This window comes from Lycium ferocissimum, chromosome 6 (genome assembly GCF_029784015.1).
Source record: "Lycium ferocissimum isolate CSIRO_LF1 chromosome 6, AGI_CSIRO_Lferr_CH_V1, whole genome shotgun sequence".
Lineage (NCBI taxonomy): Eukaryota > Viridiplantae > Streptophyta > Magnoliopsida > Solanales > Solanaceae > Lycium > Lycium ferocissimum.
This window is the reverse complement of record NC_081347.1, coordinates 66,784,173-66,856,261: the sequence shown is the minus strand read 5'-3', so window position 1 is coordinate 66,856,261 and position 72,089 is coordinate 66,784,173. Positions and strand designations below refer to the sequence as shown.

At 34.8% G+C, this 72,089-nt stretch overlaps 3 protein-coding genes across 3 annotated transcripts; 1 reads left to right on the top strand and 2 right to left on the bottom strand.

Moving 5' to 3' along the window:
- Nucleotides 1-18,611: 18,611 nt before the first annotated feature.
- Nucleotides 18,612-19,439, top strand: LOC132061567 (uncharacterized). The gene is made up of 2 exons (XM_059454350.1): nt 18,612-18,668; nt 18,888-19,439. The coding sequence occupies exons 1-2, from the start codon at nt 18,612-18,614 to the stop codon at nt 19,437-19,439; spliced, it is 609 nt and encodes a 202-aa protein (XP_059310333.1).
- Nucleotides 19,440-23,616: 4,177 nt separating this feature from the next.
- LOC132060126 (uncharacterized) lies at nt 23,617-30,450 on the bottom strand. The gene is made up of 10 exons (XM_059453023.1): nt 30,138-30,450; nt 28,093-28,188; nt 27,844-27,918; nt 27,204-27,272; nt 25,930-26,006; nt 25,686-25,774; nt 25,103-25,232; nt 24,384-24,474; nt 24,233-24,298; nt 23,617-24,057 (listed from the first exon to the last, which is right to left on the bottom strand). The coding sequence occupies exons 1-10, from the start codon at nt 30,321-30,323 to the stop codon at nt 23,938-23,940; spliced, it is 999 nt and encodes a 332-aa protein (XP_059309006.1). The 5' UTR covers nt 30,324-30,450; the 3' UTR covers nt 23,617-23,937.
- Nucleotides 30,451-39,030: 8,580 nt separating this feature from the next.
- Nucleotides 39,031-41,882, bottom strand: LOC132060125 (uncharacterized). The gene is made up of 3 exons (XM_059453022.1): nt 41,726-41,882; nt 40,774-41,016; nt 39,031-39,234 (listed from the first exon to the last, which is right to left on the bottom strand). The coding sequence occupies exons 1-3, from the start codon at nt 41,741-41,743 to the stop codon at nt 39,187-39,189; spliced, it is 309 nt and encodes a 102-aa protein (XP_059309005.1). The 5' UTR covers nt 41,744-41,882; the 3' UTR covers nt 39,031-39,186.
- Between the last annotated feature and the right edge of the window lie 30,207 nt (nt 41,883-72,089).

The window sequence follows — 72,089 nt, the reverse complement described above, 5'->3', positions numbered from 1 at the left end:
GTCCTCTTCCAGTGTGGTGTTGCTGTCAAAGCAAACATATTGTTATCTTCCAGTGCATAGAGTCCTCCTTTCTTAGTTCCCTTGGCCATTTATTTTCCTGGCTTATTGTCCTTAACAACAAAATCAGATTCATCAAACTCAAGCGCATATGAATTGTCTTTTGCAAGCTTGCTAACAGACAGTAGATTCTTATTATCTTAGGAACTACTAGTATCTCCTTAACTTTCAATCCAAACTTAGTAGTACTTCCAACATGTGTGATATCTAAGTGTGATCTATTACCACCAATTATCTTATCAGTTCAATTGTAAACCTTAAGATCAGATAGATTACTTGTGTTGTTGGTTATATGATTGGTTGCTCCAGAGTCAACAGATAATGCATTGTGCTTAGGCATTGTGCCTTATGGTTATTCTTCTTAAGGCTTATGGAAGATTTTCTACAGCTTGATATGAATAGTCCCATCTGTAAAAATATTTAAGAGCAGTATGGTTATTCCTATTAAAAATTTGACGACCATTATCCATGTTCTTGACTTGATTTGAACCATGCATGCACACTATGATTGTTTTGAGTGTAGTTTTATCCAGCAGGTCTAAAACCTCTTCCTCTTGAATTATAGTTAGACTTTCTTCCATTCTGATTATGAACACCTCTACCTTTTTTTTTTTTTTACAAAGAAAGCCATGTTGTGGTTTTCCTGAGACACTTCCTCATAATCTTCTCTCATGTCAAAGCCTCTAAGTGTATTGAAAAATTGATTGAGTGTGGGATAAGGTGTCTTGCCAAGCATAATAGTTCTGAAAGTCCTATATTTAGGACCTAAACCTTTAGCAAAGTTGATCACCTTGCTATCCTCCTCAACAGGTTTGTGTATGACAGCAAGTCTATCACATATTCCCTTAAACTCTTTCAGATACTCATCAAGTTTCTTAGTGTCACACCCCACCCTTAGTAAGGCGTGACTGGCACCCGGCACCCTATGGGAACCGAGCGAACCAACTCATAACCTGCATTCTTCTTGTCTTGAATGGTAAAAATACGGCTAAGGGCTAAATATGAACATAATATCATGCATAAATATATATGTGCAATGGGCTACGATGCCAACATAACTACGGAAACATAACGTAACATAACTAAGCTATACACGAGAGCGTACGCAGCCTGCATGAACATGGTTGAAATATACTGAGTCGGGATAGGGCTCGAAACATACATACCAGTATATATATATATATATATATATATATATATATATATATATATATATATAGACCCAGACTCGGCAATGCTCGAGGAAGAAGTGGAGCCCACCAATCAAAACTAGTACACCGAAAGCGACTGCTTTCGGAAGATCCTCGTCCGTCCCCATCTGCAGAGCGTGAGCAGCGTCCACAAAAAAGGACGTCGGTACGAATAATGTACCGAGTATGTAAGCGAGAAATATAACATAATAAATATATATGTAAAGCGAGGGAGGAAAGATAAGCATCGACTTGAGCCCGACTTATCGATGAGAATCTAGTACACACGTCTCTTTATGCTCTGTATAACTTCCGTATATGTGTATTATCTTGCTGATCCTAGCTAGCATGTCCTACGGTGCTATCTCTATACGCCCAAGACCGATGGTAAACGCGACCGGCCATGCACAGTGTGTAATCGCCCGTCCGATTATCGCCCCGATGGGAAGCGAGCCGGCCCGATCGTGGTGCTTGTAACCGACCGCTCGGTGGTAGCGCCCCGTTCGATTATCGCCCGGCCGTGAGCGCGAGCGCCGATTGATCAGTGGCAACTGCCCAAACGGCCGTAGCTCGGTGGTAATAACTGCCCAACCGGCCGTAGCATGGTGGTAAACACATATCTACCCAACCGGCCGTAGCATGGTGGTAAACACGTATCTGCCCAACCAGTCGTAGCACGGTGGTAACATCTGCCTGACTGGTCGTAGACTAGTGGTAATTATAATCAACATCATAACTAAACTTCTACAAGTAATCTCTATACACTTCCCGTGGTCATCAACGAACCCGTAGGGTCTACATAATCACATAAGACTTATAAGCACCTGGCCCCGGAGCCATTAGTACTTCTTCCTTGACTAGACTATAACCAAATCCTAAGATACAACATAACCTCTTTTCAAACATTAAATACCTCGTTAGAGATCCTCTGCGCTCTCGATTCATGTCTTATAAAACATTGTAGAACTGTTCCTAAACTCGTTGGATTATTATTATGGAGACCGTCATTCGCATGAACACGTCTCACCTTGAAGGAACAAAATCATAAGAAGAGATCAACATTAATGAATAACATCAATAGCCATGAAACAAGCTCAAGGATATCACAAGAACATCAGGAATTGTAAGCTTTGGTACTTTTAGAAACGAGTTTATTGAAGATGTCATATATAGGTTCACAACAAAGGAATCATGCCTTAAGAAAGAAAGGTTTAGCCTTAACATACCTTTCGGTCTTCTTAGTTACTCAATGGTTATCTTTCCAAGCTCACTCTACGTAAAAACCATTCATACTATTATTAGGCTCACCATCATACACTTGTCTTAAGCATTTAAATAAAATCCCTTTAGAATCTAACGAAATTCAGGCAGCATCTCCCCGGTTTATATGCCTAGCCAGAAATTATAATCCAGTAACCAATAACAATAACAACAATACCAACATCAACAACAACACTATCAATACCAATATATTCCATAAAACATCCCACACGATGTTTCTCTAATTTTTCAAACCAACAAATTCATTATACGATCATTTAATAACTTTTCCTCCGTAAATAAACCTAAACCAATATAAATAAGGGAAGATTCATACCTTTCACCCGCTAGAGCCTCAATATATCCAATTATCACCCTTAATCCAAGCCAAGATTCCTCACGAAATGATATTATAATCACAACTATACGCTATCCGAACCTAATTTCGGAGATTTCACTTAATTCGCATTAAAATTTAGTGGACGGAAGTTGGGAGAATTTTCTAGAAAATTTGGGAAATATTTGGAGTGTGTTGGGCTGAAAATGAGGGGCTTTAGCACTTATATAGTGGGTTAGAGTCGGTGGCACTGTAGCAGCGCGCGACACTACTCTGGCCGCCTAACTTGTTACGTCCGTAATTCTCTACTCTGACATCGTATCGACGAGCGGTTTATTGCATTGGAAACTAGACTCGACGAAATTCAATTTAGGCTGTTGCTTTGCTTCAAAACTCCTCATATACTAAAAGATATTCTTTCTCAAAATTCGGCTGAAATTGCCCCTCATATTTCCATAAAATCCAACAAACTTAATTTCCTTGATCCACTTGCCCTCCAATCCTTCTGTAGCTTATTATACGAACTTAAACCCTCATAACCATAAGGTTGGCGCATATCACCTCAAATACCTCCTGAAAGGTAGCTCGAATCTCAACATACGAAACTACGGGGTGTAACACTTGGATCCCAACTTGATATTTTGCAGTTGTTGTTTCAGTTGAAACTCCTTGTCCGTTGTAGATATCCTCATAAACTTCTTCTAAGCATTCCCACATCTATTTGGCCGTAGAACAACCAACAATGAGATACATGTTTTCCTCAGTCATAGTACCTCAGGTCCACGTTTTCAACAACACATCTTTTTCTTCCCAAACACTGTCCTCACTTTCTTTCTCCTTATCTGCAACAACTTCTTTCTTTTCCATCCATGACAGGTGAATCTTCTTTGCTTGGCTTCTCCTCCATGATCCAGTTGAGTACTTTCAGAACTTGCATGAGTTGCATGATCTGAGTTCTCCAAATTAGGTAGCACTACAACATACTGCATATATAGCTACGAAATACAATGTAGCTAAAAATGAAAATTTCTGTGGCTAAACACTTTAGCCACAATTTTTTTTCCATAGCATTAGTAGCAAGTAGCTGAAGGATAGCTACGGACTTTACATGATCTATAACTAAGGATTAATACTTGCTATGAATTTATTTTTTTGTAAATAGGCTGTAATGATAAAACCTTTTGCCACGAAATATATATTTATAGCAAATAACTTTTTTCTTTTGCCACGACAGATAAAAGTTGTAGCTATCTTCATATTGTAGCCACAAAATATTGTATTGTAGCAAAAGATTTAATTTGTTTGCCACGCAAATTCAAATTTTGTGGGTGTTTATATAGCTTAATCTTGTGGAAATAGTATTCGTGTTTAGCTACGAATTAAAAAATTCGCAGCTATAAATTAAAGTATTTGCCACAAATGTTTTCATATTGTAGCTAAATATTCATACCTTTTGCCATGAAATATACATAATTATAGCTAAAAAAATTCTTCACTTTGCTACAAAAAGTGAAAATATATTGTCTTGTTCTTGCCATGTGGATATTATATATACATTTAGTTGCAAATTAAAAAATTTATTGTTACCTTTCAATTATATACACCTTTATCTACGAATTCAAAAAAATTATTGTTACAAATTGAAGAGCAAGAACTTTATATAGCTAAGAAGCCAAATATATATTTTATGTTCCAAACAGTTTTCAAATTACACATCATTGTATATTTCAATTTTAAAATATTCACAGTACGCAATTCTTCTATGACACCTTCTCGTTTGAGATCCAAAGCGACATAGTCTTCTTTCTCCCCTCCCAGGCTCCCCTGATCTCAAACTGCACCTTATAGCTTGATCAACATCGATTTTAGCTTGTCATTTCTCTAGTTGCAAAACCTACAAACAAAAACAACTGATTATGTATATGTATTTTTAACAGGTACAAGTTATTCACTCAAAGATGCAAATTTGATTAATAAAAATATTAGCAGGATTTCAATAAGAGAATAAATATTCCTTGAAAATTCTTTTAGTAAACATTAACATATGAAAAAATGGAAAATGCAAAGCACAAAAGAAGTAAGTGTAGACATATGAATTTTATGAAATTAAAATTCATATTAAATTTGAATAAATGCCTAAATTCAAGAAAAATCAAGTTCCAAATCAATATTAAATTATTTAAGTCCAAGACATGGATTTAAATCGAAGTCCAAATCTGTTGGGCTAATCCATTGAGTTGGTCTTCAAACTCATGAGCCCGCCCCATTAGCCCAAGGTCCATGCCATGTGTCAAATGATTTGGCGCATCAAGTCAAGTCAAGGACCAATAAAGATGAGCCACGTGTATGAGTGACGCAGCATGCCAAGTCAATAGAAGAACCAATCATATGTCGCCAAGTGTTCAAATGACATGGTTCAACCAATCAAATACATACCCTAGCTCTCCCCTATAGATATAAATAGGGGTCTTCATAAAGCCAAAAGGGAAGAAGAAAATACATAGAGAAGCTCTCAGTCGCAAGTCTTCCGCATACTAAGAAGTCTTCGCTCCAAGTGGTGAGTCGCAGGTTTCCATACCTCTACGTTTGTGATTAAAGCTCGACTCCGCATTCGTAGTGAAATATCAACAAGAAGTAATCCGTCCATTCAAGAACAAGCAAAGCCCTTGATTGACAGCCGTATCGTGAGGAAAAGAATTAGAGGGTTACATCTTTTTATTTAAGATTTCATAAAGATTGTAAACCCCGCACAAATTCTTGAAATCAAATATTACTCTTTGTCGCTATTTTTCTTGTCTTGACTATTATTTTCAGGAACGAAAGATTAGTCGTTACAATTAGACTTTTGATCGGTTAAGTAGAAGCAAGAACATTAATTTAAACTAAAAATTTAACCTTAGGGTTGAACCAAAAGTTTCAAAAGTGCAATAAAGTAAATCAGAGAACTAAATTTGATGGTTCTTACTTTAAGATTCTTATCATTAAAGACATTACACTTATGAAATTTTTGGATCACTTATATATATGCTCTGTATCGAAAATATTATTCATTATCATAAATATACATGTCAAACTTTCAATTTTGTTATGTCGCTTTACTCTTAAAGTTATCAGACTATGGTTCCTTCCAATATGTTACTATATATAAAATATTTAAATCCCCACTCCCTATAAATAATAAATAAGGCACAATATCTATGAAATAGCTATGTATACCCGCAAAATTGAACCTAAGAACCTATGTCGAATAGGTGTAAGGAGATTAGAAACTCTAGAATATAACACCTTGAGCATACCGTTAATATATAAGTTGTGCAGTTTTCTTTTGCTCTTCTTGTCTTTCTTGTTGTTATTTTTCGAGACTTAATGATACAAGGATATGGAGAAGTGGGGAAGGTTGTCGCAGCTGGAAAGGGAGACGGGAGTAAGAAGAATGAGATTTGGGTTTTAGGGATTTATTATTTGCCAACTTTCTTTAACTTGTCTTATATAATATAAATTCTATACTTTAAGCAGCGATTATGTCATTATGATAAAGAAAATTACCTATGAAAATAATAAATATTTAATTTTATTAATGTAAATGGAAAAATCAACTACAACTATAAATCTTCAATAAGAATATATACTTTTCGAAAGTAAGTGATTACACAAAAGAAATTACTCAATTTGAAAATAATCAAATACCAGATATACATAAATATCTCTATAATAATGATAAAAAATGATTCGACGTACAACATTATATAATTAATAACATAAAAAATAGCAAGTTATAATAAGATATAAGTTTTGAGGTTATATAAGTAGGTAGGGTGTTGACGGTATGATTAAAAACCGATCCCAATAAAAAATCGGACAAAATCGATTAGATAAAACGATAGTCGCTTAGATTTGGTTTTGGTTTCAAATTTTAAAAAACTGATAATATTTCACTTGGTTTGATGTTGTGAAAAGCAAACCGAACCAACCGACAAATTATATACAAAATTGTATAATTATGTATTTGTGTGTCTAGACACACACACACACAAAAAAATATATATATATATATATATATATATATATATATATATATATATAAATGATATATTAACTTTTTAATAAATACTTTTTTACTTGCAAAATATATATATATATATATATATATATATATATATATATATATATAAATTTTTAATAAATACTTTTTACTTGTTCATCAAAATTTGTATATGTCTAATAGTCTAATGAACTTTCAATTTTTTGTGCGGATTTCCCTTCAAAGGCCTTTGGTTTATAATTTTTGCCCCTCAAATTGCTGGTTTTTAATTTTTTTCCCTTCGCTTAAAAAGGTGACCTAAAATACCGCAAGGTTCTGGGTTCGAATCCCACTCAGTCAAGAAAAAAAATTCGCAAGACAATGCTTTGTAAAAAGTATGCCTTATATGGAAAAGTTTGCCTTATGGGCATAACTAAAGTCTGTCTTATGCGGCAGACGTTGCCTAAAGACATAACTAAAAGTCTGTCGTATCCGGCAGACTTTTAATTATGCATTAAGGCAAACTTTTCGCGAACCTTGCCATGTGATTTTTTTAAATTTTTATGACTAAGGCGGGGTTCGTACCCAGAACCTCAGGGTATTTTAGGCGAAGGGAAAAAATTAAAGACTAGCAATTTGAGGGGCAAAAATTAAAAACCACCCCCCAAAGAAGGGAAATCATGCAAATTGCCTATGAACTTTACCCCTAAAGCCCACTTCTTAAAGGAAATCCATGAATCTTAACCCATAATAAGGTATAACCCATAATAAGGTAAATCAACTAATCATATCAACGAATATGCAATACGAAGAAAATTAACCAACCATGCAAGAAATCGGACATGCCCCAACAAGAAACGACATTCGTGCAATTGTTGCGCACTTAATCCAAACTCATTTATTTAAAGAAACAACTATGGGAGATTTACCTTTAAAAATTTTACTTCTTATAAACTTTATTCACTTGATTAAAGCTTATAGATGTTAAAATATTTTCTTCATAATCCTAGAAAATTATAGTTCCCACATACAAGGGTAATAACAAATTATCAATTGGAAAAGGATGGAAAGTCTTTCCTAATCGTAGGGAAAAAAAAAAATTAAAGAGAGAAATACATTATATTTCTTAAAATCGAACCAAACTGACAACAACCAAACCAATGGATATGTATTTTATTTGGTTTGGTTTGATTTCAATAATTAAAAAATTGACTAAAAATTTGATTTTGATTTTAACAACAAATCGACCCAAAGTGACTCATGAATACCCTATGAAATTGGTATAGAAATTATCAATTAACGAAGATTACTTTTTATTTCATTTCATTCTTTTTTTTTTGAATGCTAATTAATTATTTAATTTATATAAAATAACTATTTTCTATCTTTTAGGAAAAATATAACTTTTGTATTTAATTTCTTTTCTTAACCTAACCTTGTTAGACCATCTCTTATCATGATTTTCGTAATCGATGCAAAAATATTAGTAATTTATTAGAGTTAAAATTTAGTAGGCTTAAGCTTGATTGGACAAGCAACAATTAAGTGATGCAAGGAGGAAGTTGACAGTGACATAGGGGTTAAGTTTGAGGCCTTTATGAAGAGATTCTGGAGGGAATTAGATACGCAACTTTTGCTTTCTTTAATGCTCTGATACCATGTAGAAAATATAGTATATAAAGGAAAAGAGAAGCTTTTTATATATATTTCTTGTGATAATGTACATTACGTGTATATAACCTTCTTACATAGGCTCGAGTACACTGATGGATCAACATGACAATAGTAGAGTCCTACTTAACTTCTAACTACATGTTTGTGTCCTCTTCAAGCCAATACACTATTGATATACATGGAATATACTATTGATATACACAGGATATACATAGTCATTATCCTAATCAGTACACAGTTCTATTCCTGCTTAACTTCTGCTACACTAGAAGTCTCAATCTCCAACAAGTATAAGAGATTTTTTACACTTTAAGATCATGGAGAAGATATTTATAAGTAAACCTTCTAAAACATGAGATTTATAATCTTGAAAATAAGATAGGTTATTTGCTAGTAACGCAGTAACCTGATGGTATAAGAATCTTTGCACTGGCGATGCACATAACTTAGTAGTATCCTGCTTTCATCTTAGATTGTGTCATAAAAATTCTGATGACCAGTAATTGGTTCTTTCATGTTCTTATTTCTTAAATACTTGCTAGTAGAGGTGTTCGACCTCATTAAGATTTTTAAGGTAAGGCTTAGCCCCACCTTACTTGTATTTATTCTTGTTATATTATTAATAATAAGATCAATTAGGGAAAATACCTTAATGGTCCAATACTTGCTTAAAAAAAATACATAACTTAAATTCTTTGTGAATTCTCCCATGAACTAATGTATCTGCTAAAGGAAAATGAAAGTTATCCAGCTAATGTGATCCTTCTGATCAATACAACTGAAGATATTATAATCTTATTTTTATTTTAGAAAAAAGAAATCTTTATTCAGAATATAAATTCACAGACATATGTTGCTGTTGAAATCAAGTCCGCAATTTTATCCGTACCGACAAGGCGGAACCACAGAGAAAGTTTGAAGCTTCTGCTATAGTTTGCTTGATAATTGACTAACTTGGTTCAAATTGGAATAAAGTGAATCACTTGATCAAGAAAGGGAATAAAGTACTGTCATACTTATTATCACAGGTGATCTATATCTATATATATATTCTTACCCAGAAAAAAACACTCTTACTACCTCGAAAGGTCGCATATCATCATAGTGTTATATTTTCCAATATTACCCGTTCGTCTCATTTATGCAAAGGTATTTAATTGGACATGAAATTTGAGAAAGAATATTGGTGAAATTTAAGTTGTTAAATATGTCATGACATTTGATGTGGCTATAAAATAATGCTCTCTCGCTTTCATTTTAATGTAGCTTGAATTTTGCTACATTACAAAAGTTACCAATTACTCCCTCCATCCCAATGGTGTGTCCCAAAAATAGCGTGCCTCTTTTTATATTAAGTAAGTTGACAATGCAATGCAAACATCACACATGTGACAAGTTTATAACCACAAGATTAAAATGAAATTTTAGTACATTATACACACCTTTAATTTAGAAACACAAGATTCAAAAGTGTCTCTTTATTTCTTAAACTGCAATAACAGTCAAATTAATATATTTAAAGTGGGACGGAGGGAGTAGTAATTTTGACATTCTTAAGCTCCTTGTGTTACCTAGTGCATCATATTAATGGTCTAGTAACTCAAATACTTTCGTTAGATATGAGTCTCGTCATTTCCCACAAATTTATTATACTAGCTTGGCTACATATATAAAAACCTGGTTCGGTAATATTTTGGCTATTAATAGTCTTTTGTCTATGTAAAGTTTGGACTAATTTGAGTCGAATTATGTGAGAATTAACCAGTTAGCGGTTGTTTCCAAGATGAATTTCTTTTTTGTCTCACTATTATTTCATTGTGAATTCTTGCTAGCTAGTTTTTTTTTTCTTTTCCCCCTTGTGCACCTCTGTTTCGCCTCTATTTTAGGTGTGATCTCTCTGTTTTAATGTCCTGCTTAATTTCTCAAAAATTAATTTCTTTGAAAGGGGGTTTAATGGTCAAAGTCGCGTCTCACTGTCAAAGTATTTTCTGCTCTGGCTCAACTCCAGGGGCTGTACATTTTGTCTGCTCAGACTTTGATCTTGGGGCGCCTCGGTAGTTGAATCTTGAGCTCACCCTTTTTATGACCACCAAACTTTCTCCTCTCACTCCAACGTGGTTCATCTAATGCAAGCTTCACATTTACCAGACTGCTTTTGAGTTTAACTGCCAACGGTCCGTGGGTTATTACATGAAATACATAAGCTTTTAACTTCGTTTTTTTGACAATAAAGTGTGAAATATTACCTGCCTAACAAAATAAAGCACCAATACACCTAAGAGCATGCATAGTCTTAACCACCTTCTAGGAAGGGTGCCAAGAACTAACAGACCTCTGAATGTCCTTTAATTACAAACAGCTTGTATAAAAGAACTATTTTTCCTACCTCTCTTGGAGTTTCGAAGTATATCGATCCTCTCCATAATTACAATTTGAATCCGCTGCACTGCAAAAATTACTATTAACACTTTTTTCTTGGAAAACTTTGTTGTTTCTAGGTATCGATGTATGATAGATCACTGCACCATAGACTACAAGTACTACATCCTTCTTGAACCTGCTCTAGTGCTTCATCATGATGAGTTGCAGGTCCTCCTGTATCTCTCTGTGAGTATGCTTTTAACTTGATAGTGTATAAAAAGTAATTTTATCCATCTTGGCGGGTACAAACATTCCTCTGTCCTTAGAATTGACAATTTATATATATATATATATAGGTAGTTTGTATGATGCTCGACAAATAATAAGGATTAATTCAAGCCTACATCTGCCCTGTAAGCAAGAATAGCGTTAGGATATGAATATGAATTAGCAATGCAGAAATTGATCATTTTGGCCAAAACATACCAGTATATTAAAAGATCAACAACAAAATTGGAGATGAAAAAGTTTATTATTGTAACATAGAAACAAAAGAAGACCTCAATAGCCAAGTCTATCACTGTCCAAAAATGACATCAAGACTTGGACTTTTTTGGCAAGTAAATTAAATTACAAGCATGTTTATTTTTCTATACCCAAATTGCATTAGCCCTTATGAGCAGTTGCTTGAGTTTGCCTCTAATGTTGAGACTCATAATCTCATTAGAACCACCAACAAACTCATTCCCAATGAAAACAGCAGGCACACTTGGTTGACACCCTAATTCAACCAATGCTCTCTCTAATTCCCTCCCATTTTGAAGTCTATCAAGTTCATAAATGATAGGGTTTGCTCCAAAATTGCGGATTAGGGTTTCAATGCTATGAGAAATGCAACAAGTGCTTCTGCTGAAAATCACCACTGGACTTTGTCCTCCCAACTTCATCACCATTTCCATTATGTTTAAAGTCTTTGGTGAAAAAAAAGGTGTCTGGTGCAAGATATTTGTACTGGAAGAAAATTGTGAAGACTACTAGAAAAAGAAAAGGCTTTGTATATTGAGTTTGTTGATTTGATATGGTTACTTGAATTGGAGGGAGCTATATATAAAGGTTAAAGAAAAGGATCGATGAACATTTCCTAAAAGGGCAAGTTGGTGAATATCCAAACTATTATTTTTTGATCATTTGTATGATAAATGCAGGTGCATCACATTCTATAATCTTGAAAATGAGAAGAGAATATAACTGTACCTTTTAAATATTCCCGCTATGATCTTGAGCACTTTACGCGTAACGTGGATAAAAAGTTCCTATATATTCACTACAAGAAAAATTGGCTACGGAATTCATCACGGAATAGCTCATAGTGCATAACAAGAATCTTCTTTATAATTTTTGCTAATCCTTTGTTAAATAGGATTATTGACAGATTTTTGTTGTTTAAGACAGAAGTTATATATATATCCGTCGTTAATTTTTGTTTTTATTTTTTCAAATCTTTTTTAAGAGATATACTGCACTAACTATATTTTTTAAGCTTCTGAGGAAAAAAATATGTCCTTTAACATTTATTTTATATACACTACAGATGTAAGTGCAGATAATTACCCCATATTAATATTCTTTAAAAACTAAATATATATGTACAATTGTACAAACATGACAAGGATATAGGCAATAGTGTTATATTAGCTTTTTTCCTAGTTGGATTGGAACAAATGCTTTCGAAATATTCCAAACAGTGCATCACATGGTGAAGTAAAAAGGGCAGTGCACTGCATCTTCTTATCATGGGGTAATATATTCTCACAAAGAGAAAAGGGCCTCAAGCAAGAAGAGAGGATCGATTGGTAGTTTGGTACTTCGAAGGGCCAAATTCTTTTCTTGGCCTGGGCATACAAGGGGTTTTAGATATTGTCTAATATTGGTTTAGGGTATGGATTGTTATCTCCTTATGTTATTTTGGAAAATTTTATTCCCATGAGTTAGCTTTTGAGATCCAAGCTAGCTCATCATCTTAATATATATGGCAAAATAGTGCATCTCTATTCTTGATTTATCCAATGTTGAAACCACTGGTATGCGGGCAGAGTAGGGGAAAGTGAGGGTTAAATTGTCCGTCATTGATTGAAGGAAATAGGTTGGTAGAACTTACATCCTTACGTGATCCAAGTTATCTAAGATCGTGATGAAGTAGCTTTTTGAGGTTAAATTAAGCCCGATGTTCATTTACTTAACAACCTCTAGATCTCCCCCTTTGCAAATACAAAAAATATTCATTTTATCATTTTCTGTCATTTTTTAATTTTGTACACAACATCTGCCTTTAATTTTGAGCCCGAGTTATATCTGCCTGCTGTAATATGTATACTCCTTAACATGCTGTTCCACTAAGGTCCATGCAAATCGTACAATGAGGAGGAATAACAGGGGTACTTCATAAAGAGGAATCAGATGTACTATTACAAAGTACAAAAAGTGAAATCACAGGACGACGAAAAAGGGTAAGGTGAAGGGGTCATCCTTATCACCAAGTGATTATCACCTAGAGAATTAAAGGGATGTATATAAGAAAAGGTAAAAAATGGTATACTACCTCGAAAGGTCACATATTTACCAACTCCTTCTGCCCAATTAATGTAATAACATTTCTAATGGAGTAAAGGGTCAAATTTACCCCTAAAGTATACATGGTACCAATTTACTATTTCTCTGTCCCAATTTATGTGATATAATTTGACTAAACATGAAGTTTAAGAAAGAAAGAACACTTTTGAAACCTATGGTCTAAAACTTTAGAAGTAGACCCCAGCTGGTACTTTGCATTCATAAAAGAATGCAGCAAGTGCAGGTCAGTACAAACAACAAGTACTGACAGGTATCATAGGCCGACTAAGACTAGCTAACGTTTATAAAGACAGCAAAGCAAGATAAACACGTAAAGCAACAAGGTACAAGTCAACACGAATCCATAACCACAATACAAGTCATCACCTACGTTATAGCATCTAAACCCAACTATTTCAAGTATTAATATAACCGTTCCAAACCAATATATCAATATCATATCACAAGAAGTCAACAACTGTGTTATAGCATCTCAACCCAACTGTGCCAAGTCCGAGTATAACCAATCCGAATTAGTACATCACAACAATATCGCAAGAAACGAAAAGGAACAATGCAATGCAACTATGTATGTATGATGAATGCAATGCATATGTATCGTACACATGTACTCCAACAATGGAACATCACATCTCGGCAGCAGAACCCATGGGGGACTCGCGAAGTCCATGTACCACTCGCTCCGGCATTGACCTTGGATCACGAGCACTTTCTCGATCCCCGTAAGAGACATTGGGCATCGAGCACTCATTCGTTCCTGGCAAGAGACCTCAGGCAACGCACACTCATTCCGCTCTAGTAAATGACCTTGGATCATGGATTCTCATCTCTCTTTTACGCTCTTCGGAAAAGACCTCCGAGGCTACACTCTCTCACTTATCATCATCAGTATCATAACCATGCAATATCAATGTATCATGGAAATGAGTATGAATACGATGCAATGTAATATCAACAACCAATTTAATCCCAACAGTACCACACATAGCACACAAGTAATATCAATAATAAGGCTACACAATAAGCCACAATGGAATCATAATCTCATCTCAATATCGAATCAAGTAAAGTACCGCTATATCATAGTCATGATCTATCACAAATCACCAATATCCAATGTCTCAACGTGGCAACGAGCCAATAAGTAAATAGATCAAGATAAGTAAACAACAGAATGGGGTGGCTAGCCCCAAATCATACAACAAGGCCCAACCTAAGACAATATTCAACCCAACTTCATACCCGAAGGTCACATGCATTCTCCGACAATATCATCTAAACATACGCTTCGCTTGTCGAAGTCTCACCATAAGGTAAATCGTAACCTACCTGGAGAGCCGAACAACAAAGTTTCCAATAGTCAAACCTTAGTCTTTCCCTTCCTTTGATCTTCGAGATAATGGAAGCCTAATCATATCCGAATTATGAAATTAGAATCAAGAAGAAACAGCATTCAATCCTTACTTTTGAATCAAGAAGAAACAACATTCAATCCTTACTTCTATTCAAGATCCAAATCCCAACCTATGGAATGGGGTTTATGAACTAAAACGACGAAATTAGGAATCTATAGGTCTCAACATGAAATTAAAGTTCTACGTGATCAATTCCCATCAATTATAAGCTAGAAGAACTAACAAATCACTTAAATTCAGATTCTAGGCAAAAACTCCAAATTTGGGTATGAACCCTAACTTCTAATTCCATAAATTAGCCACTAATTAGGAAGGAATCACACAATAATAGATTCCACTCATCAAATCCATGCATAATGAAGCTAACCCAATCAATAAATCAAGATTTAATAGCCTAGAATGAAGAATCCATTTAATCCTCTTTTAATCCTCAAGCTCTTAATGAAACTAGCATGATTAATGGATTCCTAAGGTGATTAATAAAATATGGAATAGTGATGAAGATGGAAGGACTTACCACAACAATTTTCCCTAAGAAATGCCTTGAAATTCTCCCAATAGCTCTATTTTTGGAGTGATATTGAATGAAGGACTTAGGGCTTTTAACACTTATTTCGTGATTCTAACTGCCCGTCACTCATTTCCGCGGTTCTGCTTCAGCGGTCATTAGCTCGTTTCTGCTATTCACGCCAATCGTACCACACTGCTATAGCAGCAGGGTCATCGCTAAAGCGGTACCGCTGCCGCGGTCCTGGTGTCGCCATAGTGGGCATCAGACACCAGAATCCCCTAAGTTTTCACTAATTCAACTCGAAATCCCGACTATCACCTGAGGCCATCTGCTCACAAACCGTATATGTAGACATACATAAAAACATGCTACGAATGCGCTCGTGGCCTCGAAATTCCCAACGGAGGTTCGTTGACCGAGTCAACCCCCGATACCTCAAAACTAACTTTCCAACCCAAGTCCCAAAATGCACCCAAGTGCATTGTAAATCGAACTGAAAATACACATGGGTTCTAAAAGATCATCCAAACCTCTCGAAATAGACGTATTCTCGAAAAAGATCGGTTTATCAAAAAGTCAACTTTGAGTCAACTCTTTTTCGCTTTAAGCCCAAATTTCACAAAACCCAACCTATTTCGCATCCGATGATCTCGGAAATTGTACCACCTGTCCTCGTGGGTCAAATTTACGTTGATATAGCTCAGGAAAAGGTCAACGGGTCAAAATATTCGTAACGACCAATATATATATATATAAAGTAATTGTTGATCTATATTTATAGAATATAATTTTTTATTTATTCCATCTAACTTCTGGTTAAAGGTGTTCAACTGACCATCCGTCACTGTATATGTGTCTGCGGATTTGCAATTCAGTTGAGCGAGACTTTACGTTTAGGGGGAGATGACCTAGGCTGGGCGTTCTGTTGATTTAGTGTCCCTTAAATTGGGCGTATATAGCTCATGAATTTCATGCACTATAGCTAAATAAGTCTTCTCTCTTTTTCCTTTTACATATTAGTCCGGTACTTTTGAAGGAAAAAAAACACCTCAGTTCTGTTCAGTACTCCTTAACTTATTAATTGATGTCCAAATATCTTAAAATATCTTTGAATTACATGAATTAAAAAAAGATTGCTTCTTGTAACTTGCAAGAGTACACATGTTGGATGGCATATTGTCAAGAATGAACGAAAAAGTTATTAAGCTTTAGACTATATCATCCTTCACCCCACATTTACATTTTGATATTATTAGCCAGTGAGCAAATCTGGTAAAATGCACAAAGTTAGATTTAGAAAGTGGCACTTCAATTTCTCTAAAAACACAAAAATATCGTATACTAATGGATGTTCTCACAAACTTACTTTTCTCCTTTTGATCGATGCCATGCACAAATGAGTTAAGCATATTAACATCAATATTCCAAAGTTACGTGCCCAGATTAAAGAAAGACTACTACTTTCTTTTCCTTTCCTAGGAAATGTTAGTTCCCTCTCTCTCTCTCTCTCTTTTTTTTTTTTGTTCAATACTTCATTCTCTACAGACTTTTGTACTACTGTCCTCTATTGTCCATGTTTGTTTTATTTCATTATCATTGTTAGTCAATATTATAATTCTATAGTTATCAAAAATATACTCTTTCCTAGAATAGGATTTAATTACTGATTGTATAGTTATTACAATATATACTCCTTCCTATGGTAGGACTTTGATTGTAGAGTTATTACAATATATAATCATTCTTAGAATAGGACTTTAACCCTACAATTGTATAGCTATAAATATTGCTATGGTATTATTGAATAAAGACAGAAAATTGTTCTGAAAACCTCTTGTTTCTTCTATCATGGTATCAGAGCCACCATATAGTTTTTTTTATGCTCTATTTTCCTCTACCCAGGTTCTTTGCTATTTTCTTGTATTTCTTTTGTGCTCTCTGTTTTCTCTACACGAGTATAAATATTCCTATGGTATTATTGAATAAAGACAGAAATTTGTTCTGAAAATCTTTCGTTTCTTCTATCACGGTATCAGAGCCACCATGTAGTTTTTTTTTTTTTTTTTTTTTTTTTTTGTGCTCTATATTCCTCTACCCAGGTACTTTGCTACTTTCTTATATTCCTTTTGTACTCTCTGTTTTCTTTACACAGGTACCCTGTACCTTTTTTTTTTTTTCTTCTCTCAGTCGTATTTTGTGCTCAATGGATTCGAAATCATCCTTGCAGGAATTGTCCATGTTTATTTTATTTCATTATCATAAGCTCTACTTTCTTCTATTGTCCATGTTTGTTTTATTTCATTATCATAACTTACTACTTTAATTTCTTCAATTGTCTTGTTGTTTTATTTCATTATCATAACCTTCATTGTATATGGTGCTTCACTTGGTTGGTTTTACTCAAGAGAATTGTGAAGCGAGCTTCTTTTCTATCTTGTTTTGTCTTGGATGTCAAGTAACTCTAACTTGCCTTGTCTTTTCACGTTTTAAATAATTCATTTATTTGATAATCTCCCTACAGTTTCCTGTTAGATGTAGGGTATATCTTCTTTTACGATTTTTTAATTTATTTCCAGCATATCTATAATTTTGAGTAAGTTTGTGGTGGGGGCAATAATAATGAGGAAACGGCTTCCCTCTAGTACCTCTTCCCTCCAGTTTCCCTTTTAATTGGTGACACGTGTCACTTAATATAATTAATGACTTAGATTCCTTCTTCCAAACATGACTCTATACACACCCCTGCAGAGAACCAAACCCAGTTAATTTTCTTTCTTCCTGAACAGGTCAAGTCTCGCCCAATGAATGCCAATGAGAAAATTGCCAATATTATACCCAATACTGAAAGAACGATGAATCATTGTTAGCATCATTATCTAGATGTCGTTTATCATTGTTAGGAGTCTTTTATATTTATCCTTATGTCGTTTATGCTTATCTCTTAGCTTTATCCTTTAGTATAGATTAGTCTCTAGAGTTCTCTTTTAGTTAGAATAGTATTCTTAGGAACAACGTGTATTTAAGCTCATTCAAACATTCAATAAGATACATAGTTTTCCATAGCTTCTTCAAGCTCTTATATGGTATCACAGCCAACACAACTCTAACGAGTACGATCCAACTTTATTTTTTTTTTCCTCTCCAACATACTCAGATGGGTACCAACGGCAACAACAACAATTTCAGAGTTGTCAATGCTGACAACACAACGGTACCAACATCATTATTCGCTCAATCACGCTTCCCAATTACCCATCAAACTTAGCGGTGGCCATAACTTTGCCACTGGAAAGCTCAATTTTCCATGCTTATGTGTGGCTACAATCTTTTCGGTCATCTTGATGGGACCACTCGGCCCCGAGTCGCACTATCACCCTTGGCACAAACACATCTCCCAATCCTCGCTTTTTTTTTACCTTGGTTCCGTCAGACCAACTCATTCGAACGCCCTTATGGCCTCGTTGAACCCACCATTGCCTCCATCGTTCTTGCTAAAACGGCTTGGGACGCCTTGCATACCACCTATGCAAATAGGTCTCAAACCAGGGTCTTCAGCCTGCGTGATCAACTTGCCCGCATCACTAAAGACTCTCGCTCCATCACCGAATATCTTCAAACTATTCGGTCCCTCTCAGATGAGTTAGCCACTGCGGGTGCCCCTGTGTCCAACCCCAAACTCATCGTCAAAATACTCAGTGGTCTAGGCCCTGAGTTTCGTGAGATCTCTGCTGCCATTCGTGCACGTGACACAAATGTCACCTATGAGGAATTGTTTGAAAAATTACTGGATCATGAACTCTTCCTCCGTCACGAGGATGCTAAGAAACTATCCACCCCCATCACTCCGCATACAAATACAAATTATCGCAACAATCGCAGTGCAATAATTTCCGAATGGGCGCCGAATTCACGCTCTAATACTCAACCACGACGACTTGACAAACACGAGCCCAAATACTGTTGTTCGCTGCCAACTATGTAACAGGATTGGCCACACCGCCAATGTTTGCCGCTCTAAATCCCACGACCACCTTCAGGCCTTCGCCAACTATGCTGCTGGATTCAATTCTTCCACCAACCCTTGGGTAGTCGACTCAGGAGCCACTCACCACATCACAACGGAGCCGCACAACCTAAAACCGTATAACGGTAACGAGGACGTCTCCATGGGTGATGGTAACAAAATTCCCATTTCACACACTGGTTCTACTCAATTAAATGCATCAAATAATGTTTTTAAACTAACCGACACTTTGTGTGCCCCATCCATTAAGCGCAAGCTTATCTCTGTTTCCAAATTTTGTCAAGATAACCTAAAGTCTATTGAATTTTTCCCTTTGATTTTTTTGTGAAGGATCTGAAAACGCGCAAACCGTTGGTGCACGGCCGGAACAACAATGGACTGTATGAGTGGCCTGTCTCACATCCCCAAGCTCACATGTCCGTCTCATCCACTCCCTCACCACTTGGCATCAACGACTGGGTCACCCCCACTCTAGAGTTCTTAGGTTTATTTTAAATAAATTCTCGCTACCATTTCATGAGCAAGACAATTTTTCTCATTGTAATTCCTGCTTATCTAATAAAGCCCATCGGCATCCATTTAGCAAATTAACTTTGTGTAGCTCTAAACCGCTTCAAATTATTTTCAGTGACTTATGGGGGCCATCACCAGTTTTATCTCTCGACAAAAAATTGTATTACCGTATTTTTGTTGATCAATTTACCAAATACACTTGGCTTTACACTCTAAAGAATAAAAGTGAAGTTAAAGAACTTTTTCAAAATTCCATCCTCTCGATGGAAAAACACTTTGACACCAAAATTTTATCACTTTACACTGATAGCGGAGGAGAGTATAAAAGTCTTGATTATTATCTCTCTCTCTTCACGGCATTGAACACCTTTCTACCCCACCCTATACGCCCCAACGAGTTGCCCTTGCGGAGCGTCGACATCGTCATATCGTCGAAACTGCAAGAACAATCTTACATGAGGCGTCTCTTCCACCCCAGTTTTGGTCTTTTGCGTGTCATCATGCTGTCTACCTCATTAACCGTTTGCCAACTTCTCAGTTAGATAATCAATCCCCGTTCCACCGATTACTTGGAAAACCACCTGATTACAGTTCCCTGCGAATTTTTGGTTGCTTATGCTATCCATGGCTTAAACCCTACTCCAAAAACAAACTCGAACCCAGATCCACACCATGTGTCTATCTCGGATTCTCATTATCCCACCATTGTCACCAGTGTTTTGATCCAAATACTTCTAAGGTTTATTTATCCCGCGATGTAAGGTTTGTTGAGAATAATTTTCCTTTTAAAACTTTGTTCTCCAATATTACATTTAAGCGTTCTAACTTGGAATGGTGACTCGATACTACAATTACTAATTCTTGCAAAATCCCCCTCCCCTTCCCATTATTCCGGTTCTGCCCAACCCCTCAATATTGACGTACCCAAGCAAAATATTGTGTCCCAATCCACTTGCGTCTTCTCCAGCAGTCCCCTCCTCCAACTCTACCTCGCAGTCCAAGTTTTTCGAGTCTCCACCAGCGGATGAAACAATTTCAGAGCCTTTGCAGACTTCTTCTTCAGGTAAGACTCTCTCTCCCTCTCCTACTACAATTCCTAATTCCCAGAACCTAAATTTCAGTCCATCCCCAATTCTACCTTCATCTATACAACCCCAATCCCCACCTATAAATACGTCCACACCCATAGCCAAACCTACAACCAGTTCCACAACTCCACTCTTAGTATATCAACGTAGAAATCCTCCCCCATTACCATCCATGGCTTTGCGCCAACCTGCCCCAAGGCTAACAACCGCCCGAACCGGCCCCATCCTCGCCTCACTGTCCGTCTCCCGCAAACCGTGTTGTTACTAGGTCCCAGAACAACATCAGCAAACCTAAACAAATCTTTGATTACCTAGCCAACTTGACCCCCATTATCACACCCAATACTGTGAAACAAGCACAAAAATACCCCCGAGTGGCGCGAAGCGATGAAACATGAACTTGATGCTTTAATGAAAAACCGGACTTGGGAACTTGTTCCACATGATCCCTCTAAAAATATTGTGGCTTGTAAGTGGCTTTTCAGGATCAAAAGGAAAGCAGATGGTTCCGTTGATCGCTACAAGGCGCGGCTGGTTGCGAAGGGCTTTACTCAGAGACCCGGAATTGACTTTCATGCTACTTTCAGCCTTGTTGTCAAACCTACCACAGTACGCATCATCTTGTCCATTGCTCTTCGCTTTCGCTGGCCGCTTCGTTAACTTTACATCAATAATGCCTTCCTTCAAGGCGACCTTGATGAGGAAGTGTACATGATGCAGCCTCCCGGATTTGCAGACAAGGTAAATCCTTCTCACATGTGTAAGCTGCGCAAGGCCATTTATGGCCTGAAACAAGCACCTCGAGCTTGGTACACCGCGCTTAAGGGTCATCTGCTCTCAATGGGCTTCATCAAGACAGAATCTGATAGCTCTTTATTTGTTCGACATGGTCTCGGCGATATCACGTTCCTTCTGGTTTATGTTGATGATATCATCGTCACTGGCAGCAACACTACTAGTGTGAATCATGTTATTTCCTCTCTTGCTGCTCGGTTTTCGATAAAAGACCTTGGGAATCTCACATTTTTCCTGGGTGTTGAGGTCATTCGGAATTCCCATGGCTTTGTGCTCTCACAAGCTAACTATGTCAATGAAATCCTGAATGACGAACTCATGTCTGATTGCAAAAGTGCCAAAACTCCTATGAGTGCAACCGAGGTGCTCAAACGCAATGATGGAGCCAAGTTGACAGACGGTACTCGCTATCGTCGAGTTATTGGCAAGCTCCAATACCTCTCTTTCACCAGGCCGGACATAGCTTATGCTGTTAATAAGCTCTCTCAATTTATGCAAGCACCATCTGAACTTCACTGGAAAGCTGTCAAAAGAGTGCTCAGATATCTTTGTGGTACAAGCGAATTTGGCCTCCGTGTATCTCCGGATGTCGATCTCAATCTCCATATGTACTCTGATGCCGATTGGGCTGGTGATCTCGATGACAGGAGCTCCACCTCTGGGTATATACTGTTTCTTGGCCAAAACCCAATTAGTTGGTGCTCACGAAAGCAACGGACTGTAGCTCGCTCTTCCACAGAGGCTGAATATAGAGCTGTGGCCCATGCCCTTGCTGAAACACTCTGGGTGCACAACTTGCTGATTGAGTTGCGTCTAAAGCCACTGGAAGTTCCGACAATTTATTGTGACAACATTGGTGTCACCTTCTTGAGCAAGAACCCTGTCCTTCATGGTCGTATGAAACATGTTGAGGTGGATTTCCACTTTGTGCGCAAGAATGTTGAACACAACAGAGTTCGCATAGTCCATGTCCATGGTGCTGACCAGCTAGCTGATACCCTCACCAAGGCACTTGCCAAACCAGCGTTCGACCACAACTTGTTCAAGCTAGGCTTAGCAACACCTCGCCTAACTTGAGGGGGGCATATTGGAGCATCATTATCTAGATGTCGTTTATCATTGTTAGGAGTCTTTTATATTTATCCTTATGTCGTTTATGCTTATCTCTTAGCTTTATCCTTTAGTATAGATTAGTCTCTAGAGTTCTCTTTTAGTTAGAATAGTATTCTTAGGAACAACGTGTATTTAAGCTCATTCAAACATTCAATAATACACACAGTTTTTCCATAGCTTCTTCAAGCTCTTATAAGAACTAGCTCTAAATAAACTCCGCTCAACATTTTTATATTTTTGATTTGTTTATATTAGCCCCTAATATTCATAAGTCATTAGAGTAGTTTGAAGATTGAACATAAGTTATTGATTCTGGATGGAGTTAAAGAGAACAAGAAATTAAAATAGTGTGCATTAGTTAGCAGTTTAACACTGTGCAGAAAGAAGAAAAACATGAAGGGCATTCAAGGAAGAGAAATGGCTTTAGTTCAGCGAGATGTATTGAATTATTAGAGAATAATTTGAGTCATTAATTATATTTAGTGACACGTGTCACCAATCAAAAGGAGAACTGGAGGTACTGGAGGGGAGCCGGTTCCCAATAATGAATATATGGAATTGTCTTTGACATGAAGTGTTTTACCTCAGAGTGAATTTTTCAAAGCAAATTCGGAGCCACAAACGAGTACAAAAAATAAAATGCACATCTATAAAAAGACATATGCCACAGAGCAGGTTCATTTCATTTGTTTTATAACAGTCATGTCTGAGCTAGTTTGCCCGTACCTCGACTAATTCACCGGGTACCTGTTTCTCTCAGCAACACATGCACGGGTAACATTTCATATGTTCAACATCAACATCAGAAACCAGAACGTGTTCGTCACTTTTCAGCATATTTATATATATACTTCTTTCTTTTCCTCGATATTTTGCAAATTTAGGATAAAAAAATTGACATATGTTTCTTGATCTGTGAGTCCCCTAGTCACATTTCTGGAGTAAGATCAAGCTGCCTTCTCAATTGCTTCTATGCATTCTATGACCGATGCCTTGTTTGTCATTGCCGTTATTAGGGCTTCATGAAGCTTGCTATTGTTTTTCAGTAGTGAAGCAGCAAATAGAACCTGCAAAAATTTGACAATATAATGGTCATGCTTGGGATCCACTTGCAACACTATAATCTAGATGTTCGGATGGTTTAGAAGTGACAAAGTCAACAATCTCTGTGTGCAAGCGCCTCACGAATTTAGTATATGTTTGAGTGTGTTCATCACAATATGCATCTAGTTTTAGACTTACCGCCCATCTTGTAAGGTTCTGTTGCTGGTCTTTGCTAAGCGACGGCTTGCTTCTGTTTAGAAATCTCTGTGAAGACAAAAAGCAACATATTTAATAAAAAGGTTCCCGAAAAAAAAAAGGCAATTTAACTCCCAGATAGTGTTCACTAGACCTGAAGAGTGAAAAGGTCAGCTGATTGACCAACAACTTTATCATACTTTAGCCCTTCTGCTGCCAGCCCGGCCATCGCTACTACTGCCAGCCTGAGAAATGCAACTAACTTGTGAAAATTTCCTTTTTCTGGCTAAAGTTTCATAAGCAAAGTTACTTTGGGTGCGCTTGGAATGAGGGAAAATGTTTTCCACGAAACAAAATAAGTGGTTTTCTTACTTATTTTCTAGTGTTTGTTAGGTAAGCAGAAAATATTGTCCTAAGAGCATTTATACATATTCTAGGCGGAGCTAGAAGCCAACATACGGGTTTGGCTGAACCCCACTAGCTTTAGTTCAAACCCTATATTTTTATCACAAAATACGTACAAAAATTAAATTCAGAATTTACAATCCATAAAGTTTAAATTCTGGCTCCACCTCTGGGGGTTGGGGTGGGGTGTCAGGAGTGGGAAGGAGACGATTAGTGTGTAATGCCACTTATGGAACTTGTTTTCCCTACTCACAAGGAAATTCATTTTCCTAAATTTTAAGGAACTTGTTTTCCTAGAGAAAATGTTTTCCGAAACATCTTGACCAAACAAGAGAAAATTGTTAAAACTTTTTCCTCCATACCTTCACACCCTTCATGTAAAATATAACTAGCTGCAGATACGTGACAAAGTACCTACACAGCAAGTAAATTGATAGATTGTAGGTGAGAGACTTTTGAGATTGATACCTGTCAAGTTCTTTTGAGTCAAGCTGCCCACTGTAGATCAGCTTTTCCAGTCTTTCATCAATTAAATTGACATGCTCTTTCCCAATATCCAGTGAATACCCAAGGATAGGGAGACCAATTAGGTAGGAAACTGAAATTGATATTGTACAGTCAAATTTTAGCCACCAGCTTAAACAGAGCAAAGTTGGTGTAAGCGTAGAAGCACAACACCGACAATAACAACTACGCCTTCGTCCCAAACAAGTTAGGGTCGGCTATATGAATTTTATATTTTCCATTTAAGCTCAACTCATGTCAGCATTATACCAAATAAAAATAAAAATAAACAATAAGTTAGAAATATATATAAATAAGAGTAATAATAATAATAACATTAGAAGTTCTCTAACAAGACTAAAGAGATACATTTGAACTATCACTTCCATTTTTAATGCAAAATAAGACACATGCCCCTTGATATAAAGATAGATTTACTTAGAAACTATCAGTGACCCTTAGTGAGGGAACTATGCAACTTTGAGATGCCGTAATCAATTTGTCAAACTTTACAATGATAATATTGAAAACTGGAACAGGATGTCACCTAAGAAATGAGCTGCTTCGTGTCTGGCAATTCTCTCCTGGTAATCAGGAAAAAATGATGAAAATCCATCAATGGCAGCCTGAAGGAGCCTACATAATGAATAAAAGAATGAGCCATAACGACCTGCATGCAGTAGAAAAAGCTTAACTGAATATATCTTCTTCCTTTGACAGATATCTTAAATATTAAGGTTTGAAGAAATATACGTTATGAGATTCAGAAGAATGCCTAAATCACGACTTACCCTGGGGAAGTACTTCCAATTCCCAAAACTACTAAAGATATGCTTCCGATCAAGTATGGAACAAAGAAACCCCAGTCCTGAAAAGATAAAGAAGGAATCAACAGTGTGTCCTGCATGTATCTGTCAACTTTTATCCATATATTGTTAGAAAATACTATTGGGTTGGGTCTGTCAGTTTCTTGCTTTAAAATAAGATACAAATGCTCTAAAGGAAGACAAGTTATAGAAAATCACTCTGGCCAAACTCAAAGGACTAATTTGAGTCATGGCTTGGATTAATCGGGGTAATAATAGTATCTTGCTAGAAATGGATTGCCATACAGCTACATTAGGGATATGGGAGGTATTGTTAAGGAGGAGATGTTAGAAGCAGTTAACTAGTTCAAAGGAATAAAATCTCAAGGAGAAGGAATTTCACTACAAAATTTCCCTTTACATAGTCCCATCTTCTCATCTTCTCTTTATTTAGTAGTCTTACCTTAAGTTACTCGGACTCTTCACTTTCAGTGCCACACCCGTGTCAACACGACATGGGTATGGGTGTGGGTGTGGGATCCGTACCCGATCTGGTCAATCGCTTTTGGGTACTTTGACCAAAATCAACGGAGAAATTCCGGACAGATCCAATGACTTTTATAATCAAAACAAAAGCTGAGATGGACTTAAAGAAAATGGAATACCTTGTATATTGAAATTTCTATGTCACTCCTTTTCCTTTTATCTCCTTCCGGGATTCTCCTCTTGATCAATATTTTCTCATCATGTTTTCCACATAATATCTCATAATTTAGATTTTATAGTTCTATTTTTAGATATTTCAATTATTTTTAGCCGAATCCCCGCACCCGTATCCATACCTGGATCCGTATCCCTGAATCTTAGAATTTAGATCATGAAAGATCCGATCTCTAGATCCTCACCCGTATCGGACACCCGCACCTGAGTCCGAGTAACTTAGGTCTTACCTAGCATTCGCATATTATCCTATTCTTCATTTTATTACTACCTGTTACTTCACATGCTTTGTTTATCTTGCTATTTGCTGTCATAATTTTTCTTTTCTATCCTGCTTTGTTATATTTCTTTTAAGCTGAGGGTCTATCAGAACAGCCTCTCTACCCCACAAAGGTAGGGGTAAGGTCTGCGTATATCTTACCCTCCCCAGATCACACTTGTGGACTATACTGGGTATGTTGTTGTTGTTTTACTGAACTTTCAAAAAAGAAAAGAGAACACGATGAACAGCAGAAAAGTAGGTTAGTAAAAGAAGTTACCCCAGGAAGTTGGCCAGCAAGAACACCCAAAAACCCTGTGGTGCCTACCACTGTAAACAGAAAAGCTGCCTGTATGAGTATCACTGAAGGAAATCAGTATCAAACAGATTTAAGAACAGAGTCCAAACAGTCGAATAAAAAAGATATAACCACATTAATCATCTCTTATTAAATCCTGAAAAAAGTAAGAACACTGCTTCAAAGCAAAATGCATCTAGGACCTGCTAGTTCACATTCCTAGAACCAATTTTTTTCAGACTCCCCAAAATGTTCTCACACACATGTTGTATCCTCCAAAAATACACTACTTTTGGAGGACTCGACATGCACCGGTCGACATTTTGAAGAGTCTGAGGAACATAGACTGTATGAATAAGATCAAACTATGCACATGCCAATCACATATAATTAACCCCATCAATCTGCATGACTAAGTCTATTAAGAATTCGGAGATATAACAATTGGAGACTATTGGAATCCAAGATTGAATCTCAATCATTTCGTTCAATATGTGCCAAGAACGCCAAAAAGACTTAAATGTTCCCCCAGAATACTGTATAATAAGGAAATTGACAGTTGGTTTTGAATTTGGTGCTATTTCCATCGATGCAATAACACAAATTTCATGAAGAAACTTACATCATTTCTGACACTCGGGATTGCAAGGTTCTCTGCATTTTTTAATCCGAGATTTGTCAGCTCTCTGAGAGATGTCTGCAAGAAAATTTAAAGACCATTGCAGAGAATTATGGCCACAATGTGTGCTAATTAAATAAATTAGATAACAGATACATACTGTTCTTATGAACATGAGTGTTTAGACCCATATGGACGGCTAATATCTGGATAGCTCTTTCTAAGAGCTTCACATTTTAAATGAGAACTAACCGTGCGACGTGAGACATATGGTTGAGAACTCCACTTTTTGGCCCAACTAACTTCAACTAGCTGATCAAGCGCCTCTTTGACAGCATTACTATCTTTCTGGAATGAAGAAAATAGGTTTATAAAACAGTTAAGAATAATTGCAGAAAGTATGATAAGAAGAAGTTAATCTTGGAAAGCTGATATGGTAAGAAGAAGTTAATCTTGGAAAGCTGAACAGAACAGAAAGGCCAAGAAGCGAAATTAAACACAATTTCAGACGGCAAACATAAAAGCATCTTTTCCCAAAAAAAAAAAAAAAAAAGTTTAGGAGCCAGATGAGTAGCTTTAATCATATTGAGAAAACGAATAGCCTAATTAGTAGTTGGGAGTGGGAACAAAGTTATTGTTACTGTAGCAGTTCATCCATTGAGCTGATAAATTTTAGAAAAGCTGTAGAACTATTAGCAACAGTTAAGCGAGGGTAAAACATAACGATTTCCAGTCAATGAGGTCTATTCAAACAGGCTATAACTTTTAAGTCACAGAGATCATTAAACATGCTCAAGTTTGTGTGCCATGACTGATAATTTTAACCTTAAAATCATGAAAGACTTTGTTTGATCATCTTCTTGAAGAACTTCTGTTTGTGAAACAGCCCCTTAAGTAAAATGAAATGAAAAATTCTTTCCTAAACCAGTTGAGTCGAATGTTTGACCCCTAAACATCTTTCACAAGCCAATGAACACTATAGTGATTTTCCAAAATGTTCAAGTGGCATATCTCACCAAGCACCGATGGACGGCGCTTAAAATAGAACAAAAATTACCACTTGGTACATAACTCAGAGGAACTTCTTAGTTCTGTTTCAACTTAGTCTCTATTACCCACTTCCTAATCGTCTCCAGAATCCAAGGTATAGGAAAATATCTCTTTCATTTGCATCCTAATATTAATTCATCTCCATGTTCGATTTTTATTACTCCCTCCTTTCATCTTATATGATCATATTAATCTAGACTGGATACAGAGTTCAAGATGTTAACTTAATTTAGTATTTTATTAGTAGTAGAAGACAAAAGTTAGGGAAAACATCATGTCAAAGTTTGAAATTCAAATAGTTGAATGAATTACCACTCTTGGAACAAGACTATTATCAGAATAATGTTAACTTGGAATGTCCTAAGTTGAAAAGAATTTCATATAAATCAGAATTCGAACTTTTGAAAATCATGAAAACTGTATTCTGCGCACTAACAACATATAAATGTCTCACACCTTCAGGTAAAATTGACCTACAACAATAGGTAACTCTTCATATCTATTTGTATCAAGTCTCATATGACGATACTATAGAAAATAGAGTGATGCCTGCTATAACAAGTGAAATTGCATTGATATATAGTGTAAAAATTCTATATGTTGTCCGTGTACAAAACTTAAATCCTATATTATTAGTGAAATCATCTCAAACATTTTGAGATCTCTCAAAAGAATTTCATATAAAATGAAACAGATGGCAGGGGGGGTTGGAGGTAAAAGCACACTACCCACATACGGGTTCGGCCAACCCAGCAACTTTTGCAAAATTAGTGTGTTTGTGTTAAAAAAAATTCATTAAATATGTACACACATAAAAATTTAGAATCCAAATGTTAGCACTTGGAATCGTCATTTTAAATTCTAGAATCCATAAAGTTGAAATCTTAACTCCACATCTGAGTACGACTATAGCAAAGGACAAAGCCTATGAGACTACAGAATGTGTGTAAATAATAGATTCTGAACCCATAAATTTGATGAAAGTGGTAGAATTATGAATCTGAATCTCATAAACCACATACCGGTTTGGCAAACCAACAACTTTAGCTCAAACAGTGTGTGAAAAAATTTATTAAATATGTACGCATACTAAAATTTAGAACCCAGTTATTAGCACTTGAAGTCTGTCATTCTGAAATTCAGAATCTTTAAAATTAAATTTGAAATCCTGGCTCTGCATGTGAGTACGACAATAGCAAAGAACAAAAGCCTATAAGATTAAAGTTTTGGGAAAGAGGGAATGGCACCTTAGAAATGGCGTTTTGGAGGGTGTTCAAGTCAACACCAGCAGCAGCAGACGAAGAAGAAGAAGCAGCTGAAGCTCTAATTTTGATGCTCCATTTTCCAGTATTTGTGGAACAAGGAATTATTGGAGTACTACTGCTTTGTATCAAGAACTGAGAATTGAAGAGAGATGATGTAGAATTTGACATTCTGTTTTCTCAGTTCCTTTCTTTCTCTCTCTCTCTCTCTCTCTTCCTTAAAACCGTTAAGGAATTTTGAGGACACGAAAATCTGTTGATAAGGTTTGTCGTGTTGCTTAAACGACCAGACAGAAACTTCAGTATGAATAGTTGCTTTTGAGTCTCCTCTTTTTCAGTTTTTTAATTGAATTTTCCTTGCTATCCCAATTTATGTAATACTCCTTCTGTTTCATTTGATTGGATACGAAATTTAAGAAAAAATATAGGACTTTTAAACTTATGGTGTTAAATGAGTCACATATATTTTACGTCTATAAATCATTGCATAAAGATAAATTTTTTTCAAATATTAAAAGAGGTCTTTTTTTTTTTAGCACGGACTAATAAGAAGTAAGTTAATTAAATAGAAACGGATGGAGTACTTTCTTATTTTTCGGTGAATTTCAAGAAAATAATATCATTCTACATTTAATAATAATTTAATTTTAATTTTAATTTTTTATTTTATTCTTAATGAGATGATTTTTAGCCTTAAAAAGTTCAAAAGTCTTTCCTTGTTCTCTTAACTTTGGATTGGGCTCCTCTCCATTTTCCCCAAGTTCAACCTTAGATTAGGAACACATGGCATAGAATAGAATTAATAGCTAAGATTTAATTGACTAAAATAAGGCCCTAACCATGATTTACATAATTAATAACTTATCTATCAATATATTAAAATATTTTCTCTCTCCCTATTTTTTTTTTTTTTTCCCCACCCATTTTAATTTTCCACACTTCCCCTCCAAATACTACTCGAACCTACACAGAATTATCCCTCATTTTAATTATCTCTTATTTTTTCTCTTTTACCCTGATTATTTCTCCCACTTATTTTTGTTTTCCTACACAGAAATAGACCCCATTATTCAATTGGTCATATTTTTCATTTTTCTCAATTATGATGCTTACTAATTCATAGAATATAGACCCCATTATTCAATCGGTAATAATATATTTCTGAAAGAGGGTATACAGATTCCTTTCTTTTTCTTTATCCACATAGCAGGGTTGGAAAGCCCTCTTTCAAAATCTGAAAGATATCTGCAGGGTTTTTTCTTTCATTTTGAAAAACCCTCTTTCAAAATCTGAAAGATATCTGCAGCCATGTTTTCGAGTGTTGCAAAAAAAATTACACCAAAAATTGTTCGGCGCAAAGAGGCAGAAAAGAGTGAGTAAACTGATAAGGAGCAAAAATATTTTACTGTGTAGGAAAATTAAAATAGGAAGAGAGAGAATATTTTAATATATTTATGGATAAGTTATTAACTATGTAAACCATGGTCGTTAGGATCTTATTTTAGTCAATTAAATCTTAGCCATTAATTCTAATCCATGCCATGTGTCCCTAATCTAATGTAGAACTTAGGAAAAATGAAGAGAAGGGATATGAAGATGAGCACAATCCCTTAAATTTAGTGGTGAATCAAACATCCTCACTGTCACATAAATTAAAGCTAAATCTATATGTAATATAAAGACTAGGCATAGACAAGGTAATGTAACACCTCTCTATGGCCTAGAAAGCCATTTATCTTTTTTCTCCTTTTTTTTTCTGGATTTTCTCTCATTTAAAAATTAATATTCTATGTATTAAAAAAAAAAAATCAAAAGCCACTCTCTTAAGTCGCTTAATTAAACCTCTTAATATCTTAATTGCAAACTCTTCACCCCCTCTACAACCGTTTGTTATTCTTCCTTGTAACATAATGTAGAAGTTGTAACATATATTTTTTTTTCAATTAATGAGAAATTGAAGAATACAATCACGTAATTGTAGAATACGAGGAGCTTTTATTATAAAAAAGCATGAAACTACTGTATATATGCATATCAATGAGGTTGCCAAGTCCCATGGAATACTGTTGTTTACTGTCGGGCACTCAATAGGCATGCAAACTAATTTGCAGTTTTGAACTTTTGTGTGCATTCATAGCCCATTGTCATTTGTTACTTCTCTCTGTTTCCATTTTTCCCTAATTTATATTGCTTTTGCAACTGAGATGGTTCGGTTTCTTCAGCATTGACCAAGCTGGTATTGCCTGTGCAGTAAGTCTAGGTCTTTTTATCTAATTTACTCCATTTGAATAAGAATTTTCTGCTTTTTATAGGTGCAAGAAATGGTTGGAAGGCTATGGTCTTATTAGAAGAAATGGTTCACGTTTGATGTTAGTTGCCGAATGATGATCAGTTCTCTTTGCTCCTAGACACTGCAACGGAAACTATTTTGTAATCATCTATTAAAAGTGTTCAAGAAGAATGGAGATGGTAGTTAAGTTGTGATGGTTTCAACGTGGATAAATTTTTGTTGTTTTCATTTTATATATAAATTATTGAAATTGCATTATTTGCTAGCAAAACTTATTTCATTTTCTTTTTGTTCATTTTCCAATTTTGAATTTTGAGTTTATTGTTACTTAATTTTGAGTTTATTGTTACTTTTTATAAGATTTCTTGAGGAAGGGAGCCTGATGATTAGCAAAAATATTTATATTTTCTAAGTACATATTTTGAGTGCTCAACCATGCTCTGTGCAAAGATCCAACTAAAGCTAAAAGAGAATTAAGGAAATTGTAATAGTGTTAGTGAATCCATATTGGAAAGCGTAAAACTAATTTGGAATTATCAGATTTTTTTTTACTTAATAACGTAATTGGCCTACAAAAATTCTCTTAGAAAAATTGAAAATACAAATAAGATTAAGAATCGAAAATTGCACATCAAAGAGACGTAAAATTGAATAGTATTTTTACAATGAATTTGATTCATTTTGGAGAGTTAAAAGTGACACTTCCAAAAGACGATATATTTATTCTTTCCTAATTGTTTTTTTTTTCATTAAATCCCATCTAAATAAGAGTAATATTAATAGCACATTTTATGATGTTTTATTTTTATTTATGAAGTACATATACACAGAAACTGAATGAAAGAGGTCTCACTTATTTGTATCTCTATGTAGGAGCCTAAAATATAATTATAATAGGATTTAATTTAAATATCTAAATACTTTTTTATGATCATTATTTAGACAATATGGGAAGTCGAGATGATGTACATAATCTCATAAAACTCTATTTACCATTATTTAAAATGCTATTATTTATAATAATAATAATAATAAACAAATTTTCCATTATTAAATTCCAAAATCTCTGCATATAATTAAGAATAAATATATAAACTAATAGTAATGTTTGCAAACAACATATAAATATTTCATAAATGTTTTCTCTATCTAAAAATTCCTAAATACAACTAATAATTATTTTATAATATTTATTTTCATGACCCGCGCGAAGCCCGGATGAATTCACTAGTGAGTAATATATATTTGGGGAAAATCCTTGAGTTAGAGCTTTATTTATATTTGGTCCCTGAGTAATTCAATTGAGCATACTCATCCTTCAATTAACTTAAATGTGTAATTTAGGTCCCACACTAACTAACAGACACTATTAAAAAACTGCCAAAAACCGACGGACCGCGTCGGTTTTTTCAATGAAACCGACGGGAAACCGACCCTTTTACGATCCGTCGGTTTACATAGCCTCGCTTTTTGAAAACCGACGGACCGCTTCGGTTTTTTGCGACGGACTGTGTCGCTTACGTGGTTCGTCGATTTTTATCCAATAATTTAAAAAAATTAAAAAAATTGACGAACTGAGTCGGTTTTTTTAATTTCTGATTTTTTATCTTAAATAAAAAAAATATAAATTTTATGAAAAAATCGACGCAAAGGCGTCGGTTTTTTATTTAATTTTTTTTATTTTAAATAAGAAACCGACACTGTGTGTCAGTTTTCTTGAAAATTTTAAGAATTAATTTCCAGAAAACCGATGGACTAAGTTGGTTTTCTGGAAAATTTCCAAAATTAATTTCCAGAAAACCGATGGACTGCGTTGGTTTTCTGGAAAATTTCCTGCATGCAATTGCTGCATTTTCTGCAGCCACACCTGCTCAAAAACTAGTACCAAAAGCTGCTCAAAACTAGCATTAAAATGCTCTAAATCAATTCTAAAAGAGCTACAACACATAAAATCCCCCTAAGTAACAATCAAACACATCAAACACTATCTAAACACATTAAATACGATCTAAATAGACCTTCAAAGTTAAAAAATATTTAAATGTCCAACCAAAAGTACCATTAATTAGTTCTACATAGTTTTAACATAAGTCCATAAAGCATAAGACATAAGTCCATTATGAAATCCAAACTAAAGCATAAGCCCCACGACTATATAAATGAACCCTAACCGCTTTCGATTTCAAATACTTCTTACACCGGCAACGAGAACAAGCACACCTAATTACCCCTTCATTTTAAAAGGGTGAACTGACATTGCATGTGTGTAAACTTGTCAACAAATTCATCGTGTACACCCACACGATCACTATTATTTATATTATACATCCACATACGATCCATCTACAAAAATATCCCCACAAATTATTGAGGTTATAGAAATATATTTTAACTTAAGAATTCAAACTTAAAATATAACTTAAGAAAATACAATACTTATGGATTCTAACTTTAATATAACTTTTAAAAGCACAATCCCAACTAATTCTAACTTTGAATTCTCAATAACAAATCTAACTTTAATAACTTATGGATTCTAACTTTAATATAACTTTTAAAAGCACAATCCCAACCAATTCTAACTTTCAATTCTCAATAACAATTCTAACTTTAATAACTTATGGATTCTAACTTTAACAACTTATGGATTATAACTTCAATATAACTTTGAAAAGCACAATCCCAACCAATTCTAAAAATTGAAAAGTAAATCTAGCCAAATAAAGTCTACATTTTAGTTTTGAGGTTACAGAAATATTATGACTTAACAATTCTAACTTTGAAAAGCACAATCACAGTAATTCTAACTTTGAATTCTCAATAACAATTCTAACTTTAACAACTTATGGATTCTAACTTTAATATAACTTGGAAAAGCACAATCCCAACCAATTCTAACTAAGCTAACACAAATACATTGACAATGAACATAAAAAATAGCACAATCTCAAGAATATATATATATATATATGAAAAGTAAACTAGCCAAATAAAGTTTACATTTTTTCACAAATTCAACATCAATAATTTTTAAAAGCACAATCCCAACCAATTCTAACTTTGAATTCTCAATAACAATTCTAACTTTAATAACTTATGGATTCTAACTTTAATATAACTTTTAAAAGCAGAATCCCAACCAATTCTAACTTTGAATTCTCAATAACAAATCAAACTTTGATAACTTATGGATTCTAACTTTAATATAACTTTTAAAAGCACAATCCCAACCAATTCTAACTTTCAATTCTCAATAACAATTCTAACTTTAATAACTTATGGATTCTAACTTTAACAACTTATGGATTATAACTTCAATATAACTTTGAAAAGCACAATCCCAACCAATTCTAAAAATTGAAAAGTAAATCTAGTTAAATAAAGTCTACATTTTAGTTTAGAGGTTATAGAAATATTATGACTTAACAATTCTAACTTTGAAAAGCACAATCACAACCAATTCTAACTTTGAATTCTCAATAACAATTCTAACTTTAATAACTTATGGATTCTAACTTTAATATAACTTGAAAAAACACAATCCCAACCAATTCTAACTAAGCTAACACAAATACATTGACAATGAACATAAAAAATAGCACAATCTCAAGCAAATATATATATATATATATATATATATATATATATATATATATATATATATATATATATATATATATATATATATATGTAAACTAGTCAAATAAAGTTTACATTTTTTCACAAATTTAACAATAATTTAAGAAAGCACAATACCAACCAATTCTAACTTTCAATTCTCAATAACAATTCTAACTTTAATAACTTATAGATTCTAACTTTAACAACTTATGGATTATAACTTCAATATAACTTTGAAAAGCACAATTCCAACCAATTCTAAAAATTGAAAAGTAAATCTAGCCAAATAAAGTCTACATTTTAGTTTGAGGTTATAGAAATATTTTAACTTAACATTCTAACCTTGAAAAGCACAATCCTAACCAATTCTAACTTTGAATTCTCAATAACAATTCTAACTTTAATAACTTATGGATTCTAACTTTAATATAACTTTGAAAAGCACAATCCCAACCAATTCCAAAAATTGAAAAGTAAATCTAGTCAAATAAAGTGTACACTTTAGTTTTGAGGTTATAGAAATACTATAACTTAACAATTCTAACTTTGAAAAGCACAATCTCAACCAATTTTAATTTTGAATGCTCAATAAAAATTCTACTAACTTATGGATTCTAACAAAAAGCAAAATCCCCCCCCCCCCCCCCAAAAAAAAAAAAAAAAAAAAAACTAGTCAAATAAAGTATATATTTTTGCACGAATTCAACATCAATAATATTACAAACAATGATAACTAAGCTAACACAAATACTTGACAATGAACATAAAATATAGCACAATCTCAAGCTAAAAAAAAATGAAAAGTAAACTAGTCAAATAAAGTTTACATTTTTTCACAAATTCAACATTAATAACATTACAAATGATGTTTAACAAAGCTAAATAGACTAACATTAGGCCTAAAATCTACAAATAAAACTAAAATTGAAAGAATTTTAAAAGCCCTAATTTAAAAGAAACTACCGCAAATTACAAGTTAAAAACGGGGTTGGGGTAGGTGGGGTTGGGCTGCGTAGGTAGCGGCGGGTGGGCGGCGGGTTAGGGTTTTTTATTTTAGAGAGAAGTGGGTTTTTTTTTTGGGGAAGATGGCAAATGATATGCCAAACCCGTTTCTATCATATTGTTAAAAAAAAAAAAACCGACGGAAAAACTGACGCGGTCTGTCGGTTTTTTTAAAATGTTGACCAGCCTTTGAACAAAAAAAAAAAATTAAAAACCGACGTAGTCCGTCGGTTTCTTTAAAAAAAAATTCGTTTATTAATATTTTACAAAACAAAATGAATTATAAATTATTTAATATATTTTTAAAAAATTAATTAATTTTTTTTTTAATAAAATTGACGTGGGACGTCGGTTTTTGTAAAAAAAATTTGGCGGAAATATAATTTCAAAATTTTGCCGAAAAAACTGACGTTGTCCGTCGGTTTTTTAAATTAAAAAAAAAAAAATTAGAAATACATAAAACCGACTCACTGCGTCGGTTTTCCGTCGGCTTTTCAAAGTGACACAATCCGTCGGTTTTTTGTCCGTCCAATTTTGCCAGTTTTTTAGTAGTGAGAAGTTAAAAATTAACAGAATTCATTATTTTTGGAAATTTCAGAAATTCTAAAAAAATTAAGGTGAAGGTTATTATATTGTGAAGCCTAGGTCGCCATTAGCAACTGACGAGCATCAACGAAGAGGTCACCCAGGGGCTGAGCCACCGCTTTTGCAACGGGTTTGACATAATTAAGTAGCTTCGGTTTAAATTTTATTTGGTATATTAAATTTTTTATTTGATATGTATTAATAATCTTTTCAGACTTCAAAAGGTAAAAAAAAATTATGATCCAGGACCCATAAAATAAATATTCTGACTCCGCTATTGAGATTGTCAACCATGAACTTATCCCCTCCAAATGCAAATTATAATCAATTCACCAAGTTTAGTTCTTTAAGTTTGAGCATTAGTTTCAGTCAAATATTTTAACAATTTTTTTTTTTTGTTAAATTGGACCGGAACTGTTAACTAAATGTGTAATTCTAGTCTCTAACACTAATGGAAGTTAAAAAAAATCAACAAAATTCATTATTTTTGAAAAAAAATTCAGAAAAAAATGAAAATGAAGGTTATTACATTGTGGAGCCTACGCCGCCATTAACAACTGACAATCATCGACGAAGAGGCCGTCGAGGGGCGGAGCCCTTGCTGCCGAACCCGTAGTGTTGGCTAAGACCTTTCCCATTGTCGATATTGTCTAATAGAAAAAGCGATAAGAATAATCAGAGTGAAGAGCATTTATTCTGGTTGGAGGTTCAACTCGGGCCAGATCGGTTTATTTTATATTTTGAATCATTAATTCCAAGTGGATAGAGTAAGAAAAAAGAAGTTCATGTGGACTAAATAAAATGCCACGTCATTTTTTGTTTGGCTAAATTATGATAGAGCAACTTTTAAAGTGATATAAGTAAAGAGGAGTGATTTTCTTGTTTAAAAAAAAAATCAAAATAAAATGAAAGATGACTTTGTTAAATAGTTGTGGGACTTTTTGAGTAATGAACTCAGCAAGCCCTTGTTACTTATAACCATTAGGAAAAATGTTTTTTTTTTTCTCCCTCGATATTTTCACAAAATAAAGCTTACTAGATTCCTTAATTTTATGTAGATTGGACTAGTTGAGAACCTGTTCCGAACTAGAAACGTAATGTCCAACTTGATATAATCCATATTCCCAGTTTGTTGCAATGTGAATTGTTACTGTTGAACTAATAACAAATGAAACATTTGTTGTTTTATAGGAAACACTTAGATTGTTAAGAAAACAGTAAACCACAGCCTAAAAGTAAAGCCGGAACATTTTGAGAATACATTTCCTTTACAGAAAGTCATGTTAGAAAAAAACCTGAAAGATCCTTCTTAAACTTTAAAATCTCAAATGTATCAATAGAAGCAGAGAACAGTAAGAAACAACCATCCTTAATACTTCATTGTTCTTCCAGAGAAACATTTTCTTGATCACCAAATCTCAAAATCCACAACATTTCCCAATTTCAATTTCTTGGAAGAGTCACTCAAAACTTAGGCGAAATCACATAGCTACACTATTATTACAAAGAAGTTGGAAGAAATCAATCCCATGAACTTCAAGCTTTTACACAGCAGTTGAAATATCTGAAGATCCTTCTCATCCTCTGTCAGAAGAAAGACAAATGAACAGTTAATTGCATATTTCACTGTGCTAAAATGCAAAGAAGGGTATAGCAACCATGATATCTTATATTGCTCAGACTCTCCAAAAGTTGCTATCGCATCTGTGTCGAATCTTCCGAAAATACACAAATTTTGAAGGATCTGATAAAGACCCGTCGACATTTTTGAAAAGTCTGAACAATATAGTTCATATCTCAGCTCAATCAAGATGCCAAGTACATAGCAGTATGGCATACAACAGTCTCTTTCCCAACATAGCAATCACATTTAGAAGATTGAAGGAGTTTGTGAAGATGAATCAGAGTTTTGTCACAAGTGACATGGTTAGTCAATCTACAAAAGCCATTCAATGTGTCCCAAACAAGTTGGGGTCAGCTTGTTCTCAAAACATTCACCGGGGTAAATCACATGAGAATATCACTTTTATCCAAGTGAGACCACCTATTAATGTATGAACTTATATCACAAATATCTTTGACTGTCATTTATGTATTGAGCTAATGAAACTGTCTTGAGAATTACTTACGCCTCTACCCTGTGGCATTTGAGAACAGTCAAATTTATAAAACCAGGATGAGTTACTAAATTTACTCAGGCAAACAGACCAATTCTCTCTTCTTTCTTTTTCTTTTTTCGTAAGTGTTTGGGTTTGTTTGCGTGCACCTCGAATATTCCACTAGGTACTTGCTACCTCCCATCAATATAGGTATCAAATAACTCTGCTCATCAAGGTTCGGGCAAGCAGAAGCGAAGAAATCACCATAGCTTCTTTTTCTTTTTGTCTCTGCTTAGAACATTCTCTTTTTTCTAATCAATATAGCTCATAAGAAATAAGTCCAACAAATTATAGAAGACAACTTGGTTCATGCCACCTACTGATCAGCAAGGTGAACATTTTTAATATGGACAACTAATTAGCATTGTCCCCAACCATGGTCCTACAACATGTACCCCACTATACCTTTTTCCATACATAGTTGTTATAAAGAATTGCCAACTATTTATTTGATTCATGTATTGTACCATATACATCCTGGAATATTAACTAAAGACCTACAAGTAATATGCAATTATTTAAATATGGTAAGAGTACAACAAATCTAAAAGTCAGTCCAATGCACAATACATTCTGCGTTAGCGCAGGGTTCGAGAAAAGGTTGCATCCGTAGGCGGCCAACAGTGTGTGTAGATACCAACCCCGACATAAACATCATGCCGACTACTCACATTCGAACTTGTGACCTATAGGTCACATGGAGACAACTTTACTGTTGCTCCGAGGCTCTCCTCTTTACAAGTACAACAAACTAAAAGGCAGCCCATGCACAATGCATCCTGCTTTCACGTAGGGTTCGGGAAAGGGTCGTAACCCAAGGGGTGTGCTGCAGGCAATCTATCCTGCACATCGTCAGTGGCTGATTCCACGACTTTACCGTTGTTCCAAAACTCTCATTCAAAAGTACAACGAACTAGCATAAGAAAAAACTACTTTAAAAAAAAAAAAAAAAAAAAAGCCTTACAGTTGGAGATTGGTTCTTATAGTAATGGTGGTCATTACTGGGGGCAGAGTAAGCTGCATTTGTATCCTTTTTGGTAGAGAAAATGAGCTCATTCTCATTTCCTAAACTGGCTCTTGACAAGTCATTCTTGTTCTGTTTCCTATTCTCTCTTATTTGAGAGAAATCCATGGAGTAGTCTGGAAATACTCCCTTTTGGTCCCAGTGTCCAAATTGTGGCACTGATAGCCATGGTCCACTCTTCTTCTGCACAATAGAGAAGCATCCAATCAAAACTACAATCCACAATATCTAATTAGTATAAGGGAACCATAACAAAAATACAAGGAAAACAAAAAAGAGTAAGGGTGGGTTTGATATTATGGAAAATGTTTTTCATAGAAAATATTAGTATTTTAAAATATGTTTTCCGGGAAAATAAATAATTTTTTTACTTATTTTTAGGAGTTTGATAAATAAGCAGAAAATATTATCGCAAAACTATTTATATATAATGAATGCAACACTAAAATGGGGTGGGGTGAGGGTGGAGTTTGTTTGGAGGGTGGAAGGAGACAATTAGTACTGAATGTTACTTAAGGAAATTGTTTTTCTCATTTAAAAGAACCTATTTTCCTAGAAATGATGTTTTCAAAATTTTGATCAACCAAACATGAAAAAAAAAAAAAAATTCCTCCATACTAAACATAGCCTAGAAGAAGAAATAGATGAAAACCTGATGATTAGCTTAATTCTTGAAAAGGTACAGAAGAAAGAATGATTAGCTTAATTATTGAAAAGCGTACAATTATGTACATATACACAACCAGAATAACATGCATCAGTATTTATATGAATGAACCTAAAGAAACAGAAACTCTCATGAGCTCCCACAAAATTCATGAAAAATATCGCAAGAAAATGCAAAACAAGATTGCCAACAATATATAGACTAACAAAGATAGCCTCTTTTTACCTTCTTGCTATATTCCATTGCACAGTATTAACAGAGAAAGAAACAAAGTTTGTGAGAGGGAAAGAGGGGATATTTTGGAGAGAAGTTTTCTTGTAGAGGACTATTTTTATAGAACAAGGAGAAGTGCTTTGCTTTGCTGTATTTTTGTATTGAATGTTGAGACAAATTGGATGTTTGTTGTCACCAAGAAAGATTCTAATGTAAAGAGGTGACATGAAAAGTGAAAACTGTGCACTCCAACTGCTCCTTCCCTATTAAATTATTTATCGTGATTATTAAAAATAGCTATCTCAAAAAATTTATCGTTTTACAAGTTCAAGACACAATTAATTTTTTTTTTCTTATTTCAGCCATATTTCTTATTGATTTTGTCATTAAGAAAGAAACCTATTAATGTTTTACACACCCATTAACAAATATTAAATAGGATAAGTATTTAATTAACTTTACCCTTATTTATATCTACGTTATAATCTTTCTCCATTAAATATTTACTCTATTTAAATAAGAAAATCAATAGAAGAAAGAAACCTATTGATAGAGTAAATATTTAATGGAGAAAGATTATAAGTAGATATAAATAAGGATAAAGTTAATTAAATACTTGTCCTATTTAATATTTGTTAATGGGTGTGTAAAACAAAAAAAACGACATGGAGGGAGTATGTTTTTGCCTTTTGTCTCCTTTTCTTGCTGCACTGGCAACGACATTTACAAGGCTCAATGCTAGCTGTGAGCCTTTTTGACACGTTATCTTTAGCGAATGAATCAATGACAATATTACTTACTTGCAAGCACTATCTATTCTATTAATTATAGTTTTTGAGGATTAATAAATTCTTTTTTGTTAATCCTTTTTAGTTTAGTAGTATGAGTATATTTGCTGAAAAGAAAATCTTACATCTAGTTGTAAAAGTGGAATTTGTCCAAGTAAAACCGAGATCAAGGAATTTGGGCCTATAGCTGTTGCTATAGATAGGCTTTGCTTAGAACGGATCATTTGCAGATTAACCTTCAAAGGCACTGGTCTTTAATTTTTGGCCCTCAAATTGGTGGTTTTTAATTTTTGTCTTTCGCCTATTACCATAAGGTTTTTGGTTCGAACACCACTCAGTCAAAAAAAAAAAAAAAATCGCAAGACAGAGTTTTGTAGCAAAGTTAGGCTTATTTGAGCCAACGTTAAGCCTCGGGCAAAATTTTGAATGCAAAACTCTGCCTTCCGAAATTCCTTTTTTTTCCTTTTTTTTTTTTTCTTTTTTACTGAGCTGGGGTTCGAACCCAGAACCTTGAGGTATTAGGCGAAGGCCAAAAATTAAAAATCACTAATTTGAGGGCCAAAAAGTAAAGACTAGTGCTTTTGAAGGACAAACCGCATAAAAAAAAAAAAGGCTTAGAACGAGTGGAAAAGGGCTTTCCTTGGTTGGAGCCTGGAGGCCCATCACCCTGCAGAAAAAAAAAAAAAAAAAAGCAAAAAAAAAAACTGTGAGATTACGCGTATTCTATATTTACTTACGTTACCAATTATCAATTCCTATTCATTGTCCTTGAGATTCATGTCTTAGGACTTTCAAATTTGGAGGATTGAGCTAATAATGTACTCATTGATAGGTCAACTTCAGTTTTACCTAAACAAGATAAGATGTCATTGGCAAATTGTTTACGTATGCAAACTTTTCAAGTGACTAATAGCATGTTTGATCAAATTTTTGGAAGATCAAAAGTGCTTATTTGAGAGAAGATGTTTGTCGATTTTCTTTAGAAAAAAAGTTGCTTTTCAAAGATATAGTAGCAGAAGTTGAAAGAAGTAGTTTCTCCCTATAATCACTTTTTGAAAGTTTGGTCAAGCATAAATTGCTGTAATATTAGCATAAGTATTTTTTAAATTGATAAGTCAAACACAAACGATTACTCTTCAAAAGTACTTTTTTGAAATACACTTCTGATAAAAATGACTTTTTAGAAATAAACAGATTTTGAAAGTACTGTCAAACAGACTATATAAGTAATAATGAACTAATTTATGTCAACTATTCCGTTGTGTTATATTTTGTTAATAAATCTTTAAAAATATCTTGTTTTCATATGATTTTTGGTTTACCCGTCTTTTAATACCTTCAATCATTATGAGTGCAAGATTTTGCACTTACACACCGGTGAATCTAAAAGTCTACATGTATAGGGGATGACCAACTCATTTCACGTGACCTTTCTGGTAGATCCAGGATATTATAAGTGTTTAAATTGGACATCATAGAGGTTAGATGGATTATTAATCATTTAGAGAAAGGTGGTTAATGTTCTTAACAAATAGTAACTTCAAAAAAATATATGACTGAAAAAGAGACTATTTGATAAGCTATCTATGATAATATGTTCATTACTTACCTTCCATATTTCATTTTTTCTATTCTATGAAATCTTTCATTGATTGATTATGTTAATTATTTATTATTTTCTTATTTTGCATTGAAACCAACTTATCATATAAGGAATATAATATAATCATCTACAAATTCACTACGTATTAACTAAATAATGTAATGATAACAGAATTCCATAATGTATATCAACAATGATCTTGGTTTCCTAAACTTGGAAATCTTTTGGTATATAATTCATGTCATTAACCTTATTATATTCAAATTTGTGAGTTCTCATCCAATGATTGATAATTAATTAATTACACTTAAACAATTACGTATCCAAGTTAAAGTTCTTAGTTTTAGAAATATTTATGTATGTGGCAAATTTCAAATTCAAACATGTGAACTTACTGAAATATCTTAAATATAAGTAAATCATTAATTTTGTTACCATAACGTCCATCAGTAGGGATGGCAACAGGGCAGTGCGGGTTCAAGGCTATCCGGGGCGGTGTGAGTTTAAGGTTATGTGGGGCGGGTTGAAGTATTTTCTTTAAACCAATGCGGTGCGGTGTGGGTTGCGGGTTTATGTGGGTTTAAACTTACTTTTCACTTTTTACATGTTATAAGAATTATCCTCACGGGTAATTAAAGAATATGCAAATATCATGACAAATATATTTTTTTCTATTCAATTATATATATGTTCAGTTGAAAGTTTCTTTAAATATATATTTATAGGGAAATATATTTTAGTGTACACTGTAGAATCAATTTCTCGGAAAGGTATCCAAACAAGAGTGATACTGATCAATCTCGTGTCTTATTATGATATATCAATGAAACCTTATGCTTTCTGATTTAACAAGAATTTTTTCAAAAAGAATCTTGAATTGATATTGAGTTCTATGAATTTGATTTTCTTTTGCTCTGTGACAAAATTGTGATGGTTTGGTATTGCCACTGTTATTGCTAGAAGTTGTTAAGCATGAAACAAAACTAATAGTAATTTTAATATAGTTTACTAAAATGTCAAAGATAGTAAAATGAAAATGGTTCAATCCAAAAATTGACAGTTCCTTACTAGAAAATCCGCAATTGATACCTAGGTAATTAACTTCAAGTCATTATCTATTAAATTAATACAACGTAGCGGGAAAATGAAAAATTAATTTTGTTACCATAACGTCCATAAGGCATCACCGCATCAGGCATCAGGCATCAGGATGGAAAGATATTTGTTGTATTACTATATTTTGTCTGGAAACTCAATTATACCATTCGAAGGCAACCCTAGATGTGTTGCCTATATACACGCAATAAAATGAAACTGTTTGAGACATAGAGTCGGCGTCCCTAAACACGATCCAAAGTCGTTTATACTCCGTTCTAAATTTAAATATAAAAGTCATGTTAATTGTTGAATGTGAGATCTCTTCAAGTTCATATCTCGAGTCATTTCATTAACAAACCATTTTTTTTTTAAATCTAATGTTTTCGAGAAAATGTTATCATGAAAAATAATAAGACAGAAGACTCTTTAAATATTACAATGAAGAAGATAGAAAGTGAAGAAGATCGATATACATTATCGGTCGCCCCTCATCAGATCTTGGCAGAAGTTCCAAGGTGCCTTGGCAGTTCCGATGACGGTGATGGTGTTGGGCAAAATGGCCTAAAGATATTTAACATGATGTGATATTGTCCACTTTTAGACTGGCCCGCACGGTTTTCCAAAAAGGGCTCACATCATTAAGAGTATCCAACACCTTATAAGTAGCTCTTTTTTCTTTTTTAGGTACCAATGTGGTACTTTGTTCGCACACCAAACAATCTCCCCCTCGAACTAAGTTCCACATGACTTATCACGGGTCAGAGATTTGTGCCACCCACATCGTCAAAGTATTTACGGTCACCGAAGCCCAAAGGCTGTGTATGCATCTTTAAAGCTATAGGTAAATGTCATCAACCAGCCCATAGACGGGCAAAGGCACTAAATCGGGCCCCATGCCACACTCCGCCATCTTCATACTCGTCCCGCCAAACCATTGGCTCTGATACCAGTTGTTGGGCTAAAACGGCCCAAAGATACTCTTAACATGATGTGATATTGTCCGCTTTGAGCCAAGCTGGCATGGTTTTCTCTAAAAGGCCTCACATCATTAAGAGTATCCAACACCTTATAAGTTTCATTTTTCTTTTGTTCGCACACCAATGTGGTACTTTGTTCGCACACCCAACAAGCAGTGCTAACAAAGGAAGTACCATAAAACCTATGGGTTTGGTAGCCCAATTTTTGTTTGTCTATGAATGCTGCCGGAGGGTTGTGTCGCCGGGATCTTAGCCTTAACGAGCCCACCGGACATTTGTCTCTTCCTTCGTCTCTATATCTCTCCGATCCGCAGCTAATTCCGATTCTGTTTGGGTAAAATTCCTGTCGTCCGATTATGGTTCTGTTGACACCCAATTTTGTCCCGCCTTTCCTAAATATTTATAGTAATTTTGGCAATTTGAGAAATGATTACTTATACTTTATTATAATTATTGATTTTACTAATACCGAATTTTTATTATCCCGTTGTGGCCGGTATTGCTATTATCTGCTATTTTTATTACCGTTACCACTATTATCACTATCATTGTTATTATTATTATTATTATTATTATTATTATTATTATTATTATTATTATTATTATTATTATTATTTTGTTATTATTATTTACTACCAGTATTATTATTATTTGCATTTTTTATCATTCAGCACTTTTGCCATCTTATGCACACGCATCGCAATTATCTTTGCATAATTAAATAATAACGTTTATTTACTATTGATTTTCAATATATTATCGCACGGTTATTCGACGCCACTTTATTTTTAAATGCGGTACTAACAAATACATACTTTCATATAAGATAATATTTACATGTTAGCATATAATGGGTCTCTTATTTAAAAGCCAAGCAAATTTCTTCCATCCAGCCCAATATTTTAAAATAGCAAATTAGTTAACCCATTATTTTCATCCGCCCAGCCCACATTTTCAACCAATTCAAATTCCGTATCTTATTCAAACCTACCGACCACTAAACCCGGGACCCGCCCCGGCCCATTTCTTATTCTAAAGGAAACGTTAGGTTTCCTTTCCATTTCCCTTGATCCGCCTCCTTTTCTCTCCTTCTCTCCTCCATCTCCCTCACCTGCCATCTCCACCACACCCTGTTCCCTTCATCTCACGCTCCCTCCACTCATTCCTGTTCCCCACCACGTCTGTCCCTCCACCTTCTCCTGTCCCCCCGCTCCTGCCCTCTTTCTTTTATTCAACACAAAACCTAAAAAAAAACCCTATAAATAGTTGTAAGTTGAATCGGTTAAAGGGGGAGTTCTTTTTTTGATTCATGAAAAGGACCCCAAGAACAGCAAGTTTTCCAGCCGCAAAACCCTCCCCCGAAAAGCAGCTTTCTTCAGCTTTTTGAATACTCTCAAAATATCGGCCCCTAATCGCACGAATTTCCCCGTTGAACACTAGTTTTAATTTTCTAGATATCGACCAAGCATTAAATTCTTTCGTTTTGCCCTTATTGTTCGGAACTGAATCAAGAGCATCACCCCGACTCTGATAGTCTTATAGGTAGATTCAGACTCGGAGCCTAGGAAACTTACTTCGCCTACAACACAAAAAAGGTAAAACTCGATACATTTATTACTTATAATCTTCGCCGCTTCTAGTTAAATTTTTAGGCATTCCTCGCTATTTAGTTATGTAGTTTCTTTGTCGTCACGTTATTTGTTTTGATGTTTGGGAGGCATTGATAGAATATTAATTGCTAAAACGAATCTTGCATTATACGTAGTTCGGAGGTTTAGACCGAATTCTCGTGAGTTAGGACCTATTCAAAGCCGAATATACATATTATTACACATAGTATATACGGTGGTATCAAGGTGTGCAAGGGGAGGTATGCATTCGATATACATCTCGAGTATACAATATCATGGTGTAATATACCTTAGGTATATTGTGTATATGATTAACACAGTATTTTGGCACCTCTTTCCTCGTTTATTCAAGTAATATACTCGACATGAACGAAATCGCTTAAGTTAGATACGATGAAATGATTACATGATATGTCAATGTCGTCGATTCGATTTGGTCTCTAATTTGACATAGTCATGTTTGTTTGGGCAGTTTAGATTAGCTCATTCATTTCTTGTCGGTTATCGCTTAAGGTGATTTTGGTGTTTTTAAAATCAGCGCATTCTTCAATCAAACTCATGTTGACTCAATTCCTGAAATTTGATATCTATGTGACTATTGCTTTTGTGGTTTATCCATCTATTTAACTTGTGCCTAAGTGATAGTCGAGTGTTAGCATAGTGATTAATTGGATTCTGTTGGTATTTGTTAGTCATTAAGCATTTCTTGGTAATTTATGTCTTTTAGTAGGCATATGAAATTTTGTTTGGTTGGCTTAATATGATGCCTAGTGCAATTTTATTGACTTACGGCGGATTAGTCTGCTAATGGGCCTTTATATATTTGTTGGATATGTTTCTCTTGTTTGTTTGATATGTTTCTGCGCTTAATTTATAATTTGAGTCGGCTATACGTAGTTTAAAGAACGGCATTTGATTAACATTAGTTTTTTTTAAAATATAGCTTAGTTTAGAAATCATACATGCATGTTGCTTTCTCCCAGGTTTGTATCACGTTAGTTGGTCTGTTTGGTTTAGTTATTTGCTTGACTAACTCCGAGCTAAGATAAATTTACCTAATCAACGGTATTCCTATAAGCTACTTAAAGTGAAAAGCTGTCCTAAAGTACTCATTAGAAAGTCATGCTTAGTCCACAAACTGTTTGAACATGATCCATGCCTAGCTTGGTCGGTCGCCTGCAGTTGTCTTCCCACTTTGAAATGTTCCCTACATGTCTTACTATATGGAAAAACTCACACTCATTTCTGCTGATTAATGTTTGAGTTGGTTGCCGACCTAATTTGCCTTTGCTTGTCCTCAGCCATCGCATACTTCTCCCTTTTACCCCCTTTGTTTTGTTCTTGTTTGTCTTTGTCTCTTTCAAAGGAGTGTTGTTTTGACTTTATTATTGTTTGTGTCATTAAGGTCTTTTATGATGTGAATTTCATATGTATGTCTTGTGCATTGTCTCCCGCCCACATCTCGCTTCTTGAATTGCTTTTGAACTCATCTGTTTTTGTACGGTGGCTTGGCCTCCATGACTTGTCTTGGTATTTATTGCTTGTTGTAGTTTTGGTCATCGAGTTGTTGCTTTGCTCTTAAAAGAAGCATATTGATACTGAGTTGTCCCCTCAATATTCTTGTGATCGAGCCGGCAACTCGGTTGCTACCCAAATCGGTGCTTAAAATGAGTATATATGCTACACTTGATGTATAGTTGCTATTATGGCTCTGTCGCTTCTTAGAAGAAACAGATTACTAAAAAATAATAGAATTTCTAGGAGCCATTTCATCTGTGGATTTTTGTTATTCCTGTTTGTATTTCCCATATCATGTTGTCTAAGTTAGAAATATTTCCTTTTTTTGAAAAAGGATATGATGCTTATTTTACTTATTCCGTTAAAGATAAGAGTTCTTTATTCTAATCCTTTTCTTTCATTTTTATGCATGACCACCGCATACGAGTCCGAGGGACTCGTTCTTCTTCCGCATTCGATGTCGGGCTAAAGCCCAACGAAACTCTCTTCTCGAGTCAGCCCCCCATCAGCTACACAAAAAATGATTCTGGGCCGAAGCCCATCTGGCCCCTAACCATGGCTAGCTTTATAAAGTTATATTAAAAACAAAGAGCAAAAACAGGACAGCGTTTTTAAAATGGGCTTGAGCCCAAGCCTAATGCAGCTTCTTTTAAAATGGGCTAAGCCCATTGAAATTATCCCTTCCTCTATTTAATTCTTTTGCATTTAATTTGCCTTGTATGACTAACATTTTACTTTGTTCTCATTTTCTTAGCTTAGATAAATTCAGTGAAATTTTTAGCCTTAGTAAAGGGTAGTTAGTTTAAGAAAGACTAAAATTAATTCCATAAGTTTTACTCTCTTCCTTTCATGTTAAAAATGTCTAATATTTATTTTTAGAATAATTGATTTGCAAAATGGCATGACTTTATATTTTAAGTAAAGGGAATTATATTTTATCTTTACTATCATATATATTTTAAAACGTCACTAATACGCAAATATAAACTCAAATATGTTTTACAAATAACTTTTTCAAGTTTTGAGTTAATTACGCATATGTTTAAGAGTATAGTTAATAAAAGGACGAAGAAAGCTCACGTTAGCCGTTTTTATGTTTTGTTTTAAATTGCAAAATCAATTAATACCTCATCATTTGAGTTGTTTGAGATATTTGTTAAAATATTGCATAAACTCGCATTTTCTTTTTATTTATACGCAAATTATCATATTTTGCAAATTTTATTTTAGCATTATATACTTTACCCTTTGAAGCAATAGCAACATTTATAGCTTTATTTTTAAACAGCATTTAAAAATCTTCTTTTATGCAAGTTACTATATTTTTATAGGCATTATCTTAAATAGCATCATTATTGCTCTCACCTAAAGTCTAAGCGACTTTTATAAGTCTTATTCTAAAATAGCGTTAAACTCATCTTTCATGCAAATTATTATTTTCTGTAAAATTTTATTTTACACGATATCATCACATTTTCTTTTAAAATCTTAGCAATATCTCTTAACCGTTTTCTTAAAATGCAAACACTGCATTCGCATCTTTAGCCTTAATTAATTAACCTAAGTTTGGCCGGATAACCGTAAGATAACGGATTCTAAAGGATGCCTAACCCCTTCCCTTTAGGATAATATAGAACCCTTACCTAGAATCACACCTGGTTAAGCAGACTATTAACGGAGGTTTAGTTAGGCTTTACCTTAGTTAATAAAATAGGTGCCCTAATTCACCTTAAAATCAATTAGGTGGCGACTCCTTAAAATAAGCAAACAGGAATCTCCAATATGTTGTACTCTAATTTAACCCGGTTAAAATGGGGTATAACAGGTTCCATTATCCCGGATCAACCACTCCGTTCCTAGATTTCCGATCACTCAAGAATCTCTATGTTTATCTCTCCCATCATCCTCTCTTAGTTAATGAAGGTCGCTAGGTAAAAATGAAACCCATAAAAACGATCATTAGTTCTGCCGGTTATTTATTTCGATTTTTTTTTCTTTGTGAACTCAAAAATTATTACCCTTGACTTTATTCATTCATAAAGAGTTGTAACAATGGATGGTGGTGAACATATGAGATATGGCGTGTTTGAGAGAAATTTTTGACTTCCTAGGGAATACATTATTTATACATAGTTATTGTTACACCTCGTGTTTTCGTGCGTTGTCGTATCGTAAGGTTGCTAACATGGTAAGAAGGTATTTTTTTTGAGGTAGTTAAATAGTATGATAGTCGTACGTTAAGTTTTGAAGTCAAATGAGTTGTGATACTAAGTCGACAAAGGTCGTGCATGGTTACGTTTGTAAATTTCACTGAAATTTGGGTCAGATGTGAAAGAGCTTTTCTCTCAATATACTTGGAGTTATGGGGTGATCCACCTATCAAATCGAAGGTCTATGAGTCTATTTTACAGCGCATTTAACCGTTTGTCGATACGACATCCGAGCAGAGAGAAATTCGCATTTCCGTGCAAGGGTGCAAACTGCCACAGAGCAGTGGGCCCAACTTAAGTGATATAAATAGAGGCCCCAACGTTTTTAGGCCCTCATTTTCAGCAGTATTAAGCCCTAGAACAGCCCTTATACTCTCCCAAATTCATTCCCCATCAATCACAACTAAGTTCAAAGGCAAATCAAGTGATTACAACATAAGGAATCACATGACAATCATAGAATCGTAGATTTCTCGTTGTTTCGATTTTCGGAAGAAAGCTTCATCTTGAAATAAATTAAGTTGTAGAGTATTATTCAACTTTTGAGGTATGGTTTAACCTTCTCTTCATCTCTTTGAGCCTTACAAGTAATTAAACCTAGAAATTAGGTAGAAACCCCCATAGAATAAGCTTTTGCAATTCTTATGAACTCTTATGGACTTGGCTTGATTGTTGGGCTGTTTTATATAGTTTTAACATGTTTCTTGGAGTTATGGTGGTATGGATAGGATTGTACTGATGAGGGGGAGTAGGAAAGTAAAATTTTGTAGCATTTTGTGGAAAATTGAGCTACAAAAGAGCCTACGAACTTATGCCCGCAAGTTGCTTGCTTAAATGTCTAAGTGAAGACTTTCATGAGCTATGAGTTTGATTTGATCTTGAATAGTTCGTTTTGTGTAGGTAGTCATTCATAAGGTATTCAAGGACCCGGAAGACGCGTATAGCTCTATCAACGAGGTATGTAGGGTCCTTCTTTATATCTTTCGGCATGACTAGAACTCGAAGGAACGTTTATTGGATTGTTTCATCGAATTCGAACCGCTCCACTTCAAATTGATAAATATGATTAAATCTGCCCTTTTCTCATGAATAACTCACATCGAACAAGATTTAAGTATTCTCATCCTTCCTTGTTCGTCGCTCAAAGAGAATTAAAATTCTTTTGTTCGTTCTTTTTTTCCGACGTTCATGTTGATCATGGTTACTGATAGCTTGAACATGATGTCTACTTCAAACAAATCTGTACTACGTAACTTTTATGGTTCTTGTGTTGGTTGTCTCATAGTTGGAAACCAAAGGACGGGGACAATAACGATAGTCGAAGGATAACGACGATAGGTCACTTCCAACCGACTCTTGTCGTGATATCTCTTCTGAGGTTGGTCTTGCATTGCACTTATATATATGTGTGTGTTTATTTTCATTACCGAGCCGCGCTATAGTCGGCCGGGTAGGCACTTATATGTGCACCTAGACATGTTTCTTCTTTACCGAGCCGTGTTGTAGGCGGCCGGGTAGGCACGTAGCTGTGCATTGCCACTGATCAGTTGGGCAGAGATGATGTTATGATGATGAGCTCACCCCACAGAGGGATTTATTATTGTTATATGATATGATATATGCCTCCACAGTGAGGAATGATTTTACGAGCACGCATTTACATTTATGTTGTGGTTATGGTCGCCCTCAGGCTTTGAACGAGTTTCGAAGCTGTTTGTAAATCTCTTCTCATGTTATTTACATTATTTGTGCTTGTGCTTACCGCCTACATATTCGGTTACATATTTTGTAATCGACGCCTTTGTGCTTGTGTTCATGCCCACAGTGTGCCGATAGACAAAGCCGGCGTGCCTCCAATAAGACACCGAGATCGGCGATTGAGTGTCACACTCCTTTCTTCCCGAGTTGCTTTGGTTGTGAGTCTATAGGTACGGATGCATATGCATATGTATAGTTTTGGGGTATGTCGGGGCCCTATCCCGATCCGTTGATATTGTTGCTCTTTAGAGGCTTGCGGACGCCTGTCGTGTATATATGTTTTGCATGGCCTTGTCGGCCCCCCCCGTACGGTATGACTATATAGTCTTGTTGGCCTTAGCTATGTATATATATATATATATATATATATATATATATATATATATTGTTGTTGGGTTCTTACGGTGCGGATTATACATTTGGTTCTTGTTAGTGTCATATTGCAGCTTTGTTGGCCTACTATTCATATTATATGTCACGGATGCCATGGTTGGTTCGCTCGGGCCTTCGAGTGCCGAGTCAAAGCCGCACACTCCCAAGGTTGGGGTGTGACAGTTATACAATGTTCATATATTGTTATACAAAGCATATACATCACTTATACATTACATATAGTGTATAAGAATGTATAATAGTGTATAAGGATGTATATGTAAAGTCATAAAAGAAGTTGTGCAACTTATATATAGCTTTTCAGAACAGATACATTATCTATACACTGCAATTTGAGTTGATTTCGTGTGTTTATACATGATTATACAAAGCATATACATTATATATACATAGTATATGTAATGTTTTTATATAGCTATATAAAAATATACATAATCTATACACCGATGATACGGTGGGCTATATCGGCTGCAAATTAGATGCATGAGCCGTATATATGAGTTATTTCCCCAATAATATATTCATCAGAACCTAATAAGCAAACAGAATTGTAGTCGAGAGCCCATAAACTCCAGCTCCGCCTCTAAAATTATCACGACACTGAGAGGGGCACATGACGGCACTCGGAGCTAACCTACCGAGAACCACATACATACATGCTCCTGGTCATACCTGAGTGGCTATCGTACTAACTCATAAGTATCATTATTAAGGGACTCACGTCCAAAAGATATACAAGACCGTAAAAATAGTAATATAACGGAATATGGACCGAAGGTCATAGAGCTTATAACTGTGCATATATGTCTATGAGCCGCTACTGGAGAACATGACATAACGTGGCCGGGACAGGGCCCCACTATACCCATGCAAATGCATATGCAATCATGCTGACTCACAAGGCAACTCCGGAGCAAGTGGAGTGCCACATCACCATTTGCTGAGCTGATATCCTACTGAGAGATACGTCAATCCGTATATCAAGACCTGCGGGCATGAAAACGCAAGACACCCCGGCAAAGGGATGTCGACCGACAATGTGTACTCAGGTGTAAGACATGAAAAACAGCATAATAGAGACATGAGAGTAACATGAAACATGAGAGAGAAAAATTAACCAGTACATCTGAGCTGTTTCTACGGACCAATGATATGCATAAATACTGTGCATGCATGCACGAGGTCTCTCTCTCTCTCTCTCTCTCTCACACACACACACACACACACACACACACACACACACATATATATATATATATATATATATATATATATAATGTCTGTCAAGCCACTATGGGCATCCCATCGTATCGTATTGGCCGGCATCATCATCATCATCATCATTGTATCATCATATGACCAGCTGATCAGGTGGTAGTGCGTATATAACGCTGTCACCTTCCCCATACCCCATACATATATGCATAAACATGATAGGAGTACAAGTGACTCTAACGACCAAACTAGATCTAAGTAAGACTTGCTGAGGATACACTATGGAACATGAATAAAAAGGATCATTCCTAATTCTAAGAGTAGAATCATTATGGATTAGCGTTACGTATACGTTTGGTTCGCAAGGATCATGGCAAAAAGAAAGAAATGGTTAGCCATACATACCTCAAGTCGTCTAAGCAATCCAACAATCGAGCTAAATATAACAAGTACACCAATCCTGTAACAAGGAATATATATGCAAGCTTAGATGGCGCTAATATATCACATATATCAACGATAGCTTGATTCTAAAATAAATCGGGCAGCATTTCCCCTTACTCTCCAATCACCCCAACATATACAACAGTCCCGCAATAATAACAAAAAGCTTACAAAAGTCCTTAAATACTCCTTTCACTGCCTATACAAAGAATATACACCAAACAACCCAAATATACCAATATACAACAACAATATACACTTCCTTTCTTCCAAATTACGGAGCATAATCTCATCAACATTAACAACATTAGATATTATCCATATACATGGAAATAAGCTCGACAACACAGCCACGATATGCTCAAAACAATTTATGAACTCAACAATTACAACACAACCCTTTATGACTTTTTCTCCATAACTATTTTCAATTTTAAGACTTGCTAAACCTTCAAATCAACTCAACATAAGAGACAAGATGAAGAACATACCTTATACTTGAAGAACTTTAACTCACACAACTTGTTTCAAGACCAAGTTTGTCATAACTCTAATTATAAGCAAGAACAATCACCTTTTATAAACTAGTTATGGATTTGAAGCTTGATCTTATAACGACCCATTTGGTCGTTATTACATTTTCAACCCTTTTGACCCTTTTCCAAGCTTGGTTAGCTCACTTTTGACCCGAGAGGAGCATTGACACGCTTCTCGAGGTGTTTAGATTTGATTCGAGCCATTTTTTATGAAATTTGGGCTTAAGGCGAAAAAGAATTGACTCAAAGTTGACTTTTGGGTAAACGGACTTTTTTCAAAAATTCGTCGATTTCGAGAGGTTCGGATGGTCTTTTAGAACTTGTGTGTATATCTGGTTCGGTTCCCAATGCACTCGGATGCATTTTGGGACTTGGGTTGGGAAGTTAGAATTGAGGTATCGGGGGTTGACTCGGTCAACGAGACCTCCATTAGGAATTCTAAGGCCACGAGTGGGCTTGTAGCGTGTTTTTATGTGTGCTTGTGTATGTGGTTCGTGAGCAGGTGGCCTTAGTTATTAGTCGGGATTTCGTTTGAGATCAAGATAATATTTGGGGGATTTCTGGTGTTAGTGTCCACCAGGGCGACACCAGTACAGTCCTAGAGGCACCGCCATACCGGTGGGATGACTACTGGGGCGGCCAAGCTCTTTGTGGCCTGACCGTCTTGACGGTCTAAGTGAACATCGGGGCGGCGCCGTCATAGCGGTCCCGATGCCGCTGTGTCGACATCGGGCCTGTTTTATTCATTAAGTGTGTATTAAAAGCCCTTAGTTTATCATTTATTTCCATTCCGAAAATTGAGCTCTTGGGAACTATTCTAGAAGATTCTTGGAGAAGATTCTTGGTGGTAAGTCCTTCTAATCCCTTTGCTATTTCATAATCCCTAATCATCTTAAAATCCCTCTTTCCTTGTTAGTTCATTAGTAATGGAAGATTAAAAGAGAGTTTAATGGATATTCTATCTAGCCTTCTAAATGATGAAATTGATTGGGTTTATGTTAGATTATGATGTATCTAAGGTTGTTAATCATATATCATCCATTATTAGTGTTGGATCCTTAAATTTAAGAGTTAGGGTTTATACCCAAAATTGAGGGTTTTGCTTGTATTTCGAAATTGGATGAATCTTTGGGTTAATTTGGCAATTAGTTGATGGTTTTTGATCACCTAGTGTTTAATTGGATATTTTACCCCCGAATTTCCCGTTTTGATCTTGTGGGCCCGTTTTCTCAAATTCTAGGATTGGTTTTGACCTAATTTGAATGATAGCAATATAGGTATCGATCTTCATGATTTCTAATCTAGATTTCGAATATGCCTAGACTTTCTTGATCTTGAGGCTCACCGGAAGGGCAAGGCTAAGGAGTGATTGTTGGTGTTATTGTTGTTCGGCCATCTAGGTAGGTTATGGCTTACCCTTGATGAGACTTCGTGTAGCGAAACATATATTTATATGATATTGTCGGAGAAAGCATGTAAAACTTTGGGTATGAAGTTGGGTTGGATATTGTCTTAGGTTGGGCCCTGTTATGTGATTGGGGCTAGCCACCCCGCTGTGTTGTGACTTGATTGGTCTATTGTTATAGGCTTGATGCCACGTAGTAATAGTAGATATTGGAGAATATTGACATATCTTGTTCATGATATTGTGGTACCTGACTTGTTGACATTTGATTACGAGGATAGTGTTCTATATGACTTATGTAGTCTTTCATGATATTGTTGGCATACCCATGCTTGGTACTTGTGATATTGATCTGATTATTGATGTTGACTCATACATTGCACGCACTCTCATCCTTCATGATATACTGTTGATACATTGATGATACTTGAGGAAACACTGTGATGAGTTGGGCTCAGTTTGCATGAGAGTGATGTGAGAGTCCGATATCCGATAGTCATCCGGAATCATGGATTGAGTGGAGTGATGTGAGAGTCTGATATCTAATGGTTATCCCGGAATCGTGGATTGAATGAGGTACGTGGACTTCGCGGGTCCCCCATGGGTTGTGCTACTAGGATGTTGATACTTCCGTCCGGAGTACATGTGTACACAGCATTGCATTGCATTCTATCATACATTATTGCATTGCATTATGGTTTATATTGTGATGATCTGGTAATTTACTTGTGTTGTTGGGTTCGGATTGGATATATTAAGACTTGGCACATTTGGGTTTAGATGCTTCCACCTAGGAAATGACGTGTACTTGGTTCTGATTGTGTTTGATTTATACTTGTTGATTTATCTGCCTATCTTGCTTTATTGTCTGAATTATGTTAGCTATACTTAGTCGGCCTATGATACCTACCGATCGTAGTTTTGTGTCCGAGCCGCATTCTTTGCGTTCTTTTATGAATGCAGAGTTCCAGGTTGGATCTGCTTTCATCTCCCGTGGTTGATAGTCGCTATTAGTACAACTTAGAGTTTACAGGGTGAGCATTAGACGTTTTGTATGACCAGACCAGACCAGATACTGCCATTCTGAGACATATTCAGACTTGATGTATTATTGATATTCAGACTTGTAGATTTTAGTTAGATGCTCTTGTATGACCAGACAGATACTGGGGCGGGTTTTATTTACTTCCGCATTTTCTTGTTTATATTATAATTGTGAGACTTTCGTTGCTTTACTTCTTCCGCTATTTTCTCTTTATTGTGAATGTTGAGTTAAGGGTTCGCTTATCGAGGTGGAAAAGGTAGGTGCCCGCACGACTTAGTGAAATGGGGTCGAGACAGATCTTCTCTTGTGATGGGTTGGAATGATTTGGAGTGTTTGAGAGAGTCTATAGGGTCTAGAAGGATCTGATTTTTTTTTTGGTGATAAATGAGCCCAAGGTCGTGTCCCTTTCATTTATAATCAAGAAACAAGTCTCCACCGCCTTAATTCGACGGTTCCGTCGATTTTCGACTGCTCATAACTTACGCCATACTTTTCCAAATTGCAATCTGTCAGTCGCATTGGAAAGAAGACCCACTTAACTTCAATTTACATAGGTTATGCATTCCATGAACTCCTCATATTCTAGGAGATATACCTCTCTCAAGTTGACCCAAAATTTTCGGTCCAAAATTCTGCAAAGTTTTTCCAAAATTTCGATAAACTTAATTTCTTCGATTCGCTTGATCCTGGAACCTTTAGACACTTGCTTGGAACTTGTTAAAAGTATTACTTAACATTATAAGGGTTCCATGACCTCTTCGAGCTTACGTTAGTTTACTTACGACACTAACGGCGCGAAAATTTTTGAGGTGTAAGAGAAATCAAATTAACAATTGGCATACATTTAATAAGTTTCTTAAGACAAATATAATATTTGGATCAAAGCTAATGGGTTCGACTGAATACAACCTGAAGCTTAGCTCCGCCCTTGGTGCCGGGTTGTCACAAAATGTATACATGAATTCCTTGAAGCCAATGAAGAAGAAAAGCGGGAGGCCAAAAGAAAAGGCCAGCTACTAAGCTAGCACAACTGGAGTATCTTTTGTTATTTTTTTTCTTTATATATATGTAATGATTATGTCTATTAGTTGTATATTTTACTTTCAATTAAATCGGTAATAAAACAATTTGGCTAGCTAGAGCTCCATTAGTTTTTGCCAAATAAAAGAGGTATTGCCAAAATTATGGAGCTGCAACTTGCAATTGTATCTTTATTTTTGTTTCTTTCTATTTGTTCAAATGTGTGTGTGTGTTTTTTTTTCCCGATCAAAATCTGTAAAAAGAAAATGCATGCTTATAGCTCTATTATTTTTAGTTGAGTTAAAAAGAGGGAAAAGGTGCAAATATACCCTCAACTTTGTGATTTAGAGCAAATATATCCCTCGTTAAAAAAGTGTATATATACCCCTGCCGTTACAAAATGATGCAAATATACCCTTTTTGTTAACGGATTTTTTTTTTTTTTTTTTTTTTGTAAAAATCATTTAGCTTATTTTTTAATTAAAAAAAAATATCATGTGCCTTTAAAAAAATCCTACCCATTTTTCGAGCACACATATTTTTCTAAAGTCACATGGTAATTTCATTTTCCTGGTGAGTCCGGTACCTCGTTTAAAAAAATGGGTAGACTTATCTTTTTGAAACCACGGGGATATTTGTTTAAACAAACCAAACCCGACACACCAGTAAAAAAAATTACCATGTGGCTTTAGAAAGATATATCTACTAAAAAAATGGGTAGACTTTCTTTTAAAGTGACGAGACATTTTTTTAATAAAAAATAAGCTAAATGATTTTTCTTTTTAAATTCCATCAGCGAAAAGGGTATATTTGCACCATTTGTGTAACTATAGGGGTATATTTGCACCATTTTGTAATGGTAGGGGTATATATACACCACTTTTTAAACGAGGGGCATATCTGCTCTAAATCGCAAAGTTGAAGGGTGTATTTGCACCTTTGCCCTTAAAAAAATGAAGTTCCCACAGTTGTTATAGAGTTCGGGACCTAAATGACCCAAAAAAAGATGAAATGAACCAAAATACACCCCCCCCTCCCCATAAAAAAAAAAAGTGATACCAAAGTACCCTTCACGCAGGAATTTCAAGCGTTAAAAGACTTAACCATAACGACACAGTTAAGTCCAATAACGCAGTAAATTACTGCGTTAAGGAAGGTCGTCAAAGGTTTAATGACGCAGGAAATTCCTGCGTTAAACAACTCCATAAAACTAGGGCAGAACCTCCATTTTCCTCTCCATTATCCTCCATTTTCACTCTTTTGCCATACTTTACCCCCTCATAAATCATGTCTCAAAACTCCGAATCATTGTTTTATGTTATAGAACCCGATGTATGTTATTGCAGTGTATACTACCAGCTCAAAATTTCAAGGACTCCAGAAAATCCTGGCCGTCGTTTTTGCCGTTGTAAAGTACCCAAAGTAAGTTTATTTTGCAACTTTTTATAGAGTTTTTGTCCCATTGTCTACATTTTCTACCTTACAAAACTAATGTTATTGTTATTTTATTAGGCAGTTGGTGGGTGCACATATTTTCGGTGGGAAGATAAAGTTACCGCGGATAAAACAGTGGCGGCGAAGTATAAAAAGCCTCCGGTTGATAGACATACCGCGACTTCACGAAGCAATGTAGATACCGTGAAGTTTGATTTGCAGTGTCAACTTAGGGAAGCTCTAGAAAAAATTGAACTTGTTGAGATGTTGCTAAAAGAATCGGAAAAAAAAGAGTTTTTTCAAGGATAATCTTAGAGACTCTCAACACGAGACAAATGTTTTGAAAGAGAAATTGAAACTTTGGAGGATGATTTGTGGTCTCTTGTTGTTGTGTGTAATTATGAAATGTTCCATTGTCGGTTAGGTTTATTATTTCCTATGTAGTTTGTTTTTATTTTAAGTAGTTGCACTTTTTATGTTTTATGTAATTTCCATGTTTTTTCTACTGTATTATGTAATCGTCACTTCTTATGTAGTAGTTTATGTGTGTATTCTATAAAAGTTTGAATTGTACTTTGTATGTAATTTTATGTATTTAGTGCTAGTCAATTCTAATAAGTAAATAATACGATATAAGAATAAATGCAAAACTAAACATATTAATATTTTTCAAATTAATGACATCATCATAAATTAAAAATATAATTAAAATCACAATAATCTTATCATCAGAATTGAAGTTGTTAATATCGTCCTCAGATAAATATCTTGGGTTTCTTAAGACAAATCTTCTTTTACGTAGATGTTAGTTCTCTACCGGTTGATGATGCTTGTTCTTCAGCCAACTTGAGCATGTAAAATCTATAACGTCGTGATAGCATTCGGTTGTTCTCTTTCCTAATCCTCTGTACCACAACCTTGCAAGAATCTTGATCAGTTCGAGACATGCTCAATGAGAATTTTATTGGGATTGGAGCGATGAGATTTTTCAAGTCACGAGCAAGACGTTGTGATTCGGCGTACCGATATGTCCATTCGCGACATAAACCACAATAATAGTCACATGGATCTGAATATTTCAGTTCGTGAAAATCGTCATTACGCTCTATTAAAAGTGGGGCTTCAAATCGTCTAGCACGAATTCACTGTTATCAGTTAAGGAATCACCGGAATAGCTGCCATCACCACTGCTTTCGGATCCTTTGGAAAGAATACCGACCAATCTACATTTCTACTATTAGACATTGAATTTTTAGTAGTTTACTAAGTAGCGAAAGGCTACTTATATAGGTATCAAACTTAATAGGTTGTGGGATCATGACTATGACCCCACCTCCTTTATTTAAAATAAATATTAATAATATCATGGGGAATCATCGTCATCGGACAACTCACAGTCCGAGTCCCACTTGTATGTGACGTAACCATTACGGCTATATCCAACCCTAATGCAACATATTTGCATTCGGTTGTTCTCTTTGCGAAAACGATTAAAAGCAAAATTCAACTCTTGTGGAGTGCCCCGAGGCATTGACGTGTCACGACTTTTTGGGCGTTTAAGTCCAAATGCCCTCAAGTTTTGTTCCAGTGTTGCAGCCTCCCTAACACGCCAATTCCACTCATCTGTCATTGTATAGTTGTAACGTTGATTGTATCTCTCATTCGGGTTATTCAAGTATTCAAAATCTTCACTCAATTCCCATGTCCTACCCATTGCTTCGAATATGTCTCCTGGAGAGAATGATGTAATACGACTAATATTTTCAAATTGGTTAAAAAATGACATGCTAACTCAATTTTGTGTGCTTGCAAGTTATTTGTCAATTACGTTACATAACACTCGCTAGCAATCATATTGATGTATAACACTAATTTTAGATGCATTATGCATGGTGGATTTATGACGTTTCTGAATGAAAGCACTAATTGACAACACAATGCATGCGTTTGACCACTTTATACACCTTTAGCGTAGTAAATTACTGCCTTATACTTGTAAAACGCAGCAATTTCCTGCATTATATAAGTCAATAATTTCACTGGTTTTTCAGTAGAAATCAATAGATTTTACTGCTCATCCGTACTTGATTTGACATAAAGTTGCATGGCGCAATAATTTGTTGTGTTATATGATACCTCTAAACTCATTCAAACATTATATAAAGCGGATTTTGAATGAAAGGAAAACACAAAATTTTATCCAACTTCTAAATTTCATCCAACTTCTGCATTTTGTACTTTTAAATTAGTCAAAATGGAGGATGTTCCAACTAATAGTTTATTTATGAGTCTAATAGTTTGCGTTATGGTATTCCCCGAAAATACCATGCTAAGTTTCCATTTAACTTAAAATATTCAAAACTACTCCAAGCCTTGTATAATAGACTAAACATTAGTAGGCGAGAATTTGATTTAACTATAATTAGGAGATATCCAATATCCTTTACACAGCAAGGATTAATTAGTTATGGACAGTGGAATATCGTAGATAATGACTCTTCGACTGATTATTTGAAGGAGCCAGACGATTATAGGGAATGTATCACTTTGAACGTCCTTGAGATGTATGTAGAGAAGATCGCCATAAATCGTCTTAAAGTCCTGGCTAGAGTTCCTCGGGAAGCCTGAAATAGACCTTGTCGGGAAGCCCCGTCTAGAATTCGCCAGGAAATTAATCCTGAAGTCACTGATCCGGAGCTTACTCATGAAAACATTTATCCTGACATAAGTACTTATGAAGGCATTTTGAGGAGTCAAATGTCTCTGAAAACTTTAAGCCAGTAATTTAATAGACAATGGTAAATATTTGTATGGTAACAATGATGTTGATTATAATTTTTAGGGGTTATCCACCTGATATGAACAATATAGGGTAGTCCTCTCAATCAGGATGGATGAATATGGATGGAACATCCTCAGCCTATCCAACTATTCAAAACGATGCTCCTTTCTCAAGTTTCGGTGCAGTTGATTACTATCGGTACGTCTACTTTTTTACATCAATAGTATTATATTTGATGTTTAGTAGTTGAAATACTCTTGTTTCTTGTGTAGGAAATTTTTTACACAAAAGGAGCTCGTTGCACCAAATGTGGATCATTCCTCAAACCCTGCAATGTTAATTCTTATCGGTAGGTCCATCATTTTTATATTAAATAATATATATTTTGATGTTTGGTAGTTAATATATTTTACTTATTTTCTGTAGGTAACGACCTTTATTGGATGTTGTTGATTATTCGAATTATATAGAATCATCATCGAGTGATAGTGACGACATACCTAATGCGGAGGAAAGTGAAGATGAGGATGAGGATGAAAGTGAGGATGAGGATGAAAGTGAGGATGAGGATGATATTAATCCTCAAAATCAAGTACAACTGTTAGAAGCGATGATGCATAGTCCATCACACCGGGAAGAACTGAATTCGCAACACTCATTTCACCAGCAAAAGTCGATGTCGCAAAGCCAATTTCGGCAGCAATAACCAATGCCAGAAGCGGCCTCGGTTCAGTGGCATTCTAATGAGAGTCCCTATCTTGATCATCTTCAAGATCGCCCTGATGCCTTTGTCTTTACTAAGGATGATGATCATATTCGTCAAAGATTGTGGAAAGAGCCAAACGATCTTGTAAAAGAGGATGTTCATATTGAAAAGGGCATGATGTTCATATCGAAAAAGTCATTGCAAAGGGTTGTTAAGATTTTTTGCATCCAGAAGATGAAGGAGTTCAAAGTTGATGATTCCACTCGAACATATTGGCAATTGGTCTGCAGGCGAAAAAATCAAGGTTGTCAATGAATGCTCCGTGGTAAGGAGACTAATGATAAGATGTGGACTATTTCAAAGTTCTACCCAAAGCACACTTGTGATATGGGTGAATGCCCAGATGACCATTTCAATCTAGATGTCAATTTGATTGCTGCCGTGCTAGTTGGCGACATTGCACAAAGCCCAAGATACCCCCTTCGCTTAAGTTTATTTTAATTTTGATGTTAATATGAGGTTCCTCGTTGCTAAATGCTGATGTTGAAACTTCTCTAGATTCAAAATTAAAGACTGCATTATAATAATTAGGCGAAAGGCATATCTTGGATGGAGGCGTGCATATGAGATTGTCTATGGCAATTGGGAGGGCTCTTTCAAGACGTTGCTGAGATACATGGTAGCTCTACAACACTTCAATGCTGGTACTGTTGTTGAATGAAAGCTCAAGTCGAAACCTGGTGTGGCCGGTAATACTTTTCAGTTTGTGTTTTAGGCATTCAAAGTATGCATTAATGGTTTTGTTCATTGTCGGCCAGTAATGTCAATAGATGACACACATATGTACGGGATATACGACATCAAGCTACTAATTTTAGTTGGAATGGATGCAAATGGATCTATATTCCCTCTGGCTTTTGCAATTGCAGCTAATGAGAGCGTAGAGACATGGGTTCTGTTTTTGACCTACTTGAGGCAACACATTATTAAGGATCGAATGGGTATATGTGTTATATCAGACAGACATGCTGGCATAGTGAGAAATATGTGGGGTTTGCATGGGTGGCATCCGCCTTTACCTACCATCGTTGTTGTTTAAGACATTTGAAGGCAATTTTTCAACAGAAATATCGAAGCCCAGCACTGAACAATTGGATGTTGGCGGCTGCAACAGAGCATCAGGAGAAGAAGTTTCATATGCAGATGGAATTGATTAGGCAGACGGATGAGGAATCCTACCACTGATTGAATAAAATCGATAAAGAAAAATGGACATTACACAAGGATGCAGGTAGGAGATAGGGGATGCTAACAACAAACAGCTCTAAGCCATACAATGGCTTGTTGAAATCTGCATGGGGATTACCCGTTACTGTAATAGTGAGAATGACTTTCAGGCAAGTTATGGAACGGTTCGTGACTAGATCAAAGCCGGCCAAAGGATTTACGGCAGACTGTCTGAAATGGATGCCAAAACCAACACAATTGTTCGAGTATCACAAATGTATCACAAATTTAAGTGTCAACAACACTCAAGGATGGAGTTCAACCATGCACAACGTATATTTGAACTCACAACAAGTGTGCACCAAGGTCGTGGAGGTAACATTCGCACAATTTGTGGGAGTTCAAGAACATGCACATGTGGCAAGTGGCAATCATATCACATGCCATGTTCTCATGCCTTCAAGTGTTTTACCACAATCGAAAATAACGCCTTGTAATACGTGACTACTGAATACACTGTGGAAAATTATGTAAAAACGTATGCCGGTCGGTTCTACCCACTTGGTGATGATAGTTATTGGCCACCAGAGCCATTTTCCATGGTTGCTAACAAAGCATTCATCCGTAAATTGAACCAACGAGCATACTCCCATATTCCTAATGAAATGGATATTCCACCAGGGAGATACACTCGAAAATGCTCATTTTGTAATTATATTGGTCATGATAAGCGTAAGTGCCCCTTACGGGGTGGTGGTGAAAGTACATCTCGCGGTGGTGGCATATCTCGCCGTGGCGGAACATCTAGTCATAGGCATGAATTGATGAATCTATTTTAAGCTTTTTCTTTCATGAAGTATTTTAACTAGTTTCGGTTTGTTATTAATGATGCACTTTAAGTATTTTCATATTGTTATGAATGATGCAATTTAATTACGAAAATTTACAGCCCATAACTACCTCTAAGACTTATTTATTAGTAATAGCTACCTTTTTTTAAAATTATTTTTGGTAGCTTAATTATTTATCAAATTATCATCTATAATTTGTTTTTGTAACTGCAGTGTATTTTTCTAAAAATAAGGTACCTCTCTCCCACTTACCCACAATCTTTTTTTTTTTTTTTTCAAATATTTTTCTCTCACATCTTCAATTCACAACCGTATTTTACTCCCATTATTCTTCACCATAATTAGCACGATTTCTTCTTCTTCCTTATTAGTTACCCAATCTCTACAGGTAACTAATTTTCGTTATGTTATTTGTTGTATTTATCTTCAATTGTTCATAAATTTCATCGTCTTTACCTTCACTTTTCATTGATTTAAAAAAAAAAAAATATTTTCAGCCATTGTTAGAGTATCTTTAACAAGCTCTAACTCTCCATTTTAATGGCGGATATTGATACTCCAAGCAAAAATACACTAGTGGCAACAAGAAAAGCAGTGGAGGATCTCCAGCCAATGGCCGAAACTCAGCCATAACAATTCGTTTGCTAAATCTCCATGGATAGGCCGAAATAAAAGGAAAATCCTTTTTATGTTTGCTAATCATGTGGTGTTTTTTATCTTATAAGTGATGAAGAATAGTATTGATTATAGCAATATGATATTGTAGCATCATCTAGGAGCAAGAGAATAGGTTGTTGTTGTAGAAACACTATTGATGAGAGTTGTGGAGCTTCATGCCCACCAAGTGTTTGATAAAATGTTTCAGTATAGTTCAGTGTATTTCTGTGTATCAACAACTAGTATATCTAATTTTTCAGTGTATTATTTCGCTGTATTTATCTTTTTTTTTAAGTGTAGAGCCTATTTTTACTCCACTTTGTTTTCACGATTTTTGTATTTCGCTGTATTTCAATGTATTTCTGCATTTTGTATTTCTAATTTATGAAATAGTTTCTGATATATTTCATTGTATTCCATTGTATATACGCATATTACAACTTTATATTTCTTAAACAATCAAACATATTTCATTGTATTCCAACGTATATTTTTCTATATTTGGAAGTTTTCAGATCTTTAGTGATTTTTGAATTCAAAAAGTTTTGATTGTGATAAAAGTTGAGAGAAATTCGTGAGCTGTTATGGAATGCGTGAAATATGGTTGATTTAATTTAACTTACCATTTAAAAAGAAAAAGAAGAATCTGTTCCAAAAATATAGCCAATTTTTACTCAACCCGATTTTGTATTTCCGTGTATTTCAAAAAATTTGTACCATAAATATCTCCTAATTTCACTGGAGCGTGTTTACTGTTCACTGTATTTCTCTATATTTCAAAAAAATAGAAATACACGCGTTTTTAAAGAAAAGTAGCTACGCTTTGTAATTTTGCATCTTATAGTTATATCTAGTTAGAAGCCAATAAAAGGTTGCTATTTATGTAAGTTTCACATTTAATTATTTTGAGATTGGTATGAATGATGCAATTTTAACTATAAATTAATACGCTTAAATCTAAACTCAGAAAAATAAAAAACTTAAAGCTAAGGATAACAAGTTTTCAAACAAAAACTTACTTCGAGCACTTTTCAACCACTAAAACGTCAACCTGAAGTTTTGCGTATTCTTGATGTATTGAGCCTACCTTATTAATAGCACAAAAATAAATCGGGTTCTATATAAAATATTGAAGTTCCGGAGTCTCGAAGCATGATTAATTTATGGCTAAAGTACGGAAAAAGTGTGAAAATTTAAAGGATAGAGAGTAATTAACCAAAATAAAAAAGAAGCAGAATAGCGCAGTAATTTACTGCTATATTTGACTTAACTGAGCCGTTACAGTTAAGTCCTTTAACGCAGTAAATTACTGCGCTAAGCGTACTTTGATATCAATTTTTTTTCTTGGGGTATTTTGGTTCACTTTGTCTTTTTTTGGGTCATTTAGGTTCCGGACTAGTTATTGTATCATCATACTACACTAAAAGTAGTATTTTGCCCTACAGCAAATTAAAATCTAATTAATTAGTAATATTTTAATTACACAAAGTTTGGATTGGAAGTTCAGCAGGCAGCATCAACACTTTACTACTTCACATCAATTATTATTCCCTATTAAAACATGGATAATTTTATGAGTTAGTAATCTGAAGAGTTTTAAAAAGGAAGAAGAGTCAGTAATGTGAAAGGTTTTTTTTAAATGAATAAAGTCCGTTAGGACTCCCAATTTCCTCCACCACGCTTCAGGCCGCCCCCCCCCCCCCCCCCCCCCCCCCCCAATAGCATAAATTTCCTCTTATTTTCCTTCCAAGCTCCTCCTTTCTATTTTCTCTTGAATCAGCTTATATCCAAGTCATATGTTAGTCGTTTGTTATTTTTTTTTTGTCCAATGATTACTATAAATTGTTTCTCTAATATTTAATTTTTTTTTTTTTTTGCAGTGTGATCCAAAACATAATTCATTGGAGGAAATATGTATTCAGCTATGATAAATTATAAAATCAGGCACTGTCATGTTGTATCGTACAAGATTCGGATTTCTCGGTAATTACTTTTCTTTTCACTCAATCTTAAAGTGAATAATATTTTAGTTTTCAGTACTCTTATATTTTCTTGCAGTGTAGGACAAAATATAATTCATTAAAGAAGTTATGAATTTTTCACTTATATTACATCAAACATTGTCATGTTGTATTGTACATGATCATCGGGCTTAGTGAAACTACTTTTTCTTTTCATATAATCTTTTTAAAAAGAATAAAACTTCCCAAAACATATGGATTACTTCTTTCCTATTATGGTTTCCAAATACTCTTGGTGGTTAAATTCTAGCATTATTTTTTCAGTGAACTTTCTTGTAATTGGGTTGATCGCTTTTTGTTGCTCCATATATGAGCTTGCATCATAGGTTGATCTTACATCTTATTTCTACTATATTTTGCGTAGAGGATGAGACAATAGCTTCACATTTGTTATAAACTTTTAATGCAGAATTCACGAGGGTTGATGTTGTTTTAGAATTTCTTTGACAATTTTTCTTACTTATATTTCTAGAAATCAAGGTTGCGGCCTTAAGTACAAGATTATTCACATTTAAGTAATATGTTATTAAAATGTTAAAAAAGAACAATAAGGAACTGTCAACCTGAATATTTGATATATTTTTACAATTAAGGACCACATAAGAAAAAGGTTATACTAATTCAGTTGATTGTGTATAGCTATAAATTATAATAGTAATCGGCGATCAAGTCTTTCGAATATGCTTACTATTCATTTTCCAGCTTTTACTTTCCGTTCAAATTTTCAATTGCCCATCGAATTCATGTTTTAATATCATCTATACTGTTTTACAAAGTTTGTACTGATTATCATGAGACACACGTGCAACGCACGCAGTAAACTAGTATATATATGTGTGTGTGTGTATGTGTGACAACTAATTAATAAATATGTGACATATGCTTACATATGAACTTCTCTCACTTAACTATAGTTAATTAATATATTTTCGCACTTCATTTACTTAACCATGACAAGTTGATATAAGCATCCGCTGTGAATAAGCTTTTATCTTTTATATAGGATCTCATGATGGGATATGATGCTAGTTTAAGTTATACATATTCATATATTAATAGTGTAAAAAATGTATGCACAATTAGATCACTTGTTAAGTAATTATAGGTAAATTTCTTCATAATTATTAATCGGTAATCTGACCAAAGGCCAATTGATCAAAAAAAAAAAAAGAAAAAAAAAAGGCCAATTAGTCAAGCCTTTGCAATATTATATTTCCTGTTCTTTCTGTTGCTTGACGTATACTTTAGGTGATATACAAAATTTGCATTGGAGAGATGAGCTCCAATTTGCTAGAAAAGTGGGTGCGTTTATTACTTATAATCCAACACTTTGATGGTTAACTATTAAGGGTCAGTGGTTTGAGATCTGAACCAATTACTCTCACATTCTCATTTTATGTGACGAATGCCGATGTTGATTGAGCATGGAATTTAACAAAAAGTGTTTTTTTTTTTTTTTTTTTTTTAAATTTTGCAGTCTAAACTAAGAATAAATCTTTAAATCATTTCAAAAGTTTAGGATTGGAACCCGCAAAATAATAATCTTTGATTGGTTGGGGGTTTTGGGGGGGCAGGGGGGGGGGGGGTTGTGTTTAACCTATTCACTGTTTTTCTTTTCCCCTTTATATGTTTTTGATATATCTTTTTGAGTTCAGCATAAAGTCTATACTTTTATTGAAATCTAGTGATGAGACATGCTATTATTTAAAAAAAAAAAAAAAAAAAAACTACAAATTTTCGATTAGTAACTCAGTGACGTTCTACGAACAACAATTGTTTTTCCTATTAAGAGTGTATTGAGAATGCACAATCAATGTCACTGCATCATCTGCCATGCGTTTAAATCAAAATTTTATTTGAGCATCGCATATATACAAGCTCTTGTAGGAAAAATGGTACTCGACGAACATATGAAGGGTGTAAACTTCAAAGAAGTAAATCTTAATCTGAATGGATGCACCAAATTTTTTAAATAAAATTATATATTGTGAACTAAATCATAAAGAAAACATGTAATAGAACTACCAATTGTATAAATCATAACTAACATAAAAAGTCAACTAAAGAAAATCGACTAGTCAAAATCCATAAAAAATAATACGTACAAATCAAAATAACATATAGAAGTTAACAAAAGAGTAATCAAAGCTGACAGTGAAGGTGTTGAATATTTAATTAAATAAAGCTGTTAGTTTTAACAATTTTTAATTGAGCACACTTTTTAATACATTTAGAGGAGAAATCAAAGGTACATAAACTTGAAAAAAAAACTCAAATATATTACACACAAAATTATATAGAAGAGGACGTATTCTAAAAAGGATTAAAAACAAAGACAAAACGATTAATACTTCTATAATGACTTTCATATTTATACACACATACACACACAATGAGTAAATAGAGATAAAGGTCGACTAAAAAGGTAAATAAAGTAAAATTAAGGGGGATAAGAAAATGAGAGAGAGTCAATATGACTAAGGAAAGAAAAAATACAAAAGGATGAAAGAGAGAATAGGGAGATAGATAATCATTGAGAATTAATGGACCTTTCTATTCCACTTGTCAATTAATTTTAAACAAGCAAAACAGTAATAAAAAGTGCTCACGATGTAGTGAGCACAGGTTCGATCTTGTGACATCACCGCTGGACTAAAGGTTGTGTTTACATCAAGGGTGTGCAATTTCTTATATATACCAATATTTAGTAGAATTTGACCTATATACACCGTGTAATTTTTCGGCGAAGGGTGTTCACGTGAACACCCTTACATGGCTGTATCTCCGCCCCTGCGAACATATCATACTCTTAATCTAATGCATTATGTGTTATACTAAAGCTTGGTATTATTTTATGTAACAATGGGACATCCAACTGACATTGCCACTTTTACGTGATGTTTAAAATTATAGTATCGAAAATTAATCGAATCATACCGACATCGAACGCAAATCGAGATGATTCAGACAATTTCGAAAAGCCTAATTTTAGTTATATACAATAAAGCAGCCGAAAAAATTGGTACGATATAAAATTCTAAAATAACCAATCAAACC

Excerpts from the sequence above, each read along its gene's own strand:
- LOC132061567 (XM_059454350.1), top strand. The coding sequence starts at position 18,612 with ATGGGTACCAACGGCAACAACAACAATTTCAGAGTTGTCAATGCTGAC. Across the intron at positions 18,669-18,887 it reads TCAATGCTGACAACACAACG|ACCAACTCATTCGAACGCCC; the intron begins GTACCAACATCA and ends TGGTTCCGTCAG.
- LOC132060126 (XM_059453023.1), bottom strand. The coding sequence starts at position 30,323 with ATGTCAAATTCTACATCATCTCTCTTCAATTCTCAGTTCTTGATACAA. Across the intron at positions 28,189-30,137 it reads TCCAAAACGCCATTTCTAAG|AAAGATAGTAATGCTGTCAA; the intron begins GTGCCATTCCCT and ends TCTTCATTCCAG. Across the intron at positions 26,007-27,203 it reads TTGCTGGCCAACTTCCTGGG|GACTGGGGTTTCTTTGTTCC; the intron begins GTAACTTCTTTT and ends TTATCTTTTCAG.
- LOC132060125 (XM_059453022.1), bottom strand. Across the intron at positions 39,235-40,773 it reads ATAAGAACCAATCTCCAACT|AGGATGAGAAGGATCTTCAG; the intron begins GTAAGGCTTTTT and ends TTCTTCTGACAG.